At 39.5% G+C, this 60,948-nt stretch overlaps 2 protein-coding genes across 4 annotated transcripts; one reads left to right on the top strand and one right to left on the bottom strand.

Annotated features, from left to right (window-relative positions):
- The first annotated feature begins 5,591 nt into the window (after positions 1-5,591).
- Positions 5,592-11,120, top strand: anp32a (acidic (leucine-rich) nuclear phosphoprotein 32 family, member A). Of its 2 annotated transcripts, none has more exons than XM_063472273.1 (7): positions 5,592-6,000; positions 7,894-8,043; positions 8,129-8,251; positions 8,356-8,554; positions 8,639-8,754; positions 8,927-8,981; positions 9,819-11,120. In XM_063472273.1, exons 1-7 carry the CDS (start codon positions 5,947-5,949, stop codon positions 9,881-9,883), a joined length of 762 nt encoding a protein of 253 aa, XP_063328343.1. In that variant the 5' UTR covers positions 5,592-5,946; the 3' UTR covers positions 9,884-11,120. The 2 variants fall into 2 exon arrangements, with proteins under 2 accessions (XP_063328343.1, XP_063328333.1); XM_063472263.1 differs by having other exon boundaries at positions 5,600-6,000; positions 9,816-11,120.
- A 721-nt stretch (positions 11,121-11,841) lies between these two features.
- Positions 11,842-54,988, bottom strand: coro2ba (coronin, actin binding protein, 2Ba). Of its 2 annotated transcripts, none has more exons than XM_063472244.1 (12): positions 54,728-54,988; positions 25,011-25,211; positions 19,109-19,225; positions 18,216-18,365; positions 17,928-18,092; positions 17,628-17,744; positions 17,427-17,531; positions 17,050-17,146; positions 16,567-16,679; positions 16,078-16,168; positions 13,807-13,946; positions 11,842-13,181 (listed from the first exon to the last, which is right to left on the bottom strand). In XM_063472244.1, exons 1-12 carry the CDS (start codon positions 54,740-54,742, stop codon positions 13,047-13,049), a joined length of 1,446 nt encoding a protein of 481 aa, XP_063328314.1. In that variant the 5' UTR covers positions 54,743-54,988; the 3' UTR covers positions 11,842-13,046. The 2 variants fall into 2 exon arrangements, with proteins under 2 accessions (XP_063328314.1, XP_063328323.1); XM_063472253.1 differs by lacking the exon at positions 54,728-54,988 and adding an exon at positions 27,880-28,009.
- Between the last annotated feature and the right edge of the window lie 5,960 nt (positions 54,989-60,948).

Raw genomic sequence — 60,948 nt, 5'->3', positions numbered from 1 at the left:
TGCTGCACTAAGGTCTAGTAGAACAAGCACAGAGATGAGTCCACTGTCAGAGGCCATAACAAGATTATTTGTAACCTTCACTAAAGCTGTTTCTGTAATGGTCAGTTAGCTGTTTTGCAACTGTTCTTTCAAGAATTTGTGATATAAAAGGAAGGTTGGAGATTGGCCTACAATTAGCTAAATGCTAGCTAATTATAAGTGTCAAATGATGGCATTTTAAGTAATGGTTTAATTACTGCAACCTTAAAGGCGTGTGGTACGTACCCCATTAATAGATTGATCATATTTAAGGTTGAAACAATAATTGATGGTAGGACTTTATTGAGCATACTTGTATGAATGGGATGTTGGGTTCCTTGAAAGGCGCTATAGAAATCTAATGTATTATGATTATTATTATCTAAAAGATGATGATTTGATGGTTGATGGTTTGGCAGAATTAACTATTGAAGTTAACTGCGAAAAATGAATCAGCAAGAAAGTGTAAATAAATATCAATGTTATTGAAAGTAGCTGTACATGATGTTATGTCTGTGAGGTGGTTATGAGTATTTTTCTCTGTAGAGGTTAAATTTTTATTTGTGAAGAAACTGCTAAAGCCATTACTAGTTAAGGTTAAAGAAATGCTTGGCTCTACAGAACATTGACTCTTTGTCAGCCTAGCTACAGTTTTCTTCAATCAGTGATTAATTATGGAGGGCTTTTTTTTTCTTTTTATAAAGCAACAAATTTTTTTTCCAGGTTAAATGATCATTTTGTAAATCAGTGATATGACATGTTCATCTCCAGCTTACAAATGATCTACTTTAAGGTGCACATTTGAGACTTGAAACTCGCGAGTCAAGTACTTACTGATTTGAGGCTTTCCAGAGGAGCTACAGTATCCAGAGTCGTACGCAGTGAAGATGTAAAACTATTAACAAGATAATCGACCTCTGTGGGAGTAAAGTTCAAGTAGCTGCTCTGCACCGTGTTGGCACATGGCATTGACAATAACAGTGAATGAATTATATCCTAAAAATGAGTTACAGCACTTTCAAAAAGATATTCACTGTAGTGAAATGTGTTCCTCACTAATGTGTAATCCATTATTGTAAATATACATCTTACTAAGAAATGATCAGAGAAAAGATTCGGGGAACACTGTTGAATGTTCACTTTCTATCCCATATGTCAGAACAAGATTCAGAGTGTGATTAAAGAGGTGGCTGGGTTCTTCTACATTTCAAGAGAAGCCAATTGAACCAAATAATAGATTAAATGCTGTGTTGAGGCTGTCATTTTCAGTATCTACATGGATGTTAAAATCTCCCCCTATAATTATTTTATCTGAACTGAGCACTAAATCAGATAAAAAGCCTGATAAACCAAATAGAAACTTTTAGTAAGAGCCGGGTGGACAATAGATATCAACAAATTAAACAGGTTTTTGAGTTTTCCAATTAGGGTGGACAAGGCTAAGACTCAGGCCTTCAAATTAGTTAAACCTCTGTCTGGATCTATGGTAATTGATAAGGTGGAGTAGAAGATTGCTGCTTCTCCTCCTCCTTGACCTGTGCTTCAAGGATTCTGACGCCTAGTACAACTCGAGGGTGTTGATTCGTTTAAATTAATATAATTATCCCACTGTAACCATTTTTCTGTAAGGCAGAGTAAATTAATTTGTTGAATTAAATTGTTTACTAACAGAGAGCTAAAAGAGAGAGACCTAATGTTTAATAATCCACATGTTACTGTTTTACTCTTTAGTGCAGTTGAGGCTGTTAGATTGTTCAAGCATTAAAATTTGATTATAGACAGAAAATTATAGATTTAATTTGGTATTACTTGGTCTTGGATGAGCCATACATTTTTATTAACAAACTAAAAAGAACTGAAAAAGCCTCAGCCTTAGAAAAAACATTTTAGAAATGACTTCACAAATGCAATTTCTGAAACACCACTGACGCTGGTGAGCAAGCTGATATTACAAATAAACCAATATCAGATACTCAGGAGTAATAAAGTGAAAGCAAAGAGTATTTCTAATGTTTCTGCAATTATTACAGCATTTAGTTGAAGCCAGGGTACTTTAATATGTGTCCTTATAATCTCCTATGCTTGATAACTTGATGATGAGAGCTGTCATTGATATCATGTTGTGATTTTTCTGGTAAGTTGACCAAGATGTAAAACATCTTGTGTCCATCAGCCAGAGGAATGGAGAAACTCCAGCAGGATATCTCTGCTGGAACAAGCATACAGAGATAAACAGTATTAGGTTCTACTCTGCTTAAATTCACCCATTATCCTGATGTCCACGTGCTTTATACTTATGTGTGTGTCTTTTTCCTCCTTGCAGAAAACCTGTTGATGTGCCTGCCTGAGCCAGTCTTGTTCTGTCTCTTTCAGAGATTTACCACTCTTGGAAAAACTAGATGCATTAACCCTGTGTTGGATAAATGGAAATACTCACCTGAATGCTGACCTGATCTCTGGAAAACTGGCCTTGAACATTGTCTGTTGTTGTACATTCTGGAAACCACCATTAAAAACTCTTAAACCATTTTTATTTTGGGTAAAACAGCACTAAAATGCTCCTTCCACATCATCATGAATAATCAGTCATTTAAAATATATCAAGATTTTTAGTCACAACTATTTTCAGCACAAGATACCATTACTTTTGCTTGTTTGTTTACCAGCTGCGTTGTTCCACACTACTGCAGCACCATATGACCATTGGTGAATTTTGACCAGATTTTGAAAATGTCATTCATAGGGAATACTTAGCATTTAATGTTCATTAGGTGTAAGTGTTATTCAAGATAATTTTTGAGAATTATTTCTGCCTTTGTGTCTTAATTTAGTTGATTTCACTATGTATTAATAACACACACTCACCAGACACTTCATTGGGAACACCTTGCTAGCTGTGCATTCATGATGTGAATCTCCCGTTCCCCTACATGCTCTATTAGATTGAGATCTGATTACTGTGATGGCCACAACTCACTGTCATGCTCAAGAAACCAGTTTGGGAATATTTGACATTTGTGATGTGGTGCATTTTCCTCTGAAAGTAGCCATCAGTGAGATTGACATGCTCAGAAACAATATTCAAATAGGCTGTGTGGTTTAAATGTTGCTCAATTGAGACTAAAGGGGCCAAAAGTGTGCCAAGATTCTCCACACCGTTTCATCACTATCACTATCCTGAAACATTGATACAAGGAAGGACAGACCCATACTGACCCTACCATCCAGGGTTGGCAGTAAACCATTGAGCTGGATAGGCAAACAACTATGAAAGGTGGACATTCAACTTTGCTTTTTCTCTTTTTTGTAAACCCTACAGAGAGTTGTGTGAAAATCGCAGCAGTTTTTGAAAAACTTGTCTGGCATGAAAAACCAGGCCAAATGCAAAAAACTAGTTGAACAGATTTGCCTAATAAATTCATTTGAATATTCTGCAGTATGTGACAGGATCTGTTGTTGTTAAGCTCTTATATACTTTTGTAAATACATCCTTTTTATGGTTTTTGTTTCATTTATAAACCATTTTCACCTATTTGACTTCAATGTGACACCTAAAGGTGGTAAACAGATTGTTTATATGATGTGCACAGAGTTTAAAGTGCCAGGAGAAAAAGCACAGAGTCGCCCTGTAGTAGCAGAGTTCTTACATTCATCTCCTCAATCCTTTCCCAGCTAATTGGATTCGCCAGTACATACTGTGTTTACACTGGATGAACTCTTAGACCTGGGCTCACTGTCACACAGAACCATTATAAACCTTTGTAAAGGTTCCAACTTTTCCAAAGAGGCTAATCAAAAACATTTTGATGAGGGAATAATGAATTATATTTCATCTGGAAAAACACTGATGCACAATTCAAAACACCTACCCAGAGTACAGCCAACACACAAAAAAATGCAGCTCTGTTTGTGACAGTTTCAGTTGTTGCAGCATTTTAATCTCTTTTGTGTTTACTTGCATCACAAAACTTGTGTTTTCCTGTCTCTTTGGGTTAATGCTGCATAATAGTTTGTTATTTTGTGCCTCTTTGTGGTTGTATGCTAACCCCCCCCCCCCCCCCCCCCAACACTGAGCAAATATAAGAAGGTAGCTGTACTATATGATTTCACTTGGTAATGGCTTTAATTGACTACCTCATCCTGTATCTAGTTATTAAACTGTAGGGTACATGTGAGTCACAAAATTTCACAACTTTATAATAGAAAGCGGGCTGGTGTCCGCTGTAGTTAAGGTTAGCTCCGTTAACCAGGATGTATGAGCATTCCTGTTAGACAGCAACTTGTTCACCATTAATGGAGCGAAACAGAGAAGAGAAAGACGATGGTTTTAGGGGCTGCTGAGAGTGCCGTGGGCAATGAAAAGGCAGCAGTTCCGTTATTGGCGGTTACTCTCATTTGCCCTTATCATGAGCATGCAGGTTATTTATCACAGACAAGTTTCATGGATATGGAGTGAGACAGTGGCGCAAAGAGAGACAGACACTCCTCCTTACTGATAACCAGTGACATGTATTTATTTGGCAGAAACAAAGCATTCCTTGTGCTGATATATTTCATCATTTTCTGTTCAAAATAGGGTTAAATTAACTAACAGAAAGTTTGTGGTATATTAATAGCCATTACTTTTCATCACATTGTGCTAGGATCCTTTCCACCCTTTACTTCTGCTAAAAAAAACACAAAGAAAAAATTTGAATTGAGTTTAACTGAAATTTTTTAAACACCCTCCTGGTGGTCACTGGATATACAGTTGAGGCTTTGCTTCCCCCTTGTGGAGAAGGTGTGCAGAGCAACACGCAGAGCACTCATGACCTGCCAGCACTTGAGTGAAACTGTGAAGAAGACCCCTAGTGGATCTCAGACTGCCCAAATAACTCAGCACTGTGCTATTTTATTTGTTTGGAGAAGAATAGTTAAATTAATCTAGCCCTTTATTCCAAAGCATTCATGGCATCAGTCTACGTGCTGGCCAACCTGTTATTAGTGGATGACCCAGTGTACCTCAAAGCCACACAAGGAGCTCTTAGCATTATTAAAAGACATGAGTAATGCCAGTTATCACATGCGACTAAGAAAAATCAGGTCTTTCAACCCAGTTGGTGTTATTTTACTATTAGGTTATCTATTCTTGCTTCTCCACTCGTAAAAGTCTGTAGTGTAAGTGGAGATCCGACTCTGGATCAGTAATATTTGAAAAATGGTAAGTTCTAATATCAAAATGTTATTCTCTATATATTATGGGTCATTAAGGTAGTTTTTGCATAGCATACAATAACAATGTCAACTTTTTTTGGCAAATTTTCTAACATTACATGCAATAACTGTTGCTGTTTTATAGCTGTTAGACGTTTTATAGAGGAAAAAAAATTTTTTTTTTAGTGTGTCATTATTCTATGCTTTTTAAAATAATTTATATTTTTTTGTTTTGGGTAGAGGCAGGATGGTACAGTGTGCATTTTTAAATGATAAAAATTAAAAAGCTGTACAATGAATAGATCAGTTAAATTTAACAATAAATTAAATGTAAAATTAATTAAGTTTCAAAAAACCCCAAAACGTATGAGACTGGGCTTCGATGTAGGTGGAGGTTTAAGGGTGGTGGTTGTGCATCGACTGCCTGTATTCAGTGAAAAACATTACAGTATTACTATTTCCATGTAAACTTAAGTTAACAAACAACCAAACTTAGACAACAAAACCCCACCCAGTTTGATAAGGGCGCCTTCATTGGCCCGCGCGTCTGTAAATCCGTTCCCTCTTTATTTGGCGCGTGCCATTGGTCAGCGGTGACGACAATCCTGAAACGTGCTCCCGCCCACCGAGCGGATCAAGTTTGAATGAACAGCAGCAGCCTGCTCTGGAGGTGGTAGTTGCATTTGCAGTAATTATTAAAAGTGTGTATCGTATCACGGGGTGAGCCTTTCGAGGATGGACATGAAGAAAAGAATTCACCTAGAGTTGCGGAACCGCACTCCGTCAGACGTAAGTTGGCCTCGCGGCTCGCTGTAATAACGCTTCACTCTCGGCTAATGGAGAATATTTCGCGTGATGCCTTGGCGTGGGGATACAAAGTTTCTTCCAAGTTAAAAAGATGATGGGGGACGTCGGGTCACATTGTTGCTTTTGCCGTCGTGTTTACAGCGGGCAGGTGCTCCGCGGGTCCGCTGCTTGAACTTTTTAGTGCGGCTCCAGCTTCACGTTTTAATGTGCAGTTTGAGAATGCACCACAGCTTCTTTTTTAATGCCAGCGGTATAAACAAGGCAAGCAGTGTGAGAAGCCATATTTGTAACTTTTGATCCACGAACCCCGCGTTGTCGGGATTCTTGTTTTTAGTCGTTGTCTGAGGCTCAGTGTGCATGCTTGGACTGGGAAATACGTTCACCTAAAAAACACAGTTTAAGCCGTGCACTTGGCGCGTTGAGGATGCGAGCACTCAAAGTCGTGAACATTATCAGTGATGCATAAAGATCACAGCCTCGAATTATCCCCTTACAACTGCAGACCGCTGCTATAGTTGCACAAACCGTCCGGTTCAAGTCGTTTATGTCTGCAGGGAGCAGCTTTTTACGCTGGGGGAGCCTGCAAACCTCCATCCGGAGTCACTGTGCGCACAGATGGCCGAAATAAAAGCGCCGTTACTGTGGACCGTTAGCGGCCACCAAGCTGCGCGAAAAAACCCCACGCAGAGATCAAAAAACGAGCTACGCCCGACTCATTATCAACTGTCGTGTGGCTATTCACTCGTTTTCATCGGGATTTCTCGAAGCTTAGGCGTCCCAGCTCCCCCGGTGAAAACAGGGGGGGAAATCGTCGAGCCGCGCTGTTGCTCTAGTTTTCCAGAACTAGGACAAGCCGCCATTTTACCGAGAAACAAAGGCTATTCGAAATACACCGAAATCCCGTTCATTCGACACAAACGACGAACCAGTCATCATACCTTCGTGTTAATAGAGGTCTATACACACCATCAGTCCAATCGGCAAGTGTTTAGCGCGAGCAACAATGAAAACGTTTGCCTGGCAGCTATCTAATCGGCTTTAGCGGCCCCTCCTACTCACAAATGACCCTGTGCACGACTCGTAGGTCTGTTTGGCTCCGGCTTGTTTTGACTAATGTGCATCTGCGTCGCTCATAGCTCACGCGCACGTCTCTTATTGCGCTTTAAACACGGCAGCCGTACTTTATCGCTTTCTTACTAATGTGTCAAAAAAAGAGAGATAAATGTCATATTTACGTAATGGAAAGAGAGTCAACGCATCGCGATATTTACAGCGGTACAATGCGCGCTGACCGCTGATGGACAGTGGGGTTTTTTTTTTTTATAGTTCCGGTCCTCACTGCTGATTGGCTGAGTCACGTTCAAGGCCGAGGTGAAATATCCGATAACAGCCCACCTGTGACCGCATATCACACTATTTAAATATCAGTGCGCAGGGCCAAAATTAACGCTGTTGCTGCTGCTACACTGAAGTGTGGCATCCGCCCAGTGCTGAGCTGGTTTATCTGTAGGAGGACGTTTGTTTATTTTCTTCAGATTTATTTATTTATTTTCTTTAAAAAATGGTAAAATGAAATCAATTTAAATGTTTATGTGTGTATATATATTTTTACAATTAAGAGCTGCTTCCAAATATTGTTGATACAATTTAACTAAAGTGTCAAAGACAAATGTAGTAATGAAAGTAAAATGTGTCTTGAATTTACAGAAATGTATGGATTTTTGTTGGTATGTGCTTGCTTTTCGTTAGCATTTTTTCCTGTCATTGCTGACTGCTGTAACAAAGCAACAATGTATTGCGTTGATTGGGATCAATGAATATGATGTTTTCAGTTTGACAAATTCTAACCATTTTAATTTTTTGATTACGCTTCAGGTCAAAGAACTAGTGCTAGACAACTGTCGCTCAAATGAAGGCAAGATCGAGGGTCTAACAGACGAGTTTGAGGAGCTGGAGTTTCTAAGCACAATCAATGTTGGTCTGACGACAGTTGCCCACTTGCCGAAGCTAAATAAACTCAAAAAGGTGGGTGCTTTTCATCACGTGACAAATCTCTGTAGCTTCAGACTGTAAAGTTTTGCAAGGTTTTGATTATTTAATTGACCAACAGCTTGAACTCAGCGATAACAGGATCTCAGGAGGGTTGGAAGTTCTGGCGGAGAAGTGCCCCAATCTCACACATCTAAACCTCAGTGGCAACAAGATTAAAGACCTCAGCACAATAGAACCACTGGTGAGTCCCAGAAATATTTGAGGGGGGAAAAAAGCACAACATGCAAAACAGCTAGTTGTTGTTTATCAAACTGGATTGTTTTTGTTTGTTTTTTGTTCTGATAGAAAGAACTGGGGACCCTGAAAAGCCTAGATCTGTTTAACTGTGAAGTGACAAACCTGAACGAATACAGAGACAACGTGTTCAAGCTATTACCCCAGCTCACGTACCTGGATGGGTACGACAAAGATGACAAAGAAGCACCCGATTCTGATGCTGAGGTCTATGCAGAGGGCTTGGACGATGATGAGGAAGATGAAGATGGTATGTCCAAGACTGCGTCAGGTCTCATGTATCTCTTTGGGCCGCTAATGATGGCGTTTATATTAACTGACCACTTTCACCCAGATGTAGATGATGAGGAGTATGATGAAGATGCAGCACCGGGAGATGAGGAGGAGGAGGAAGGAGAGGATGAAGAAGAGGAGAATGAAGAAGAAGAAGAGGAAGACCTCAGTGGAGAGGTGAGATGAGAATAAATGAGATATGCTTTTTCTAATAGTTATATAGAAATGCTGTTGTTAGTACACCGTAGACTGGTTGCCATGGTGAATCCCGCCTCTCGTCCTCTGGCTTCAACTCCACGAGACCCGGAAGTGAATCATCTCACTAACTTTGCCTTGTCTTTTAACAAAGGAGGAAGAGGAGGATGATTTGAATGACAGAGAGGTTGACGATGAAGATGACGAAGGTGAGCAACTTCTCCAAATACATAATAAGTGCACACGCTTGATGCTATTCTTTATGGTGCACTGCTTTTGTTTTTCTTAACCTTTATGAATTAGCAAATTTAAATATGCCCTTTGGATATTTTACACATGGCGTTAACATGGAGAGATGCTACAGTTTCTGTGTCCACTATATATACACCATGTATAAACCAGAGACGGTATATAAAGGATGGGAGTAGACACAGTGACAGCACCTTGTAGGTCGTAAACTCATGTTTTGAAGCCTTGATCTTCAGTATTATGGTTTTGCAAGCTTGTCTTTTGGAGAGCCAGAAATGTCTGTAGAATGCTAAGTTAATGCTAAAAATGCTTAAACTTAGCCACTATGGCTAGCACGCTTTGTTAGCAAGGTGCATTTCAGAGTGTATTGGTATCTGTGCACAAACAGAGGTATTTTATAGTTAATGGAAAGTAATGTACAAATAAATATGGAGCTGTCCCCCCCAAAGCTATTATATTATTACTTTCTTTAATTGTAATTTCATTATACTGTCGGAAACGGGTCTCTCTTGTAAATGTAGAAATAAAGGTTAAATAAAATAAATATAGGGACTGAATCCTTTGGGAGTTAGCCTCTAGTGGCCATTCAAATGATTTGCAGTTTTCACCCCTGTGTGCTGGCTTCATATTGAACCTCAGAGGGATCTTATGTGTGCGTGATACAAACAAAACAGGGAGACAAGTGTGAAATGAGGACAAGGATAATATGTTTTGGTCATGTGGAGCTTTCTTCATCTGTAATGCTGTATTTGTCTTATAAATGTGACTTTTATTTCTTATTTATTTTTTCTCAGAAGAAGAGCGAGGTCAGAAGAGAAAAAGGGACCTGGATGAAGAAGGGGAGGAAGATGATGACGATTGAGAGTCTTCTTTAAGCTAAGTTGTGAACTGTTTTTAACTTGTATCTCCCAGTCACTTCCCAACAGCCCCCATGTATTTTTTTCCCCTCAGTTTCATATTGCAGTAGGAGTGGGTTTTTTTTGTTATTGGCCAGTTAGGTAGACGGGTTTTCCTGAAGGGAAAGAAAAGGTTACATTTGTGTACCTTTGACGCCCCCGTGTTCCAGTCTTTACTGTCCACTTTTAACTGCTTTGTGGACACCAGTTTTGTAATATCAAATAATAGCAAATATAAACCTTTTTGAGAGATGTTTTTGTTTCCTCACTGTTTGTGTAAGACCAATTTCTGATGTATTTTAAGACTGCCCCAAAAAGAGGAAAAAAAAGATAAAATCAAAAAAAAAAAAAAAAAAAGAGTGCATGTCTAATACATTTTAAAGTCAACTACTGGATTCATGTATGGCTGTCCTCTCCTCGTCTTAAACTTTTTGTTATTATTTTTTAATTGTATTTCTTTTCTTCTTCTTTTTTCTTTTTAATGTAAGTTATGTGTTTGTAGTGTCACCAGTATGCCAATACTCTCTGCTGTCCTGGTGTGAAACTTCTGTCTGAACATGCACAGTGTGACCCTCACGGGACATATTTTTAAATCCTAGCAAAAAAATGTCTGCCCTTGTCAAAGCTGCTCCTCCTCCTCTTAAACCCTCAGCTTTGATAGTTCGGAAATTACGTGTTCTTGTAAATAATGACCAAATCTATTTTTTTGTATTCTCTTTGATGACGGCAGACATTGAACAGACAACTGAGGTGAAACTATGAATTGTAATAAGATATTAAATATGTATGCTGCTTTATCTAAGAATACGCAGTGTGAAATTTCTTGAATTTGAACATAACTTTGTATGCATCATCTTTCCATAAGGACAAAACATCAGAGCTCATTGTTGCTTTCTTTGCCCCCCCCCCATGTTCTTTTCTGTGACACACACAGATGGCAATGTTTGAATTTTGTGCTGGTGGTGTAGAGAAGTGCTTGATTTAAATGGAGGTTACAGCCACAACGTATGTGCATCGAAAATTTATTGTTGCAAAATGTAAACTCTGGAAAACGGTCAGCTGTTTGGACCTTGTTTTCCTCCAGTATACGCAATGGTCAAATTGGCCTACCTCAGTGATTTTTCACTACATGTTAAATCCACTGTCATCAGCTGATTTCTTTCTTTTCCCCTTCCATTCACTTCAATAAATCCCTTTTATATATGTGTTTGAAGTTTGTGGTCCTTGTACAACACAGTTTAAAAAAAAAAAAGTGTATACAGAATTCCAGGGAGTGATGACAGTTGTTGATCGTCTACATGGAAAATCAAGAAAAAAAATTTACAGAATGCCTTTTTTTTTTTTTTTTTCACAATACTGAACTCGTAGTATGTATACGCCTACAGTACATTGCTACCATACTAAGCAAATCTAAGTTGGGGTTTACTTTGAGTCTGCAGCAGTAACTGTTTGGTCAAAAATGTCATGACCAAACAATTACTTGACCCGTCTCCTGTCTGTCACTGCAGCTCATCGATCTGTCTACTTTCACTGTAGCCTTTTATTTAACACAGATATTTACCACTGTTCAAGTCTTCATTGTAAGGGCTCATCTTTTCTTTTCTCTAGCTAAAGCTATGAAGCTTTGGCCCTTTATGTGCCTGCGATGATGTTATGAGGAAAGACTTGTGACCTTCAGTCCGTAACTCGCTGTTAACTTACTATTTCCGTCCTTGTCATGCATGCAGTGGAATTTCTCGAGCTCGGCTCTTAAAATAGTGCCAATTAAATTTGAATACTCTCAAATGTAAAGCTGAACGAAAACAAGGTCTGAGGGTAAAACCGAGGCAGCGCAAATTTCTCCTGTATGTGTTGTCGGTATGGGTGGAGGAGAGGCACGTCACCTGAAGTCTTGAAAGCAAAATTACACGGCTACAGACAAACATTTCTCAGTAATAGTAATATACTTGGTTTAAATGTCAAATGGTTGGTTATTATTACAGTTTGCACTTTTAAAAGTAGGAAATTATATAGCTTCATAACTTATCTGAAGTTACGTTGTTGGAGACAAAGAGCTAAGAAGAAATGATACCTTTTTAAGGTGCCGTTTCACACAAGTCTTGCACCATTTCCACCGGAAACATTCAGCAAAATCTATCAAGCATCACAATCATTACTTGCGCAGTGTGTCATACAAAAACAAAGGGATTAAGAAATATACATGTTATTAGCTAAAAAGGTAAGATGTGACAAATAATAAATAAAAGCAAATATACATTACCCCCATCATCAAAATTAGCCCTAAAAACCAGTAACAGCCAGCAAAGCTTCCCTCGGATCCATGTCTCCTCCGCTGCGTCCCCATTGTTTAAATAAAGAGATACCTGAACAAAGTGAACTATGTGCTGTCCTTGGGAAAAGACTGTCTGGAGTAGCTAAGTGTCAGTGTGACAGAGTAAATCTCTAGCCACTGTTTGTAGGTAGGTAATGGGATAAGCAGCCCGGTGGGAAAAACATGGTCCATGTCTGCAAAGCTCTCCTCGTCCGCCATTTTGAGATAATGTTGCAGCTCGCTGCAAACTGGGTCCGCAGCAGGGTCTAAGGCCTTGGGGAAAAAAAAATAGGAGCAGTAATAGTCTTCTCCAGTTTTAACCTCAACATAAAAATTACAATTCGGAGGTGGTTTGGTCAGTACAGGACTTTTTTTTTTTTTTTTTTTTTTTTTTTTTGTGCATGGTGATCAAGGCATTGCCACATGGACAAGAGGGTAGGCAAAGTGAGACGAATACCTAGGCGGCGTGAAATAACACTTAACAGTTTGCTATATCAATCATTTACATTTATAAAAACAGAAAATACCAAAATTCTCTGCATTCTATATCAGCGATTTAATGCTTAAGTGGCAATCCCTGATCTGTCATGCCTCATTACTTGTATTTGTCACTACTACAATATTCCAGTATTTGGATCAGTTAACATTATCCAATGGTTACCATGTTATTGTGTGCACTACGTGGAACAGCAGGAAGAATGAAGTTATGATATAATGAAATATATCAAAAAAGCAGGGCGAAGGGCTCAGAAGGGTGTTGGAGGTCAGAAGTGGGGGGCAAAGGAAGCGAGGCTTTGCCAGTCCAGGAGTCTAAGAGGTCAGGCGTTGTTGGGGCTAACGTTCTTCAGGTTGTTGAGCTCGAGTTCCAGCTGGCGTATTCGGACGTCCTTGGTGGTCAGTTCCTCCTTCAGCCGCCGCAGCTCATCCTGCTGCCAGAAGAACATCCGCAGGAGCTGTGTGGAAAAGGTGGGAAACACGTGGAAGAACATGAGCACAACGGCAGCTCTCAAAACAAGGAAAGAGGACACTGGCAGGATGAAGGACGAAACATTTGGTTTTAATGGCAAGTTGTGTAAGGCTGGGTTCATTCTCAGCTTTTTCTGAAATCAATTTTACCAGTACATTATGCTCTTATGATCGAAAGCTGTGGAACAGCTACTACATGGACCCCATGAGCCAAAAGGTCAGACTGCTCTAAAAGCTTAGTTTCTGATTTTTTCTTTTAAGTATTTTTTTTACTATTCAAACTGTATGACAGTGGATATCCAAAAAATGGTCACCAAAGGCTTTTCAGTCTTACAAAGGGCAGCCAATCAGAAGAAAGCTGACTCAAAGGGCGAGCGCTAAAATGGCATGTTTCACATGTTTCGGTTAATGCATGCATAATGTAATAAAGATGACTTTGAACTTAGTATTATACAGAAGAAAAGGAAAGAAATGCATAGAGATCCACTTTAAGTGAATCAGTTGTACAACAAAAACAAGTTGCGGTTCAGTTACAGCGTTATTAGACTCCATTAAAGGCTGCAATTATTTTTTACACTGGTTTATATTAGATACTTGTCATCCTTCACACACCTCGTTCTCTGTCCTGGGTGGTACGTTCTCCAGCAGGTCGATCCCATTCACTACCACACTCTTCTTTTCCTTCACCGGGACCTTGAACACCACCTGGTTTGGCCGGTGGTAACCATCCTTCAGGGACATCAAAACTGGGTCTGTTTGAAAGCAGGGAGAAAATGAACTTTTCCCTGAGCATGTGAAAACCAACACAAAGCAGTAAGAGGCTTAGGCCGTCCACAGATCAACACCAGGGAATCTACCGTTTATCCATGCACGTCTTCAGCTCTTCAGGACATCCACATATTCAAGTCTTTAGTTGTTCTAAAACATGATTAGGATATGGATTCAGTGCCTAAAGCAATTTCTTAAGTTACTAAGCTTTTGTTATCCAGACTTCATCAGTATTTCAGTATCAGTATTGGGTTAATTTGTTCTCCAAAAAAAAAAAAAAAAAATAGTACCTCAGCCCATGTCTACACACAAATAATGAAGACACAACTTTCTTCAAATACAATTTAAATATTTTAATATTTAGTTTATTATTAATTTAGTTTATAAATATAAACTAAACAATATTAGTTATAATAAAACCTCCTGTAGGTCATTATTTAATCTTCCAAAAAGCACATTAACCAAAAAATCTTCACAAATCTAAATAATTAAATGTAAATAATTCAAAATACTGACTGGAAAGCATCTCTTATTTTAAAAATTTCCTTTACAAAATAGTGACCATACTATAGTTTTAATTGCCGAGCATATTAAAATCACACTCATGAAAAAAACCCATGTCGATTTAGATTGATTCTGATTCAGTGAAATACGCGTGGTGGTAAGAACAAAATTGGCAGGTGTATGGGTTTTGTGAATTGGATGGTAATGCACATATTTTTTGTGCAGGGTAAGAATATTTCTGCACAGTGAACAAGGCCCACTGAGAGCAAACACAATGTGAGAAGGAAAGAACGATACTTTCAAAACATACTTTTAACATCCTGAATTTCATTTCTCTTCGCTTGAATAATCAGACCGCATCTTATCTTTAATACCTCTCAGTAGCATACCACCCCAATAGTGCACTTTACCTCCAGACTGCCGGCTTACTTGTGCTTCCAAGGATATTTAAAAGTAAAATGAGAAGCAGAGCCTTCACTTTTGTCTTTTGTCCTGTATTCCTCCTCTCACCCCTAACTGGTTGCGGCAGATGGCCCCGCCCCTCCCTGAGCCTGGTTCTGCAGAGGCTTCTTCCTGTTAAAAGGGAGTTTTTCCTTCCCACTGTCGCCAAGTACTTGCTCATGCTTGATTGGGGTTTCCTCTGTGTTATTGCTGCCTTACAGTATAAAGCACCTTGAGGTGATTTGGCAGTATATGAAAAAAACTTAAATTGAACTGAATTGCATTAATGTTCACTTGGTTTGAGTTCTTATTTTAAAGCTCCATGAAACATGAATATGAAGAGCTTAGATGTTGTATATCACTGTCTTACAGCTGGTGTCTACAGTTAAAATGGAGGGTAGCACCTTCATCTATCTGACAACTCTCCTGTCGAGGCAGCTTGGGTTCAGGGCAGACACTCTCTTTACTGGTATCAGATCAGATGACCCAGTCCATTAGCCATGCTGCTATAGGCCCGGGTTCTTTGGGGACTGCCCATGAAGCACTGATCACTTCTCCATCACTCCCTTCTCTCTTACTCCCCATGCATTTTTATGCCACTATTAAGCACAACATTTACTTTGTCATCTCTGTCCTGTAGTTTGTGCTTTATCTTGTTTTTGTTTACCATCTTTCCACATTTCTCTCTGCTCATTTCCCCCACCCCAGCTGATAGCTGAGACCAGCTAAAGTTTCTTCCTGCTAAAATGGAGTTCTACCTCCCTGCTGTTGTCAGTTAGAGGATTATTGAGGATTTTCTCTCTAATACGCTTACCGTAGAAGCTTGAGATGACTATTGCTGTTAACTAGTGCTGACAATATAGTAAAGTTTAATGTTAATCAACTGGACTGGATTGCATCAATTAAAATAAATCAACTGTGGGGATTTTTTTTTACCATGCTGGTGATAAGACAAGCTACATGTTGTCAGTGCATGATTCAGCAAAACAAAAACACTCAGTGACTGAAGTTTGCTGTAAATTAATCTACATTAGCCTTGTTTACTTGTTAGAGGCAACCTTGCATGCAAGTCATCATGGAAATCAGTTGCAGCAAATGAATAAGATGCCGCTCCCCTATTAAAATGCTGCTTAACAAGCCAGACAAGTGCGTCTCTGACGGGTTGCTTACCTCTATCAATTCCGCTCAGCCACTCGCTGGCCGACAGGGCTGGTTCTGTTCCTGCCGTCATGGGGTAGATGTCCTCCTGGTACGTGTCTGACTGTAAACAAACATTTTCAGATGTCTCAGCATTTGCTCAGCACTGCTGATTATCTCAACGTTTGGATGTCTTTGGTAAAGAGTTTTTATCTCAAAAAATTACATAAGGTTTTCGATAATTTTCCAGCTTTTGACTTTGAGATGCTCATTCACCAGTCTGCTTTTAAACACACGTCTTAAGTCAGATAAATGGTATTAGATTAATTATTCCTGTTCTTGTTTCTTCTTGCTCTGATTTTGTATTTGTATTCATCACACACCAATGTATTATAAGTCCAGTGTTCCCAAGAGGTGTTGGCTAAAATCTAACAGCCTTTTTTACTTGTTAAATGCTGGTTAACATCTGCTGAAGATGTGACTGATAATAACAGAATGGAGTCTAATTTCATTCCCACTCACCCTTCTTGGCACAATCATGGAAATGGGCTCAATCAAACCCTTGAGGGTGACCAGTTTGTAGAAGCGGTACACCTCGCAAGCTGCCACATCCATCCCGTGCTTTGGCATCACACCTGCAGACAGGAAAGAGGCATGTGGTGACGGTTGTTTTGCCAACATCGCTTTCCTAGAATTCATGGTTTGTCTCATCAACAAGATACAAAAACAACCTGCTGCAGCGTGACATTGATGGACAAGTTAGTGAAGCTCTTTAAGCTTTATTGAGCGAATTTCCAATTCGGACACCTCATTTTTATTTTCTTCAGTAAATACGATCCTTTCAGCTACGCAACACCGTTTTTAGAGCAGTGTTGAGGGCTGAGCTCATTTTCGCAGTGATTCATTCCACCTCTCCGTTTCTAAAGACAGTTAATGACTGGGTTAGCATTTCTCTTTCTCCTCTGGCAGGACAGATCCGATACTGCTGTTCAGCAACTGGCTTACCTAGTCCTTTCTGTGGGGCAGGGGATCGGAACTCCATTAGGTACTGGATGTACGGCTTCTCTGTGGTGATTTCAAAGTAACGGATGTTGCCGTCCCCCTGCCAGAGCAACAGAACATGGTCATTACCTCTGAGCAATTGAAGCTACATCTTTTTTGCTGCTGTGCTCTGATTCCCAGAGCAAGCAATGCTTCTCTGACTTTTACTTCCCATTATTACTCAAGTTTAATTGAATATTTATATATATACACATATACCCTTAAAAATAAATCATCAATTCCAATCACAGTCATCCAAAATGTATTAGATATGCAATAAATGAATAGTAAACACAGTTTTTAGACTACTTTTGTACAACTGTAGGGACAGCGGGGCTGACCTTGCCTGCCAGATACAACATGTGTGTGTCAGCATCATAGAAGGGAAACAACAGTCCTGAGAGCCCGTCTATGTCCTCCTCCACTATTGGCATGGACAAATCCTCCTAAGAGTAACAACATATACAAACATTGTTTTTAACACGCACACTTGATGTACCTGCTGTGGCGCTGTATGCATGTATGGAGAAGTGTTGTCTGACCTGATCCCAGAGAGCGATCTGCCGAGTGTTCCAGCGAGAAACCCCTGTGGTGAGCAGCCGCTTCATGTTGCCCAAGAACACAACTCGGTTTACGCGGTGGTTCTTGCAGCTGGCTTGCTGATGGAGCAGCACAAATAGAGAGAGTGAGGCAACATACACTTGCAAGGAAGTTAACACTCTAATATGTTAACAGAATATTCTCGTGACAGTAGAAAGCCGAGCGTTTTTGAGAAACCACTAAAACATGTCAGTTTATCGATAAACACATAAGCATAAAAACATCAGCCAGGTCCGCCTCACCTGAAGGACTCTCCCGGAGCGCGGCTCAATGACACGCAGCTTCTTGTCTTTGCAGCTGGTGGCCAGCAGACTGCCGTCTGTATTGAAAGACATGCTGAGGATGACGTCAGTGTGGCAGTCGATCATTTTCACCGGCTCGCCTATCTCCAGGTTCCAGATGAGGATCTAACTCAGTCGGGAAAATTTGTTTTGGTGGAGCTGTTAGAGGGCTGCTGTACTTCAATTAAAGTGATCATAAATAGAGATATAACTGTGTTTGTTGGGGGCGTTGCTGTGTTGTTTTTGTACCTTGTAGTCGTAGCCTGCACTGAAGAGGATGCCGCTGCTGGTGGGGTGCCACTCGATCAGACCCACCCGTCTGCTGTGACCGTACAACTCCAGCACTGCTTCCATCATGTTGCGCCTCAGGCCGCCCTCTGGGATCTCCCATACTCGCACCTGCAACATTTACCAACGCACACCGAGGTTGTTACTGGATACACAAATATACCTACAGGTTTAGTCATTCTTAAAAAACATGATAACAAGGGACATTTTTATTATTCTGTTTTTGTTAGAAATTTATCAGGACTACTGCGTGCTTTCACAACACATTAGTATGAACTCTAAACCACAATCAGGAGGACACAGATAGAAATCGTCTGATTAGAAATAGCACAAGCTATCAATGTAGCCCATTGCATTAGGATTAGACAGGATTACTGCTATGGATAGAGGCTCTGTGTCAGACCAGATCAGATTATCTTTGAACATGTGAAAGTACTACACAGAGCACAGTGCTACCAATGCTGTGCAGTATTCACTAGAGTAATGTAACAGGTACATGTATCACAAAAAAATAGCCTGTAGGGTAACAGTGATTGCTATTTGATATTGTGCCTAATGTCATTAATATAGCAAGCTACTGGAAAGCTAACTGATGTTTGCCTATTTATTTGTCGTTTTCGAACCTCACAGCAGCAACAACAGCACACACCATAGGATCAGATCAGAAGCTCGTGTCCAGTACAAACCGTATGAATCAGTAACCTCTGACCATATTAAACTGATGACCCATTCACCTTCTGGACTAGTGGCTGTCAACCTCAGCATTTAAGCACATACAAGACAATTTTTTTAGAATCTTAAAAGTCATCAACTCATAAAAATGGGAGTTAAAAAGAATAAAGTGGATCACTTACTGAAGTATCCTCGGAGCAGGACGCTATGATGTTTTCACAGAAAGGGTTCCACTTGATATCCAGCACGTTGCCATTGTGGCCGCACACTTTCGGGTGATGAGAGTCCAGGCGGCCAGACTGAAAGCACGTACAACATGCAGATGAAATCCATACAGTATGTCACTGCATAAATGAAGAGGTATTGTTTGCAATCACATCACTATAAAGTAATATTACTGGAAAGAATCAGAATCAAAATCATCACAAATTGCACAAAACTTTAGTCGAAACAAAAGACATTTTAAAGACAATATTAAAGAATAGCATTCATTTTTAGAGAACGTTACTGAGCAGAACTCATCTTTGCTCCTTTTGATGTGAACATGAAAGACTCACATCAGTGAGATGTCTCTATCACTTCTGAACAAAGCAAAGCAAACCCGGTTATTGTACAGGGACAACCGAGGCACATTATTATTATTACTGCAATAACCTACAGAGTCCACAGAGGGGCACTGGCTCATAACAGCAGATGACAGGAAGCTCTTCATATCGGTCATGATGTCATGAATGTTTGATGTCCATTCAATCCACTGACCTCTTTTTTGATTTCCTTAGAGATTTGCTTAAGAGCACTGGGTCATGCACCTGTGAAGTCCCATGTGCGTCTGCATGCACGGTCCTTACTGAACCCTTAAGACTTATTTTGGAGGCATTGCCAAGCTTTAGCAAAATTTTCATAATAAATATCTTTGAGAATGCATTAAATGGAAATTTCAAGCTATTTCCTTGCAAACCTTTCCCACCAAAATGAAAACAATAAATGTAATTTTGTTACAACAGGAGATAAAATATTGACAAAAATTTAAGATTCACGGTGAAGCTTAGATTTAAAGAATTCTTTGTCTGTGTGAATGCCAAATTTGGTTAGCTGTAGTCAACCAGCTCAAAAAGAGCAAAGCAGGAAGTCAACTCGGGAAATAAAGGTAAGTTTCAAGGTAACACACTGCCAATACAGTGAGGGTTTTGCAAACAAATCAAAGAACAAGAGCCAAAACGAATAGAAATCAGTCTCCGGCAGAACACAGCCACCGTGAAGCTGAACATCCAATCAGTCAGCATGAGAGAAGAAATGACTAAGCAAGGCAACTCGATTTAATAAACACAGCTAACTCAGGCACATCAGGAGTTTATAATTAATGTAGAGCACTGGGGTAATAAAATCTCCCCTTGAAAAAACCCCCAAAGAACAATGACAAGCTGCGCCAATATAAGTTCTGATGACACATTATTATTAGGGAACTTTCATCATTAATGAAACAGGATCTGAGGGACTCCTTATTTGGGTGGAACTAATTACCTGCACAGAACATAATGTCCGTTGGGAATGAGAGGGTTCAGAGGCTCTAAGGGGTATTATAAGGAATTACATTTATAATGGGACATAAAATGAATAAAACACACTTTTCACAGCTTGGATTTCACCCTCAGTTTTTATCTTTCTACCACGCATGAAATTTAATATAACAATATAAAATAGCCCTCGTTAGCTGCAAACCACCCGCTAGACTTTATCGGACAGGAAAGCGGCTCGGCCTGCGTTAGGCCTGATGGTCTTTAGTCATTTCCCGAGGCTGTGGCACATATGAGCACTTTCTGAGAAGAGCAGATGTGCTGGCCAGGTACCAGCATCTCCAATACGCCAGCGGCACCACGCTGCGATTGCTGCAGACATTTATCGAACTGTTATTCCCAATAAATCTTTACTAATGCGACTTACCACTGCTGCTCTGTCACTGCAGCAATACTAACAGCTGACATCGAACAGAGTCATGTTTCCAAATTGTAATATGGTTCCCCCGATGAGAACGAGGAATTATGTTTCAGTTACAGAACAGGACGAACTCAGCCATGGTGACACTGTTCTATAAACCTGATAATTTTTTTGTCAGCCGAGTTATATATACTCTGTGGCGCATCTCCCATGTGCCTTACGACACCTCAGCCAGCTGAAGTGAACCCGCTGAGTCACGCTTAACTTAGGTGTGGTTTAGCTCAGGTTAATGGTTTAATACAAGCTCTTTCATATGTGTCTGCAGTGTTTGGCCAGTCATGCGATTTAGTCACTGTCCCACATGTTTTACTGTACAGTAGGACCTTGTTTATAGAGACCTCAGGGTTCAGCTAAATGGCCACATGACAAAATAGCACCGTAGTTCACGAAGTTCACGAATTCATGCTGGGAATGTCTATTTTGTAGTGCTGGTTTAAATGAGATTACTTTAGAATATGAGGAGACATCTATCTATCTATCTATCTATCTATCTATCTATCTATCTATCTATCTATCTATCTATCTATAAATGCATCACTATAAAGCATATATCTGCTGGTAAAATATTAGCTCAATGACTTTATCAGAGAAATGAATTCTAACCAATTAAAATCCTCCACACGTTGCATCATACACAGTAAAGCAGTAGTAATAGGAATAATAGTGTGGTGATTCACAGCGCACCACACCCACTGCAATTTCCTCTTTGTCTGAGGTGATGAAGAGGTGTTTGTGACCTTGTGTGTCATTTTCAGAGCCAGGCTGTGTGCCAGGTGGTGCCAGCAGTAGTCCGTCCACTTTCTAGCGACTCTGTCTGAGGGGCAAACATATGGCTGTCTCGCCAGCTGTCATCGTAATATGTCAGCCATGCTCATACCTCACCATTAGCCAAACCCCTACAGATTGGTCTGTTTATCTAACAGAGGAGCCAGAGCTTCATTTTGAAATAGCGTGGGTGCCTTTTGTAAAGAAGTAAAAAAGAAATAAATAAAAAATGCAAGAACATATCAGAATTACTTTATTTTCAAAGTCTGAAAAGAGGTTAGTGTGTTTGTATTTTATCTGATTTGAGTGATTTCACCTTCATGGCACAATTATGGATAGCCTGGGATAATAATGACATCTACTCAGCAGAGAAAAAGACAAGCGTGGTGACATCATACCTCTGCATACCACACCTCCTGATTTTAACTCAGCAGTTTAGTTTTCCTGTGGTAACCATGTAATGGCCCCTTTCATACAAACAACAGCACGTGCCATCTTATATATGATGCCTCATTTTAGGTGAAGCCTATAAAATAAGATTGAAAACACAAAATAAACTTCATGTCTGTCTTCCTGTCTTATGCAAGCGTTCACACAGTTTGCCGACTTGCTGTATTAACTGGAAGATACAGCATTAAACAGCAGCCTCCATCACACAGAAGCTGTGCTGTTGCTGAATATGATAAATGCCACTTGTGAATTTATCCAGTCAGCGGAAACCTGAGCAAACGCTCAAGTCCAGTACTTTCATTGTAGGAAGAAATCTATTAAGTTCTAGCCGTTGGCTGGGTTTTTACACACAGCAGCAAATGTACAGTGGGGAAATACAAGTTTTGGGTTGTTTGATTTTATTCGTTACAGTAGATTCAGATTCAAAAGATTTAGATTATTGTAATTTCCCCCCAGGTTCATAATTAAAAACATTTCTTCCCTGTCACAAAATACAGTTTACATAAAACTGCTGCCATAATCATCTCATTTTGATGTTCACTGTGTGTGAATTTTCTGACTCACGAGACTTCCTCTTGGACTGACTGGACTGGACTGAAAAACATTCAGCTCTTTCTTTTAGTCACTGAAATCTGTCAGACTTTCTCTTTCCATGTGTGGAAGCCTCCTTTTTTTTTTTTTTCTTTTTTTTTTTTTAAAGCATTTTATTTTTGTGTTATTGTTTCACTGAATCACTTTCCTTCCTTGAAAAGCCTAAGTAAACAGTGCTGCTTAAAGACTCTAATGAATCTACCTAAAGCAGCATGGATACACAGAATGATAACATCTTGTCCTAATTAAATTTATTGGAAATAAAATACTTCTATTAACAGACAAAGCCAATCACTTAAAAAATGATTCTGTGCACTCATAAAGATGAAGCAATTATTTGGAGTAAAAAGTCAAAAGTTTGTTCTAATAATTAAATATTATGGAAAATGTGCTTGGTGTAAACTGATTACCAAAGATTCCATTATATGAAACATTTCACAGTGTACCTATGTAACAAAAAGTGTATATAAACATATTATGTATATATATGGTGTATATAACCCATATTTTTGAGTTTAGCTATTTATATAACAGCAGATCTGCAGAACTTTACTGGACAAAAGTCATGAAATGCCTTGTTAAGTTTATGTGCACATTATGTACTCGATACATCTTTATATAAAGTTATGCATCCTGGCAACAGTGGATTGCTTCAGTTTTCTGTGATAACACCATCATCAGCTTTGGACTTTCCAAACCTGACGATCAATGGACTTGATTTATTTAGAAATACCACTCTGTGGCTCTGTCTACCAGTTCAGCTGCACTTTACATTCACACATATCCAGGCTCATATAATAGACCTACTTAAATACATTTAATGACAGGTGTTACGTGCATTTATGCTTTATTTATGACCACAAGAGAAGATTCTAATAGGAAACAAAGTTGGAGCCTTGACAGTCATGGAAACAATGTTTCAAATAAATAAACTACACCACTGACTTCTTTAATTTTCAAGGTGGACACCCAAGATTTGTGCGAAACTTGATCACAATCTCCCCTTCTCTTCCTGTTTTAAGGCACTGAATAATCACCAGAAAAGTCAACCTTTGACCTATTTTGTATAAAACATTATCAGTGCATTATTAAACCGAGTTGCCCCTGAGATGTGACCTTCGCAAAACCTCAGAAAGCATAATTACCTCTGGCCAGTGCTGTGACGGGTGAGTATGCATAAAAAGCATGACATCATCTGAGAGATTCACACCAAGTATCTAATAAGCTAAACAGAAAACGCCCACATGCACACACAGACAGTCTTTTTCCATGACTGAACACCTTAGCTCATGATTATGTGACGTAAAATCTAGCTGAAGTCTCTCTGCTTCGGACAGCAAAACTGTTCAGCTTACTGAATGCTTCTACTGCCTGATAACAACCAGACTTGACCCTGCTTGGCAGCCAAGAGCTTTGCAAGCACCTTGGCATGGTCTCTCTTAAAGAGGTAAAGCACTCTGTAAGGCCCACAAAGCCATCTAAAAATGTGAATGACATTCAAACTAAAACATCTCCTTATTGAAAAGTTACACTGAACTCCCACAAACACACAAATACACTATCAATTGATATAAAGCTGGAAACAATTGGGATGCGACTGAAGACCCCAAAATGATCATCAGAAACTTTTTATCAAACCCAAAATAACCAAAACACCTAATATGTGGGAACAACTTTCAGTCAAATTTACATGAAAACATGTTCTTAACTAACTTTTTCACTTCCTTACTGCTGCTATTTACCGTTGCTACTCAAATCAGGACTAGTTTTGTATCCTGTATATCCTACAAAAAGCAGTGATGCACGGTCTGTTTGCTAAGTGTGAAATGAAATATCATTGAGAACAGGCACAATCCCCTTTCCCATAATAAGAAAAGGAATTTTGAACTTTCCAGCACAACAGAAACCTTTTGTAGTGTTTATAGGCAATATCACTATGCCTTTATATTGTGCTACTGGCAGCACAACCCAGTAACAATGCTGGCCTTAGATTCTGGCTTGAATATTTAAGGCCGGCGTGTTTGCAGTGGCAGTTAAACTCTGTGCTTCATTTGTGTGGAAAGATCTCTGAAACTTGCCGATTTCACTGTGCAGTCAAAGCAGATTAAAGTAACAGAAATTTTATAGAGCAACAGAAAAAATGCATATGAATGCAGCTTTATCCTACAAGAATTTTTCTTTAATTTTGAGTTACTCACGCTATTATTTGTGTTTTATTTTGTAAACTTTACTCCTTTTTCTTATTCTGAAGGATGTAGGAGCAAAGAGCTAATTCAGTGTTACCTGGGATACAGGTATAACAATGAAAGAGCCTCCGCCGGCACTCTCTGTGACGACTGCCAGGAACTTGGAGTTGACGGCACAGAAGTGGTTGTCATGGACATTCTTGGTGATGGGGATACCGTCGAAGCAGTGCTCCCGGTTGGCTACTTTTCCATAGACATTTCGAAACTTGGAGCTTCGGTACGTCGGACGCCATGACATCTGAAAAAGAGAGATGTGTCACAGATAAACAATCTGAAAAATCAAAGATGTTATAAAACGCAATGATATAAAACAGGAAAAAAAAAAGCCTCACATTTCAGGAAACTAGTTCCAGTGAAGGCAGTAATCTGATAAATAACATGATCTGTTTTGCGACTAATTATACTAAACGATTGTCTGATGTCTACACTGGAGTTTTGTTGCGTGAAATACTAGTACTGGTTTGTAAATTAATAATTGGGACACATCTGTGTTTGTTTATGGATGCAGTTCTCTGACGAAGCTGGCTAGCATTAGCTGAAAACCTAGCATTTACCCTTGTTGTAGAATATGATCACTTCTAGCTAAAAAAAAAAAAAAGATGGTATTGACCATAATGATAGATGGAGAGGCTTCAAAAAGGACTGCTTAAAAGCTAGTTAATCAGGATGATGACATTGTTTATATACAGTCTGTATAAAAAGAGAAGAAGACAAATGTAAATAGAAAATGGAAAAAATGTCTTATTTTGGTGATTAGAAGCTAGAAAACATGCACGCATAATTATGATTGTGATTGTGTCAAATTTCCCATCTTCCAAGCACAGTTGCAGGGTGGGCTGTCCCATCTGTGCACACATGATAAGAGTCACACATACAGTTGTGGGAAATCATCCAAACTGGTCATGGGTGTGAGACTTTTGAAGGGTGAAAACTGGGTGAAAATGTTTTCATGCTATTCCACGCTGCCACAGAGTCAGTGATTAACGCGTGCAACAAAACAAAACCAAACTGAATCTCAATCAAGAACAAAAATCATTCATTTCTGACAAACACACTATATTCTATTGTTTGTCACTCTATTTTTGGTTCAGATGGATCTTGTACAACAGAATAGCAACCATTGTTTGCAGCTGCTGCTCACAACAAAAGAGAAGTGGTTGGTCTTGACTCAAGATGCTTCTTTTGTTTGCTACTTCACCACAAGAATGCACTGGTGGAGTGCTTGATTTTTGGTATGGTCTGGCTCTGCATAGGGATTTAACAGTTGACTCAGCCACAGGACAAGGATGTTAAATGACCTTTGACCCAACGGGACAGAAGTTGCGGGGAATGAATGTGGCTATAGAATTTCTTTTAAAAAATTCTCTGAAGGGAGATCTGTTCAAAGACATATTTTTAGCGACACTTAATTGAGACTATATCAGTTTGTGACGGGGACTGGAGAAAGAGAATTTATGACCGCTGTCAGATCAGTGGCTGCAATTCTGGATGACATCAGGCAATCCTCTATTCAGCATTGTTCTGCGGATAAGGAGGGGAACTGGTGGGAGGGGTGTATGCATGCAAATAGAAACATGCCCTGACCATGCTGCTACCGTTGTCTTTTCCTGTTTCTCACTGGACAGCAGAAGTAGCATCCAGGAGGCTACCGTGTGGCTGACCTCCATCTCCTCACTTCAACACTCAAGATAGTGCATGAATTATACCCCGTATAAATCAAACGTATGCAGGAAAAAGACGTTTATTTTATACGTTTATTTTATATTACTAGTTTTTCTGTGGGTTACTGTGGTTTAGCTGTCCAAGGCAAGCAAATATAAGACAAAGAAAAAATGCTTAATCTTCTCTAAAACCATAAACCGTCCAAGGTGTTTATTGGTGCTAGATTAGCTATGTGAATCTGTAGCAGCAATACAAATAGACCTAAAAACCCAAATGGTAATGGTAAATGTAAAGCAGGTGAAATGTTTCTCACTCTTCATTCTCACACTCACACACCAGTGGAGGCTGTGCTGCCATGCAAAGTGCTGGCTTGTCATTGGCAGCCACTGCAGGTAGGGCGTCTTGTGCCAGGACTGTAGCTGTCGTGGGGAACGAGCCACAGTACAAACACAGTACAAGTTTTTTTCAGGTTTAAAACAACACCTTTATCACAGAGCAAGCTGAACAAACTGCTCTACCACTTGAACCACATGTACTATCTAAAGAAACAGAATATAAAGAAAACTCTAAAGTGCAGGCATGAATTTTGCTCCTATCGTATTCAGGAGTACGAAAAGTAAAACATTTATTCTTTATTTAACATTTTGAAGACTTGTATGTTGCACAAAAACATTCAAATCCCTTTAATTCCAGCTCAAAAAAGCAGTTGTCTCCAAGAACTTTACATTGTTAAGTAAAGATCCGACAATATTAGGTCTGTGTAAGCTCAATAGTAGCTGCTTGTTAAAGAATTAATGTGGAACAGAAGAGCAGCAGAAACTGGCCTAAGGGACAGTTAGAGGAGAGTCGTCTGCTTTGAGCTCTCTTTACAAGGATGCTCATTCATCGGTCCCTGGCGTATGGCACAGAGAGGATGTCTGTCTGAGCGTGTTTGTGTCTTTCTTATCTCACGAGGGTTTGTGGCACACCAACTCACACGCAGATCATGAGCAGAGCATGCACATACACAGAAAGACAGCAAGTCAAGAAATGATTTAGTATCCATCATATCACAAGACTTGTGGGTTGTGAGCATGAGTTCTCGCGGTACGCACTGTGAATCCTTCAGGACTTTGCAGACTTGCAGATTTTCACAATATGAAGGTTTTTGTGCCAAGTTTGAATCATATAAACTTCACTTTCGCCACTTTCATATTTCATGAACATCACATATTTTAATTCCACACCTGAAAATGTCACCTTACCTTACAAGTGTCCTTCTAATGACACTCCAGTCACAGTGTTCCTGCTGCTTTCTGAGATTGCAAACATCCACCCTCCTATCCACACAAGCCGCAGGACCTTCTCTCTTCCTTCCTTCCCTTTCGAATGTAAGCTGGCGGCCTGTGTCTACTCTACCTCTTTCTCTCATGTTTTTCTCAGCCCTCCCCTTTAAAATTCACTCTTCCCACCCTCTTCTCCTCCTACTAGCACTGATAGCTGCAGGGCCAGCACCCCCCTCTTCCTCTTACCCTTCTCTTCCATCCTGCCACTCAGTCAGCCCTCTGCATCTCTTTCTGTGTCCACTACAGTTGAAACTCCAGCTCAGGCAGGCTAGCAGAGAAGTACCCATTCATCCTCTTTCCTTTCCCACCCACTGCTTGTTTGGAATCACAAGGCCTTTCTGGCTGATTCCCAGCAGCGCTTACAGTTTTTCAGCCCTTATATCTTTTTCCTTTTAATCTCGTTTCTCCCAACTGTGGACTTTGTAGCTAACAGAAACAGTAAAATTCAATCAGGAATTTTGCGTAAAACTTGAAATATTCACAGACAAGAAACGTAGAAGACACCACAATTAAACAAGTCTTCAATTAAACAGTTACATCCAGCTTATCTAGATATTTAAGCTCTAGCTCTCTTCCACAGCATGCCTTTTTTCTGTCACAGCAGATCGCCGCCCCTCCCTGAGCCTGTTTGTGCAGGAGGTTCGTTCCTGTTAAAAGGGAGTTTTTCCTTCCCACTGTCACCAAGTGCTTGCTCATCAGCTTCTGGCAGCCAATCAACATCCAGTCAGGGAATACTTATTTTTCCCAAATCCAATATCTTGGCCTGTGTGACTGCTGCCTTATTTCCTTGAACCTACCGTGTCACATGTCCAAAATGGCCAACACAATAATGTCACATGGTTAGTGGACATCTGACTACAAAAACCTGATTGTGAATGAATTTAATATTGTTTGGTTTGGTTTTTGGCTGCAACAAACCAGTTTTACTTTCTAAATATGCCATGTCAGCATATAACTGGTAACTTTGCAGAAAAACAAGCAGTATTTTCCCACCTTACATCACGAGCAGCTGTACTTTTTGGGGTGAATTAATCTTAATTCTTTTTTACATACTTTGTTTTTCTGCTAGGTTACTGTTAAATTACACTGTACTTAATGTACTTATATTATAATTATTTTTTATATTTCCTGTAACCAACTTAAAAAAACATGTTATAAAGTGCCATGAATGGATTACTGGGTGGTAGAATTAGATAAAGTATGGATAAAATGAAATTGTTGGACAAAGATCATGGATAAGCTTTAAAAGAAGAAGAAGAAGAAGAAGAAGAAGAAGAAGAAGAAGAAGAAGAAGAAGAAAAGCAGTTGATATACAAAATGAAAACCTGTTAAATTAATTAGTAACTGAAAGTAGAAAGATTATGGCCCATTTAAGTTGACTCTAGCAGGAGAGATGATTACATTTAAAAAGTCTTTTCTTCCAGGATTTGTGTGGGGTTTTTGTTTTAACAACACTGGTAAACTCAAAAGAATGTTTGCAACCTACAGAATATTTAAGGATTTAATGGAAATAGAGATAACTGTGCAAGCTTCCACTCTTTCACTACATACACCCTCTAAAAGGTCAGTTCGACACTGAAGCAGGTGTTGTAGTGAAAATTGCCTCCCTCGATGATTGTCTGTGTATTTGAAATGTGGACGGGCCCCTTCGGGCTCAGTGTGAAAGAGACATCCAGAGGCTTCTTAGTTTGATGTGTGCTTGTGTGAGCATGTTGTGCTGGTTTCTGCACCTGCATCCATGCCTGACCATTTGTTGTCTATTTGTACCAGTATACATTCAGTATAGTGTTCATAGCTGCAAGGCAGAGCACTCCAGAGAGAAGAGTGTGTTTATTGAGCTTTTTGCATGTTGCCTCAAGACAATGCAAGACCCCTCTTGTCTTTCTGAGGGTTTTTTTTTTCTAATATGCAGTAGCAGATTTTTGTTTCTCAGTTAAATAGCTGCCAAAATCTGAAACTACTTGTCTAACTGCTACATAAAAACTCTTTTGAATATTCATTTTGGCCGTACTCAGCAGTAGTGAAACGAGCAGCTCTTTGACTCCTAATAAACCCTAAAAAGGAATTCATACAACACTAAATCAAATGACAGGGTTCAAATATTCCAATCAGGATTTTATCAGCGTTGGTGCCAAATAAGGAAGTAGAACCATCTGCGTTCCCATTCAGGAGACACAAAAGGGAAATCCACGGGGAGATTGCATGTCCTGTCACTCAGACGCACTGAAGCCCTGTCAAGCCAACGTGTCATGTTTGGTCTTTTCTTCCTTTCCCTTGGCACTGACACTGTACAGTCATTTATGATGATTTCCCATCTCTGCAAGGAGCAAACTCCACAAAAAGAGAGCTTTACTATTGGTTATTTCAGCCAAAATGTGTCTCAGCGTGAAGTGGGCTCTCTATTTCTGAGTCACACAGGAAGTATCACAGCTTGGCTGAAAGTGATAAAATATTTTCTACAGTGCTATGGCGATGCCTGATGGGACAGTTGAGGTTATAAAAAGGCCTTTGTGTGCTGTGAAGCTGCAGATTATTGAAGCAAAGTATTTCCATTTTACACGCTATCAGCTGAAAGTCCGCATCATTGGTTGATGTTAATCTTCTTTACAGCAGCAGTGCTGATCCTAACATTGCCTCATGCAGATTTTCTTACATGTTTACGACTGAAGCTAAGCTAGTTGTGTAAGTAAAATAATACGTTTGAGTACAAACGTACATCCTCTCCCACAGTCTGATCTAACAGAGATACTTTGGGATCAGTAAACAGTTTTTATGAATACTTCTTCCAGCATAGAGTTAATTCTGATTATTTTACTGGACTTGCATTGCATTGAGTTAAAGGAGCTAGAGGAAGTGGGATTAGCCTGGTTGCAGAGGCTCTATATAAGGAAGGGCATCAAGTAAATCAAGCCGAAAACAATGACTACATTTACATAAAGCTTAGCATTGCAATAATAATACTAATTATCGCTGTTTTAAAAGCCAAAACTGGATAAAAATCCTCCATATAAACACATGAATCACAATAAACTGTCCCAAATTTATTTAGTCCAGTTCAGATGGGTGGACTACATCTTTTTATAAACTGAAGAATAAAGAATAAATATACTACCATGTAAATCTAATGACCTAAATTCAAAAGGACATAATTTTTTCCCTTTTCCCACAAACAGCAGCTTAGAACAGCAGCTAGTGCCAAAAAGCCATCTTCAGAGATGTGATCAAACACAATGCAGCGAGAATTCTGGTGTCTGTTGGAGGCCTATGCAAAACTTCACAAGCACCCCTCTAACCAGCTTTCATCACATATATTTGATGAATAATCTGACAGCAACAAGGTCAAACACAGTCCTATAAAATGACAGGTAAAACTAGAAATTGCAGAGATGACAGGCATTTTAGTAACAATGCCCCAGGGTGAGCTGAGTGGTTATGAAGCGTTAATATTGTAACTACTAGATTTACGGATCTGTCACATCAGCCAGCAGAGCTCAGACACACTAGACTGCTCTGCTAAGTTAACTAATGTTAAACATCAAAGTAAATAAATGAAATAATGTGATGCTAGTGTATTGTTATGTTATTCAAGTGTCTCTCCCCCACATTTAAGGCTAGACTAGCAGCAATTAGTTAGCATCATATTTAACCCTTATTATCTGCTCTACTTGCCACTGTCTTGCTTTTTTTCCTTTTCATGTTTTTTCTTTCTTTTTTCCCTCCCATAAGGATAACGCCTCTTCATTTTGTTTGGATGGCTTTCATTGTTGTTATTAGGTTTGTTTAAATAAAATCATGCGTGCCACTTACAATGAATAGTGGGTCCCCCTTAGGGAAGTCAGCTCTTGCCTAACGTCACTTCAAATTTTGCACATTTCCAGTCCTGTACTTTAAAGTTTGACAGCCCTCGGGGCCCCACACAAGCAGTTGCCTGTCTTGCCTGGTAGCAAGCATTGCTGTTGAGCAGATGGCAACATAAGCTACGATAAGATTCATCACTTCATCACTATTTACATGCATGTAAATACCTAACTTTATTATATATACAGATCCAAAGTAAGCAGTTGAATCAAAATCCCAAATGAAAATATGTGCTGTCAAGAAATGAGACGTTAGCCCCTCATTCCTTCGTGGACTTGCAAGATACTATAAGCACACTGACGCGCCAAATGACCTCAAAACTGAATTATAATATATGATGCAGCCAGAAAAAGCACTGCAAGCACTCTGATTGTTTTCACAGAAGTCGTGAATGCAAAGTTAATTTGAAGCATAACACCTACAGAAGTAAAGGAAGGGCAGAGGCAGCACAGGACAGCAGCTGTGAGCGAGTGGCAAATAAAACAGAACAGAATAGGTTTAACACACCTGCTCCAGCAGCCTAAAGTGAATCGGCCCATCTGGAGTTTTTGTCAGATTTTCCAGATGGCCTGTTCAGGAATGTTGGAAAGCTAATCTTTTATTTGAGCCTGCATTAATTTCAATCAGTTAAAAAGAAGGGTCACAGGAGCTGTTGGAACTCACTGGGTCCCATTTATCTTGCTCATTAATTTCTATTATATCATTTCTGGAGTTTCACAGAAAGTGAAGAATACAGATTAAAGTATCAGCAAGACTCGAGGTTTGGGTGAAGGGGCAAAATATTCCCATTTTTCATGTCAGCATTTCAGCCAATAGTAGCTGGTGTATCCATGAGGTGGGGTGTTGTTACATAAACTCCACATGTGTACTATATAAAGCTACAGTAGACCCCAGCTTTCAAAAGCCTTTAAAGTGGACATACAGCATCTTAAAAAGCCACAGTGGAGGAGAGATAAACATATCTGTGGAAATATTTGTTGTAACTAATCAGACAGGACCGAATAAATCAGGCACATTTGTTTAAAGGTTCAGCCAATACTCGGGGATGAACACCTCGCAGTTTCTTTAGTCTTGGCATATAGTAACCAGATCATGAAACTCACTGAATCCATCTCTGTCAATGCCTCAGTAACAACAAGTGCTGCGTGACTTCTGGAGTGTGCTTTCTTGATGATAGGGGATCACTCAGAATAATGACAGGAGATGCAGAAGCTCAGATAATGGTTGCTCTTGGGCTGGAAGCCAGGCCCATTAAGCAGCTGTAATGCAAAGAGCACGCTGCCCATGGACAGGAAACACTGAAACACAGCTCAAGGGCACTTATCAGAGCACAAGTACACGAAGAAGTGGGTGTCCCGGAATCCATCTATCCCTCCGGAGGGTAAAAGGAGGTTGTTATCAGCAGCAGTACTATCGTCCAGGTAATGTAATTACTATGGATACACTCTATATTATTTCCTAGATATTCTGATATAGTTTCAGATACAAGTTCTGAGCCTTTTTGCTTATCCTTCTTACTAACGCATGCCATATTTTCCATACAAACACAAACCAGAGACACATTTTTCCCTGCACCACTTATAAGGTCAGTCATCCAAAACCAAGAAGAAAGGTCTAAATTAATAATCTCCCTCTGTGCTCGCCTTTCTTTTTTCCCCCAGGAGTTTCTGCCACATGCTTTTTGGAGCATAATGATGCGATCTGGGCCTCACACCCTGAATAGCAGAAGGAGGCTGCAGATTTAAGGTGAAGGAAAAGTCTAGAGAGAGAACCAGAAGATGACACTGGAGGTCCAGAGGGAAAAGGCAAATAGAGATAAAAGCTAACTAAAAGAGAGAGAATAAGGTATTTGAGGTGAAAGGGAAGACCAGAAAAGGAGAGAATAAAGAGAAAGAAAAGGGCAGGCTGGGCGACAGAGACTGATGAAATATTTAAAGAAACAAAGAAAAAGCAGACAGAGAGGAGGAGCAGAGGAGGCTCTTACCAGACAGAGATTAACTCCCCTCTGTCAGACCACCTGCCTGCTCTGCAGCACACGCGTATTCAGCAAGCATGATTTTTCTGTATTCAAAACCTCTCTATTGTACCATCAAATGATTAAAATATTATCACCCAAAAAGCACTTAAGCTTCATTATTTAATTAACAAAATCCTGACAGCAATCCCACAAAAGGACAATTCTCTTGTAATCCTAACCTTATAAATCCATAAAACATTTTAGGCCAGTGCAAAAGTGCTTTAATCCTGTATTCTTTCTAATGGCCAGCAGGGGGCGACTCCTTTGGTTTTTTTAAAAGAAAACGTATATAAAGTAAATTGATGGATGGATGGAAAAAGTCTCAGGTCAGTGCTTCATAATAGGACTTAACAAACCAATGGCTGACATTACAGCGACTACTCCCAGCCTATATACAGTCTGTTTGAATACGTACACAGTTTCCATCCTTTATCATTAATATGGCCCAAAAAATCATTGGACATCCTCTTCTCTCCCTGAAGGACCTGTACAGCACGCGCTGCCTCAAGAGGGCATGCAACATCCTACGGGACTGTACACACCCAGGACACCGGGTGTTTAAGCTGCTGCCGTCTGGCAGGAGGTTCAGGCTGGTGAGGTCCCGGACAAATAGACTCAAGGACGGCTTTTACAACAGGGCAATAGCCCTAATCAATGCAAACAGCTGACCTGATTGGCTACCTCCCTGGACTGTTTTTGGGGGGGGGTAACAACAATAACAATAATAATATTTATATTTATACGAAGGCGCAATAATAATGAATGTGCAATAATAACAGTGTGCAATACACGTACACTTATTCTTCATTTTATTACTAAGTTAAGTTACTGTGTTGTGTTGTGATGTGCCGTGTCGTGTCGTGTTGTTGTACGTAGTGCCGACGTGGGACAGTTTTCCAATTTCATTGTACTATTGTACTATGTATGACTCTGCAATGACAATAAAGAGTTATCTCATCTTACATGGTGAACATCTGTTTGTGTAAAGCTAACAGATAAAGCTAATTCATCCTGTGTGTTTAAAGAACTTTCACAGAAGCAGTATGGGCAAAAGTTATTTTATGTCACGCTGCACGAATCTCATCAGTTCTGAAATGAAAGCCGTCTGGCAGTGATACAAAACGGGGGGGGGGGGGAATAAAGATGGCACAGAGTCTGAGACAGAAGATGAAGGAGCACTTTCATCAGATTATTGAAATCCATCTCTGAAGTAAGAGCACAGGAACAGCTCTGTGGATTGATTAATCAGCGAGTGAGTTATGATTTCAGATCTGTTAAGGTATTGCTTTTGGTGAATGCTGATGGGGAATATTGACTTGCAGAAGGTTTGGATCACCACGCATTTATGCCAGCGCTTGGAGAGTGCCAAGAACCTGCCACCACAATCAAAGGAAGATGAAAGTTGTTATTCATGCCTAGATTTGCTACAGTGAAATGTTTTTCTCTGCATTAAATCCATCATATTCACTAGGAGCAGTGGGCAGCCACTGTGCAGGCAGCCACCTAGGTCTTTTGGAGATGTAACCTAGGTTTTTTGGGGTGGTGGGAGAAGCTGGAGCTCCTGTATAAAAATTGTGTTTAGTGGAGAGCATTTAAATTCCACAGTGAACCCCTCGCTGTGAGGCAGCGGTGCTAATCACGGAGCCGCCCTCTTCTGAGTCAGATACAAACAGCAGTTCTGTCTGATGCTAAAGAGTTAAGAAACTGTAGGTGGGTGAGCTGTTTTGTTGGTGCTTTGTTTCTTTGCTAGTTGTGGAGTGCAAAACAAAGCATTTTTACACTGGGGGATTGAAGAAAATTAGTTGCACACCACCCATACACATTCCTGGATTACCCACTGAAGAAACACAAAGAAGAGCTTGTCTGGTTTCCTATCAGTTTAAATAAGTCATAGTCAAAACTTGGCAGAAAACAAATCTATAACCAGGATTTGGCACAGGAGACATTTCGACATGCTGGCATGACAAACCAGCGTTAATGATCTGAATTAATAGTAGCTGCTTCAGTTTCAGAATTACAAATTACTGATACAAAAAAAGGGCGTGAATATTATGAGTAAAACATGTGCTTTATTAGAATGTGAAGCCAAAAAGTCTCCTGTGAAGAAAGGACTAACCTGGCCTATTATTGTGCATTGCAACATTTCTTAAGCAAATATAAAAAATAGAAGGCAAAAATAACCAGATGCTACAACATGGGCAGACTGAAACAGATGGCCAGCCACCAGTTTCCATAAAAACATCAATCCATCAACTGCTTCATCTGATTTTTCTTTCTCACACAAGGCCTACAGTGTATTTATTATTTTTTTCACATGTCTGAGAAAAGCTACTCACTCCAAATTGGATGAAGCGCAGCTTTGAGGCTCAGAAGTGCATAGCTTTAGTATGCTCGGCACTCCTGACCGACTGTGTCAGCACCAGACGGACTCAACACCCTTTTGGTATTACTGCCTCCTCAATCTTTCCCTGTCTGTCTCGCTCTCTCTTTTCTCTCCTATGTCCTTTCACTAGCTCGTTCTCTCACTCCGTCTCTCTTCACAGGATTGGAGAGATGGACAGCGTGAAAAAGCAAACCTAGACAGAGAAGTGCCAGACCATCTGCCGAGCCAAGGACTTCTCCATTGCAGACAGTGACTGTCTGAACCTTGGCGAGACTAGTTCACGCTGTAGGAATACTGAAGATAATGCTAAAGATAATGAATGCAAGAAGGGAGAGAGTGAGAAAGCTCTAATATCCATCAGACCCAAAGAACAAATAAGTTATCTTAATGTTTGAATGTCAGTCAGTACTTTGTCCATTAACAGATAAGCCAATCACACTGCAAATTGAAAGGTCATATTTAGGTTATTAAATAAAGGAGCACCCACAAAGCTGCAATGTATATTTAACACTTAGACAATCACATGTTAATTACATGGTCGGCCTTTAGGCAACAAAAATTTGTTTATCTCCCTGTGCTGACATGTGCGGTTATGTCCTGCATTGAATTATAATTAATAAAAAATGATAATTGCTTTTGATTTGTTTATCTTCTGTAAAAGTGAATATTCCCATCTAATGATGGCTACACAAGAAGACAGGTAATTGCTAAATATCTGAGGAATCATCATGAGGTCACCTTGAATTGCCTCAACATTTCCTTTCCACTCTGTATGGTAGTTGTTGAGATATCTTGCTTTAGATCAGAGTGATGGCGAGACTAACTCTGTATTAGTGACAGTACAGATACCAGAAGCTAATGCTGCTATTTGTGTGATATAGTTATCCAGAGCAATGAGATAACCAATGTCTTTGTACAGGAGCCTCTCGCATAGTAGTTCATCATGTTGATTCTCCTTAATCAGTTTATGGCTACTTCCAGGGTTTAATTTGTTCTGCATCCTGTCTCAACAGGATGCAGACCCTCCCAGAGTGCACCACGTACCTCTGTCATCACTATCAATAACGTTTGTAATATTTAATGTTATCCATCCATGCTTTTGTCTGTGAAGGTTCTCAGTCATCCAGGTCATCGTAGTCTAAGGAGCTCGGAAAGAAAAGCGTCTGGACTTCTTTAAGTTGCTTGAAACTTTTGGCCCCTTCAAGCAACTTAAAGAAGTCCAGACACTTTTCTTTCCAAGACCCTTAGACATCCATGCTTTTGTTTGAAATTGAAGTTAACTGTAAATCGCTTGTTTCCCTATTCTGGATATATTAGAAGCCTGATGTTGACAAAGACAGACGTCAGTTATTCAGATCACACAGTGCTGGTTCAAATGTGTGATGTTCTGCTAAGGGCAAAGTTCTGCTAGGAAACCTTGGGTCCTGCCTGTTGTTACTTTGACACATACCACCTACCTAAGCATTGCTGTAGACTGTGTACAACCTTTCATAGAAATGGTATTCCCTAGGAAAAGACTGTGCCTTTTTCAGCCAGACAATGCTACCTGCCACAAAGCAAAAAGAGTTCAGGATGGTCTGAGGAGGACAGCAATGAGTTAGAGGTGTTAACCTGTCCTCCCCAGATCTCAATCCAATCAAGCATCTGTGGGATGTGCTAAAAAAAAACTCCAGTCCATGGGTGCCATGCAGTTTATAGGAATTAAAGGATCAGTTGATAATATCTTGGGACTAGATACCATAGCACACCTTCAGGGGTCTAGTGCAGTCCATACCTCAGTAGGTCAGGGCTGTTTTTGCAGGAAAGGGGGACCAGCAGGTCTACAGTTAAGGCAGGTGGTCTTCATGTCTGATTGGTGTAGTTTGGTTTCTTTTCCTATATGAATGCAAAGTCAACTTTGGCCCCAATTCCATTTACCTCTAATGAAGCAGTTCATGCAAGACATTGTTTTTTTTCTCCACCTGGTGATCTTAAGTTCATATCAGAATTCAGTGATCATTAAATTTGAATAACTGTTTGCTTTGTTTTTGTTTAAAGGGATGCTGTGTAATGTGTTTTAGTCACTTTTTGATGTGTTTCATGACTTCCTCTGTTTCCGGCTGTGCTTGAACAGCACCTTCAGTGGATGGCCTAATCTGCATATTAAGCACTGGTCACTTCAAATTGAATAAAATAGTTAATATAAAGGGAGGGCAGATCCAAAAATTAATGACGACTACTAGGAAACTAGGAAAGGATATAAATATAAAAAGAAATTTAGTTTAGGACCAAAAGAAATTACTGTCTTTGCACTTTCCTTTTAAACTATCGCCAGGAAAAGGTGAGCTGTGGTTTGCCAGTGCTGGAGAAATTGAACCGAGTCACTTCAGAAGAGAACAGTAATAAACGAGAGCATATCAATATAGAGGATTTTCTTTTATGGGACTTTAAAATAAATTCAAATTAGGCATTCAACAGTCTGTTAAGCAGCATACAAAGAAGTTCCAAGCTGCAAAGAGACAGACAGATTTCAGCAATTCTGGCACCAATGTGGGGGAAGGGAAGTTCCAGATGTTACGACTTATCCAGGGCAGCAGTCATGAGGAAGGACGTCTAATGAGTTTTTCTACTAAAGTGAGCATGTTGAAATATAGCAGACTCAAAGTCATATCCCCAGTCCAAATAGACAAGGATACAAATTAAGCCAATGTAGATTATGAGTAGAAATGGTAATTGCGTGCTGCTCCATCTCCTCAGTTTTCTGACTCTCACATACAGAATCTCAACCTGTATGTACTTCTGCATATCCGGGATCATTTCTCCATTGCCTCCAAAATAATGTCTTCTTCAGTTTTGGGTTTTAACAAAAGGAGAAAAAGAAGAAAGAAAGACAGAAATAAAGAAAAATGAGCCAAGTGACCGTTTCTTACAAAAAAAAAGGGAGCACGCTCATGCAGAAACAGCCATCAGCAATCGCCTTTGCATCTATGTGTGAGCTTGATAAGCTACATTGAAATGACAGTATCCCCATATGAGGGTGAAGGTTAATGTGTTGTGAATTTGACCTAATTCTGAGCCTCCACTGTGCTGAAGAGATCACCAACAGAAAACCAACCACAGGGTTATAGCACTCATGCTGCTGTCATTCTGCATCAGCATACCTCCATATGTTCAATACATGTTTTCCCGTGCTGACGAATTTTATTATGAGGTTTATGTAAGACCACGGACTGTGTTAGCTATCCATTATAAGCTCAGTCACTCATGCACATATTTCCAGTCTGTTTCATTGATCCTTCTATTGCCAGTCTGTTAATTGCGTTTCTACGCTACAGTATGTGTCCCAGTTTAAAGGCCATATGTAAAGCACAGACCTAATTTCACCATGCTCTATGGAGAATAATACTTAATTTAGGATGTTATTCCATAAGGAAGTCTCTATTAGCAACATGCTAAATTTGGTTGCTTCCCAAGTCATACTTTAGCCAAGTTTATCCCCCTTGAATTTCCACATATCTTAATCTATTTACACAACTCATTCAAGAACTTACCATGAATTAGAAAGTGAGTCCATCTTCCACGGAAGTTCAAAATAATAAACTTCAGTGTTCTTGCATACAAATGCACATTAGTTTATGTTTGTAATACTAAAATTAGACTAAATAAATGTGCATGAAAAACTTCTGCAGTAGATAGAAAGTACATTTAGGTCAAAAATCATTGCCAGGCATTGCCTGTAGTAGTTAGGCCTGAGTTATTTTTCTTTGTCATTTTGTGCACCTGTTTTGCACCAAAATAACCAAAGCCAAAATACTGCACCTAATGTGTCAGCACAAGAGCAAGGCAGCTGACATCAGCAGCAGTCCTGGTAAGCTCTCTGTCTCTCCAAGTTGGGTCATTTAAATGTTGATGTTATCTGCTATGGTTTCAATTGTGTAAAGGCACAGTAGCTTCTATTGCCAAACCATTAAGAGTTTTGCAGTGGTGTGATTTTATTGATTGATAGATGGGAACTTCAACCAGCAAATACCTTACTTTTTCCTGAGGTAGCAGAGAAATAAGGCTGTAGGGATGAGGGTTAATTGAGCTATATGTGATATCCTAAATTAAGATAAACTTCAAGGCTTAAATTATAATTCTATTATGTTCTGTTTCCTATATGCTGTGAAGGCTGTGGAATCATTGCTTCATTGCTATTTATTAATCTCACTTTTCATTGTCAGGGGCATTGGAAAGGTTGTTATATTGTAAAATATTAATTTTTACAGCCAGAAACATAGGTGTGATGGTGCTCTTAATGGCTTAATAGAATCACAATTGCAGGTTTAATTCAAATGTAACGAGACAGTATGTTAACCATGCGTCATTCTTTTAACTTGGGGATTATCTATGTTAACCATAGCTATCAGTGGGGATTTTTGGTGTCCCAAAAGAGGTTTAATCCTGAGTTAAAGGGAAATGATCAATAATAAACCTAAAACAATAAAACTGGTTGTTTTATTATTTTAGGTTTAATTCACTAAAGAATAATTTATGTTTATTTTTCAAAAAATGCAAAATAACCAAAAAAATCCACAGATTTCTGTTTAATAGGTTCCCAGACTCAAAGGTAATGACGCATCAATGTATGAACCATGTATCAAAATGAAGAAACTACAAACATAATTGGAGATAAAGTATCTGAATTTCAGGAGCGGGACCACACCTCCAAACACGCTCCTTCCGGTTCTCATCTATATATGTTCCCCCAGTTCTACAAGCTGTTCATTCTCGTTTTCGTGCCCCACCGTGCTCCCTCCTCTTTTTAATTCTTTAACTTCTTCACTTCTATTTAGTACATGGGGATCTGCCAGGCCCGGGCGGCCCGGCCTTCCCCAAACCGCAGCTCAATTCATGTCCAACCATTCAACTTTATCTACTAAAATGCTGTCAAGCCTCAAATGAGGACGTGGGCCCAGCAAGTGAAACTTTAAGTAGCCATTTTTTTTCAGGTTTTCTTTTTCTTTTGTTTCTCTCCTACGCTCTACTTCATCTCTCTCCACGAACCAACTACATAAATAAATGGCATCAGCATAGACCCAGCAAACTCTCCCAGCTGCAGTCACCACCCACGGAGAAAAAACTAGCAGCTGGAATGCAGACACAGCTGGCTCTCAGCTGGCGAGTCCATCTGATAAACAGTAAGAGACAAGGAAAATTCATACAGTAAGTCAACATATGGTGCCCATAGGAATTCCGTTAGCTACACTCTATGTGTCGTCTAGTGCAAAGTATATAGATCTTATTATTAAAAAGTGAGCACAACATTATAAATGTGTCTAGCAAAAAAGATTTTTTTGTTCCTTAAAACTTTAAATTAAGATCAATGTTGGGCTTTCTGTAGAAACTGCATAAAGATAATAACTTCTTAAAAATATGTTGATTGCCAGAAAAATGTGTCTAACGTGTTACAGTAATCTTAAATGATAATGATTCCAGAGCTATCAACGATTACAGCAGTTCATATTTGACGTAACTATGAATTCTAAAGCCCAATCATTTCCAAAAGCTCTTTGTTTCCCGCCTCAATTGTTGTACTGTTCCTTTTTAGACTGGCATGCCCACTGAGTTGCTATAGTGACAGCAAGTGAAACCCAGACACTTGGAGTTAATAACCATTTTTCCAAACATAAGAGCCAATTGACATTAATACCAACGTTTCTCAGCTGTGACCAAAAATATCTGGCAAAAAAAAAAAAAAAAATCTAGGATGAGAGATCTTCTGTGAAACAAATCCCAGTAGGCTATAAATCAAACCAGTGATACAGTGTCACGTTGCGGACCACAAATATATTACTCAGAAGAAAAAAAAAACAAAAAAAACTTAACCTAGTGCACCAACTAGTGGTTTTTTGAGAGCATTAAAACATAAAATTAATGATTTTTTATAAATGTATTTCCTTGATTTTTATACGGAGGAGCTACTAACTTCTCTGGTCGCCTGTTGCAGGGTGTAATCATCCACATGATTCTTATTATTTTAATATTTTAATACCTGCCAACATTTCAGAAGATAATACTCTGTTTAAACCACCTGTCTGTAATCCTAAAACACCAATTCCAAAAAGGGACACCAAATTTAAGTACAAACACAGCTGATTTTCAAATCTCATAAACAGAAAACGTGGAACTGTGGAACAACTTCATAACAATGTTCTTCAAAGTAAATCCATGAAGACTTCATCTCATTATGTCATCATCTGCAGTACACAAATTCATGCAAGAGTCCAGGAATCTCAAGAAATCTCTATGTGAACAGGACAAGGTAGACTGGATTCTGGTGATCTTCAGGCCCTCAGGTGGTACTGCATTAAACAGATGTACAATTCTGTCATGGAAATCACTGCACGTGTGCAATCACTGTCTGTGAACACAGTTTGCCATCCACAAATGCAGGTTAAAGTTCTGTCACCGAAAGAAGCTGTATGTGAACATGACATAAAAATGGCACGTTCTTCTCTGGCCCAAAGCTAATTTAAAATGAATGAACTTTGCCTATGAAATGGGCAGTTTGAACATCTGGAAAGGGACCATCTATGCTGAACGATATATAGAAGTCTTAGATTAATACACCCTCCAATTCCAGGCAACAACTTTTTTAGGGGACGGTCTTTCGTATTTCAGCAAGACACTGTTAAACTGCATACTGCATCTATTACAATAGCATGGCTTTGTAGGAGAAGAATCTAGGTACTGAGTTTACCTGCCTCGTTGTAGATTTTTACTTGGAACGGGGGTTGTATTTGTCTAAATACAACACCAACCACAAAAAGTCACTTGTATAGCATATAAAACCCAACAACTTTTACCTCATGTTTCAAATGTGGCCAAAAAAGCAGCACTACCACTCCATAGTCAGAGAGACTGCTAAAATTGAACTCAGGTTTCTGCTACGCTGTTTTCTTTCTCCTCCACCTCCTGATTCCTGATCTTTCCAAATTACAACTGAACTCTAACAAGCCCTACTATTAAAATGTGTTGCTTTGGCTAAACTCATGTAACAAACTGCTGACACACAAGGCTTTACGTGTGCCTTAAAGTTGATGCTTTCATCATAAATTGCAGCCTTTATAAGGAGCTTATGAGAAGCTGCAACTATTCTCATCCCTCATCCCTCTCATCCCATTTTCATGAGAGCAGGCTGTACCACATTCTTAACCCAGGGGGTGAACGACTGCCATTCAATAATAGTTCCTTTTGGCACCGGTTGGCTGAGGCTCTAGCAATATTGGATTTTGTGTCTTAATGGTTTTCATTCAAGGATCAAAAAGTCAGCAGTAGGATATTTTGGGCTTTGATTTGTTACGTTTTGAGTCACTCTTCAGGGTTGAGCGGTAAAAACTACCATGTTACTTTTAGAAGAAGGTAGTAGTTTGGGTCAAAATATGCTGGATACTAAAAGAGTCCATGTGAGATGAGCTGGAAGGCACAGATCTATCTCAGTATTCTCTAAAGCCAGCACATCAGGCAGGGACGCAAGTATGTGACAGCAATATTTGACACCCTGAGATCGATGCGCTCGCTCATCAGTTTGTACAGACCTAACTAAAATCCTTTAGAATACTTTTGATGTGTCTTATTTGTAACAGCACTGAGCAGACTGTGACACAGATTGTTATGAGAGGAAAACGAGTGGGAATAGTAGAAACATGTGGTAAGAAACTGGCACAAGGAAAGGAGATGAAAAAAAAAAGAACTAACGTTTTCTTTGTTTCAGAAACTAATCTCTATATTTACACTGTGATTAGTGCCCATGGGCAAAATACAGAGCTGAATTTGACCCCGATGAACTCTAATGCGGAACGTCTGAGTGTTTGTGTGTGAGTGAGCGCGAGTGTGGGTGGAAGTATCATCCTCCATGGATGTGCTCTCCCTAGCTGCCCTACTCCTCACTCACTGCTCTCTTATGTTCACTCAGCTTTTTAGTGCCGCCATATTCAGCGTAGAATACCTGAAGTATGAAGCATGTTTGGAGGAATTCATAATGTGTATGTTTAAATGTGGTATACACAAGATAGTCCCAGTGCATCATACCTGAATCACAAAACATTATGCATCTGCACTCTGTGTTGTCCCTGCACAAGCATGCTAGAAAGAATAACACAGCACAGCTATTGTCAGCCTCACACCTGAGAATGTGATAGCATTGTGCAAAATGTTTCCATGATACTTCCATGACAGCCTGGTCTCACAGGCAGCTGCTGTTTCAGCAAGAAAACGGACCACCCTGATTCTGCAGTACCACTGCAAAGGCCTGCATGGGTGTGCGTGGACTGCTGCAGCTTCACAGGTGCAATCACAATGATGCATCAGAGAAACGTGAGTTATTTTTCAAAGCACAAAGACACCAGTGGTCAAAATGCCAAAGTCAAGCCTTCAAACATTAGTCCACAAACCAGTTATTTTATAAACAGTGCAAGAGTGGCACACTTTGGGCCCCTTAAAGCCAAAATCTATCTTCATATAAATGCCTGAGAGCATCTCCTAAGTCATCAAGTCAGAATCTAGTATTGCAGGGTGCCAAGGTCCTGCGGCTGAAAAACAAGCCCAAATCATGTGTAAACCCTAGAAATGGCTGTATGGGAAAATTCCAGTAGATCAGCAGTTTCTGAAATAATCAGACGAGCCAATCTGAGACCAGGAACCATGCCACCTTCAGTCACTTAAATCCCCTTTCTGCTCAGAACCTTAACATGACCATACTGACACGCCTAAATGCAGTGGGTTGCAGGTATGTAATTGGATGATTGTATATACGCGTTCATGAGCAGTTGGCCCAATAAAGCGGCCCATAAAGTGGCCATGTTTATACTTGGCTCAAAACACTTACTATCAGTTTCTTCATGCATGCAAAAAATAAATAAATACATACACCATAAATGCAAAACATTTTACTTTGAAATTGAAATATTTCATCTTACATCTGACAAAAAGGCTGCACACACTGGACACTGTTCAGAATAGTTTTTGCTACCAATCTCCCACTTACACTCGACAATACACACTTGCACTTACAAAGTAAAGCCCCCTTCTCTCTGGAGTTACTTATTTCTTTGTCCGCAGGCCTACAAACAGGAAGCACATCCTATGTGTTGATTCTACAGACTACACAAACACACACCTACACACACACACACGGGATGTACATTCAATCTCAGCTGCTGTGGAATAGGAATGCTCATAATGGTCAACCTCTACTCTGTTTTTATCTCCCTCCGGAGGATGTTCACAAATAATTTCACATGATTTCGTCTTTTTTCATTTCAGCAGCTTCCCAAAGGGGAATCTAAAAATGAACACTCGTATCCAACTTAGCCACACCAAAGCTTTCTCCTGCACACTTTGCCCAATGTATTCAAGTCATATTTTAAGAAGAAGGTCATCTGCTATAAAGGAGCCTGCGCTGTGTGAAAGAGTTTGCAGTTGAGGAATGATTTATGCAGTGACACAAGGAAAGAAGAGTTTCCCAACTTTTGGAAGTCTACTTCAGGTTTTTCACACAGAATTGAAAAGCACAGATTTCACAGACACTTGCACGTACCGACACGTACACACAGAGCAGCGTAAGGAAGCTTTCTGACAGGCAATGAGCTCATGAGATCTGAATGTCTTCCTGTGGTGAATGCTTTTCTGTGGCTTTCTCACAACTATTCCCCTATTTTCCTCTATTTTCTCACACTTTTTTTGTCAGCTCCTGCTCCTCATGCAACTTGCTCCCCTATGTTAATTCTTTTATCTGCTCCATTTAGAGTGAATATTTAAAAAAAGCCTAATTCTGGATTTAGCATTCTTAATCCACTAAGCTGTTGTGTATTTTTCCTGCTTCAGGAAAAGCAGGTTTTGGTGTTGCTAGGCTAGCGATTTAGCATTTAGTTTAATGATCCAGTCTGTGTGTCAATGTGTGTGTGTTAGTTAGTGAGCGTGCAGGGTAAACATTACCCCTGACAAATGGCCAGTGGTCTAAATCAGACTCAATTAAGATTTATGGTGGGCGAGGTGCCGCAAAGTAAGAATTTAGGCAGTTTGAGTGTGGATTTCTGTGTGTGCGTGTGTCAGCCTTCTCTGCAGCAAGTGTTTATTTTCTGTTTCACTTGGACATGTTAAGTCCCTATTATCAGCATGTCTACTGAGGAAAAAAATATCTAGCTTCCATACCTTGAAATAGATCTGGAATTGCTTTCTGCTATAAGAGACTTAACTGCCATACAGTTAACAGCAGAAGCTGTACCATAAACACTCTGAAAATGGCTTTCAGACGTCTTTCCCACCACATGTGTGCTTGACATTAGAGCAGCGTGGGCCTCCTTCATAATTGGGGTGTTTGCAGATATGTAATTGCAAACACACTCAACACAGCTGGAATGCTGCTTTGAATTATATTCGATTCGTGTCAGGAAGTTAGATGTAAAGCCCTCACTTGAGAATAACGCGCATTTATATGCGTGCGCTCTCGTACTTTATAAGGACTGAGATTTAGATGTAAGCGTATTTGTGTGCCCTGTTGGGCCAGACATCATTTATCACCACATGGTGTTAGCTGAGGATCATTTTTACTGGTCTGTAAAGGAACGAAAAAACAAAACAAAACAGGGGGTACACCAGGGGCCGCTCTTGCCCCTCCCTATCTTGGTCACTCATCTCTTCCCTCAGCGTCCCTCTGTCCTTCTTCCCGCCCCACTCACCAGTCCTGGCACACTGCCCTTTCTGTGGTAACTTACCAAAAACAAGTGGACCATTTAAGGGATTGCAGCTTTCTAATCAAGCGGGTATTCAAGAGAACAGTCCTAATGGTCTGTGCAACAATTTCTAAACTGGCAACTTTCTTTAATGCGCTGTGGCACATTTGGATAGTCTGATAAATGCTCAGAAATTGCTTAAAATTTGAAACTGAATTCTTTCCATCTGTGCTTTTACTGCCCAACGTCTCTGGCTGGAGGTCATTTGGCAGATAAAGGGCTGGGTGACCTCAGTCTTCTGGAGAGGTTAGTTTCTTTCACAGAGAATTCCCGTTGTGGCCAATATGACTCTCCCATGTGTCCTATGGACAGAGAGTAAAACTAAAACTGACAGGAAGGTAACTCTGGGCAACAATCAATGTTGAAGCGAGCGTCTGTTGCCCCCTGCATTGCTGGAGGACTCTGAAGAGGTCTTTTATGAAGCAAACCAAAGGCCGAGTGGTTTCACTGTCTGAGCACAGAGTAGCTGTGAGCCACAGGGTGTTTTTTGGCTAAAGCCTTAATTTTAAGGTAAAAACACAGCAGGTAAACTGTTTTGTTTTGTTTTTTTTATTTGCTGGTATTACCAGATCTCTAATATTCTATGCTCATCTGATAGTAATTTGTGTTTCCCACCAGCCTACGCATAACACGTCTGCCAATTCACATTTGTGCCATCCCATCTATGTCCACGGGCTCATCGCACACACAGACGGACACGTAATCACACAGCAAATGAGAACAGAGTGTCCAGATATAGTAATGATAATTTCATGCTGTTCCCTGATGTGGTAGCAAGCGCAAGTATGCTTTCTGCTGTGCCTGCTGAGAGCAGCATGCTGTGTGCAGAACGAAGCAGCTCGCTCAAGAAAAGCATTGTTTTAATTTTTTACGTCTTTTCTAATCTGTGGATAAACTGTGAAATAACTCATCACAGCATTTATGATTTGGTATGCTCACCTCTAATGGATTACCCACAAAATATATGTAAGGTGATTTCTGGTGGAAGATAAAATATACAACTCCTAAACTGAATAAACTTCTATAATTGAATGCTGTATAATTGTAAGCCTATTAATTACTGCGTGAGAAGCACGTGTTTTGCTTTACTTTTAGTCTTTCTTTTTCTCTTGTTTTGGGTAAAACACACTAAAACACTAGTTTCCTGTTAGGGATCCATCAGAAAGTGTTTGATAACAATGAGGCTTTTCTGTGTTGATTTTGCAATATTTCCCTGTACTTGTTTGTGTTTTCTCTCAGTCCTTCATTTTACTCCAAAAGCCCATAGATGCAAACGTGATAGATTAATCTGTGATTCTAAATTAGCCAGGTCAATAGTGAATGGTCAGTCTCTGTGTGCTTGACCTGCAACAGAGTGGTCACATGTCCACAGTGTGCACTGCAACACACGCAATGTGGTCTGAATACGACCAAAGTTGCAAGGATGGCTAAAACTGCATTCACACTGGAAGCAATTTGCTTGTTGTATTGCTTTGAAGATGACAGCTGGTCACATGTGGGTATTTTTCATATGTCAGTCAACAGTACTCTTTACTCTCATTGGTAGTCACTTCAGTCACTAACCTGAAAGTTGGGAAAAGTCTGGCTCTCTTTTGTATTTCTGTTCTGTCCCCCTCCCCTAACCCCCAACTGCACTCGACAAAGTCAAAGAAAATTCAGATCATCTACATGTAGATCTGTATGTGTTCACCCAATGAGAAGTAAGTACCTCAACAGTGACTCTTTCATTGCAAACTATTGTGCATGCTCATCTCAGAAAAAGTTCAAATCATAGCAAGCGGGAACAAACGTTGGAGGGTTGTGGCGCTAACACATCTTCAGAGCTACAGGTTGCAGAACTACTTTTTTGCATCCTTAATATCAACGAGTAAGTAATGTGTGTGTATAAATATAGACCTGACTGTATTTATTTCTGTAGGAGTGATGAGTAAATCTAGTTATTAAGTTTTTAAAATTTTATACCGTATTTTCCGCACTATAAGGCTATGTGGGAATTCTGTTTGTGCTTACTGACCTCGAACCGATTTTATGTGGTACACGGCGCTCAAAAATCTGTCAAAGAATGTTTTAGTACGACTTTGGTAAGCTACAAAGTCGCACCGCTTGATGGACTGTCAAAGCATTACGGCTACCGTAGTCAGGAGCCTCGCCGAGTAACCCAGGTCCAAACTCCGCTTCAGGTCCCAAAGTCAAACGAACACTGCGGCATCACTGAGAGTTAAAAACTGTCTGAATTATTTCATCCTTAATAAAATGGTCAGTGTTGCTGCTTTACCAGGTGTAACAATTAAGTTTAACGTTCAGGCATCCATGAAAACAGAATTTATTAAATTCAACGGAGTTAGAAGTTAGCAGGACGTTAGCTCGCTAGTTTCCACCTAAACATGAAATACATGTTCCGACTGAGAGATTTCTGAAAAAATTAAAATGTACAGCTCTGCTGTCACTTCCAACATAAATGATGACAGAAAACTAGCAGTGACCTTTGTAGGGTTACTGAAGTTGGACTAGCTGTTATATAATGATGTGCTACGTGATCATTAGCGACATCGCTATGTTAGCATAACATAAACACAGTGTGATATTGGAAAAAAAAAAACACATGCACTTCTAATTAAGTTGATATCTGCAATAGTTTGAATAGTAGTAGTTTTTTGTTTGTTTGTTTGTTTTTAAACTTGAGTTAGCATATTAGACTTGCTTTAGATATTTTACCAATAATTTAATGGTAATTAATAAATATTAATGTCGAAATGTTATCCATTCATAATATTATACCAGTTTTTCCTCCTCTGACTGATTGATATCACTAAAAAACTGATGCACCAATGTAGAAATTAGAGTTCTTTTTGTTTGTTTTACAGCTGAAATGTAAGTAGAATTTGTTGTAATATTCTGCTCGTTATTAGAAATACATCACAAAATAAAGGAGTCCTCATCATCTGCTTGTTGACACCTCCTCTTTAATCCATAGCAAGCCTTTTCACATTTCTAAGCCAATGCATATTGCGTACTTAGGGTTAGAGTAAGCTTCATATTATTCTTGGACTAGAGGATATTGTATGTAATGCATGGTGATGTGTGTGTTCATAAGGGAATGGTCTTGTTGCAATGCGATTTTTGAATTAATTATATTGCTTAAGATATTAAAACTGTATTCTGGATTACATGACAAATCAGGATCACACATTTGTGGGATCCTTGAGGATTCATATTTAGGTAAACCTTGTCTTGCCTTCAAATGTTTTTGACATGTCTCTTAGAATGTATTTCTTCTTTAAATAGTAGATTTAAGTCTTTCTTACATTGAATACAGACATGAAGGCTAAAGGCATGATGAAGAAAGCAGTGATGGGGTTTTATGTGAGAGAGAAGATGCAGCCAGAAGATGCCCAGTTGGATACAAGTGTCTCCATTCAAGCTGTGGTGGTCTTCACTGGTTCGGCTGGCACTGCATAGGTGTGTGGTCTGCTGTTTGGACTTACAGTAAGCTATCCACCAAAGCTCAAATACATGTAGATACATGAAGATATTTTGGAATCTCAGTGGACACAAATTGTTATCAAGGCAACTCTCAAAAACTAGTTGAACAAGAGTAATTAGTATTAGGTTAGAGATAGTTATATTAAAAAACTCCAAGCAAGTTTCCAAAAGCCTGGAAAACTATTGCTGAGTTCAAGATTAAAAAAAATCAGAACAATTCTTGGATGAAAAACATAAAGAAATGAAGTTTGGCTCAAGATTTTTGCACAGTACTGTACATACTTACTTGTTGTATGTGTTTATTTTCACAGCACTGATTTTTAGACTCAGCTTCTGAGTTTTCTGACTCACTTACATGTGGTTGCAAAAGTACTTCCGGTCCTATAAAAGTCTATTGGACCTCTGTAAACACTATTATTGACGGCATGGCCTCTGTCACTTATTTTAGGTTATATTGAATAAAAATTTGAGTCCATTTTGCAAATGTTGTACATATGTTTCTGAAAGGAGGATTATCTGGGATATTATTAGCTAATGACTGATGATTAACAAGTTGAGCATACAGTTTTGCAGCCAGAACAACAAAATTGCAACGCCTATGAAAATCGAGTTTTCAAAATGGGACTTCACAAACCTAATGTTTGCCTTTTACTGTTTAATTCATTTTAAATATGTTAAAAATATCTGTTATTTTTAAATGGTATGTTTTAATATTGACTGTCAAAAAATGAATAAAATTAATTTTGCAGTGCTGCATGGTATGTCTGTATAAAAGCTGCTACACTTAGGATTTTTATAACATTCATAAAAGTAAAGCATTGAGGCAGGAAAAATAAATTTTGTGTCTGTTACAATAGAGTACAGGTTGAGATTTATTTAATGGGACACTGAGTCAAAGATCAATTTTAACTGGTTGTTTCAACAGAGCTTTCCAAATGGAGTGAGTGAAACCTACATGTGGCGATTCTGACAAACTCAACATTTCTCTACACATTTTGTGTGCTCGCAAACTGAAATGTTCTTATTTAATTCTGATTCACCCCTTTAGCAATTAAATTCACTCCTCCACAGAAAAAACACGTTAAGCAGACTTAACAGATGGTTTCCTCTCCCTGAGCCTGGACCTGCTGGAGAGTTCTTCCTATTAAAGGAGTTTTTCCTTCCTACTGTCTCCAAGTGCTTGCTCATAGAAGATCATCTGAGTGCTTTCTCTGTATTACTGTAGGAGCTTTACCTCAAAATATAAAGCACCTTTAGTGACAGTCGTTGTGATTTAGAGCTAAATGAATAAAATTGAATTGAATTGATTAGAAAAGTTTATGTTGGGTCCCACCCACTTCATGTCACCAGCGTTGTGTCGCCTTTATTTGCTTGAAGTTTCTGAATATAGGGTTACTCTACTAAGTTGTAGATCACTTGCTCCTTAGCAACTCTTAGCAATAGTTGCACACAGGCCATTTATTCTGCTAATAAACCAACAGCATAATAAAGTCATACAGTTTAGGGATGCCCTCGGGTATTTACAAATCATATCAACCTGAGGTATTATGTTATTTGGTAGCATAATAGTTGGTAGCATTTGGCCCAAAGAAATTATTCTAGTGTCAGTCTTTGAAAGCTAAAGAGCTTATGGCTCTTTCTCACAGAGAACTCAGTCCAATAAGGCCATGTTTGAAAGCAAAGGCTGTGGATTTAAACGTGCAATGACCTATTTTCTCTGTCAGCATTTTAAAAGACTGAACGGTAGCTTCTCACTCTGTCAGCTTATGTGTCTATCTCAATGTGAAAGCAACGCACTTCTTTGACCTTTACAATGATCATTTTCTGGTTGGTGGACCTTCTTCATAGCAACCGCTGTTTCTCAATTACATCCAGGAGTTCCTGTAGTTTCTTAGAAAAATAGTCCCGGCAATTTTCATTACCCTCAAGTCAAATACATACTTTTTATGGAATGAACAATAACAAGTATAGCTGTTTTTGGTTTGATGATTGTAGAAAAATCTAAAGTCATATATAACCATTTTATCTTTTCTTTTGTCCTACTTAATAGGATAAGGATTGAAAAGGTTTATAATGTACTAAAAAAGAGAAAATACATTTTAACAGCCCTTGCGGTGTTGGTTAATATTTTTAATAATCAAATATGCAAATGTGCTCTTTGATGTTTAGAAATGATCCACATTCTGTTGTGTTTTTGACATGCTGGTGCTCAGGAGGCAACATAAGTGAGCTGTGCTTCACTGCTGTTTAAAGAGAGAGCATTACTGTATTACACTCTTATTTCACCTCTACACTTTTTAAATAAACAGTGAGACAAGGCAATGCAGATCTTGGTCTAATACTAAAGAGGAATCTCAAGGCTTTCCTCTCCACAATATTGTCAGTCTGCATCTATGCGCTGAGGGGAAGAAGGGTGTTTAGCCCCGTCAGCATAGAGGCCCTTGTCCTGTATCCTTCCCAAGGTGACTTCTCTGCTGTTGGCAGGCAGAGCCATGAACACAGCTCCCAAGACTCTCCCTCTCTCTTCTCTTTCTCTCCCTTCTTCTCCCACACACCCATCAGCTTTTAGATACCACCGGGTAAAATGCTTTCATACCTTTTTTTTTTTTAACAAAGATGTCAAAGCATTTTTTTTTTCAATTTCTTTTCCCTCACTTCCTCCTCCTCACATCATTTCCATAATTACAGGTAGGAAAAAAAGCGTCATATTCATTAAATTTCTTTTCAGTGCTTTGGGTCTTGTCTACAGTCAGATTTTGGTTATGGCTAAGTGCCAACACATGAGCACCTGACCTTTTCCTCTTTCAGTTCTCATAGTGGAGAACGTCCACCTACGCAGCAGCACACACACACACACACACCTCCCACACAAACTCTCTCTCTCACACAAACACTCACACACACACTGGCAGCAAAATTGTGCTTTGAGAGCAACTGTCTGTGAATCTGTGCAGTTTTGTGTTGGAGATTGCATCCTGGAAATGCAGACCTCTTCATTTTCTATTACCAACACTTTTTGGTGGAACATGGAGGTGTGTGACCACGAGTGTGTGTAAATAGGCCATTATCCCATGTCTACAGTAGGTCATCTATTTCAGTCCAGGTTAATTCTCTACATGGGAGAAGGTGTACTCATTTCCTCTCTCTGTCTGTCTGTCTCTCTCTCTCTGCATGTGTGTGTGTGCTAAATTGATTAAGAGGATTCAAGTCGCAGATGAACGTCAACACAAACTACGACCACCAGCACACACTTAGTTGCACATGAACTCTTACCCTACTTTAAGATTAGCTTTAGGCTGCTAATACACACAAACACATTTGTTGTCAGTTGAGAGAACAGCATAATGCCCCAGAGTATATCCCCAGAGGATACACCATTATTCCCACCATATTGCTGTTTGCCTAACCCCACCCCTTCACCTAACTTTAACCAAAAACCATAAGTCTTTATTTTCAGATTTGTCTAATCCTTAATAAGGCTAGAGTTCCCCTGATGTCTGAACAATATTTTTTGCATTTTACTTTTACACTTGTTCATTAGGCAGATTATTTCACTCCAATCACTGCACAAACATAAATATAATCCAAGGCACATCAGATCAGGGTGAAGTCACACTGACGCCACTAACAGTTGAGATGTGTTTACATGTGAAGGACTTGGACTAAGCATCCATGTAAGGTATAATTTGCTAAAAGTAATCTCTCTGCATATTAGCGTTACATGTGATTATTCGTGAAAGCAACCACAGAGCTTTCAGACATGCTTTATTCCCACAGCTGCTAGCAAACAACACAAATTGCTTTCGACATCATGATGCGATTCTCATGTTTTATAATGAAAGAAACGTGCCAAACATGTTAACAGCCCATTATTAGTACCACACCAGTCCAACATGCATGATAACAGCTTGCAAAGCATCCGCTTTGTTACTAGACGCCAGGCCTCCTACTGGATTGCATCTTGGACTTTTTGAATGAACTTTAAATAGTTTCTATGCGGATAAAAAGAATGACTTCTCATCCCAGAATGAACTGTTGCTGACCCGTAATGTAATGCAGTTAGAGTAAGAGAATGTCAATTATTAAAACCATACATGACACACATCCTCAGGCAGCAACATCCTGACAACCAGCTTCTATACAGGAACTCCAACACTACTCAAAAACGCACATGCATGAGAAAAAATAATGCTTTCGGTCTCCTTAGCGCATCCCTGAGCCAAACCGTTGTGTGGAGATCCTAAAAGTTGTTCCAGATCGAAGCGGTCTTACCTTTGTGACAGTCATGCAGAATCAGTGGGTGAGGAGCAGGCCGGTGTCCCCTTCAAGCAAAGAGCAATGCCGCAGGAGTGGCAAAGTGATGATGAGGAGAGGAGGGCAGCTCTGCTGAATATGCACACAAGGAAAGGGAGGGAGAGAGACAGAGAGAGAGAGGAAAGAGGAGGGGACAGACAGGTTAGTGTGTCTGGCTCACTAAGTACGGAAGGGCTGATTGCTGCTGCAGTGAAGTAATGGCTGGCAGTCGACGTGTGGTTGGTTACTACAACAGGGAAAAGCTCCCTGCTAGGATACACCCCTCCCTCCTCCCTCCCCAGCTGCCCGCACGCACACACAAACACACACACATGCGGATGATGTGCTCAAAGCCTGACTGCACTACTCTCTTTCACTGTCTATCACAATATGATTAGTGATGGGCTAATACAGATTATTGATTATTAGCAGTGAGGCAGGGCTGCGGGAGGAGGCGGAAGCAGAGAGCCTGGGACAGGAGAGGACTGCAGAAATAGAGACGGAGGGAGGGAGGGGAGTCAGATGCTGTGTCGCAGTCTGCTACTCAGGCATGGAGCCGGCTGCACGTCATCTGCCGTGTGCATGTGTGTGCCTAAGTGTGTGAACGACACAGGAAATAATGAGGATAGACAAGAGTCTGTTAGATATTTGCACCAAGTTCAGACTACACTGAAGGGGTGTTAATTCTACATATAAAACCAGAACAGAGTCCTTGGCAGATACAAATGGACACACAGGTAAAAGTTGTAGAAGCTGTACCTTGGAGGACACCAACTAATCTAATATCCATGCATGCTATAACCTAATGGTGAACCGTGGCAGAACAACTTAGCTTTCAGTGGATATCGTCATCTGATTTTGCCAAATTATGTTGTTTTAAATGAAAGCGTTACAAACCAAGAAAAACATTTGATGAGGAACATAAGTGATCATCAGTCAGATTTGGCCCTAATGCTAACAACATCTCACTGCCTTATTACTCCAATTACTTTAACTTTGATTGATTTTCTCAAAGAAATCTCCTGACTCTATGACGTCTTCACTTTGGAGTAAGTTTCTTAGCATTTCTCACCCTGAGTATCTGAGTGTAGTAGCACAAAGGCATCCACCCACACTCACAGAATAACAGATCTTTGTCATACTAACTGGCTGAATAGAGGGATGCTAGAGACAGGCCAAGATTCCAGCTCAGTTACCATGGCTTAAATTCCCAAATAGCTGAGTGAGACTCTTCTCTAGTGGCTGTGAGCCACAACACAGTCTTTGTTTTGCCCATTTATGTGTAACTACTTGCGTTCATGTGCGTGCGTGTGTGTACTGTAAGTGTCTGTACATGCTGGAGTTAAGGTTACTGAGACAAAGAGAGTCCCGAGTGAATGCAGTTTTCTTTCTCAGTCTGTTTTTTATGTCACTCATATAATCATTCCCCATCACTTTGCTCCTAATTCTCAGAGTTTTAGGAGTGTCATCTATAGCCCCACTCTCAGCATTTCCTGTCTGGAACAATAGCATTTCCTGTGTCTGTTTGCATACTGTGGGTGGAGGAGAGGGTCTTTCAAATACAGAAGAAAATATCTGGGGGATGGGAGCTGAAATCAGCATGATTTTAAACATGATGATTGTATTTATATCAGGATTTACTCAGTTTATGATCACACATCATAACTAATTAGCATTTCTGAGATAAATGATGAAGTTTGATAAAATTTGGGATTTTAGCCCATGGTCATTTCTGTAACATAGTGTGAAACTTGCATCTCTTGCCACTTGTTAATTCAGGCTTTTGGAGGTAAGTAAATTTTCCACTTTACACCATATAAAATGTGTGGGAGGAAAAGACATCATCCACAGGGTGGAGGTGGCAAATCCTGTGACCATTAAACCTGAAGGTGCCACCGTGGCTCATATGTTCCACCATATGTCTACATGCTTCTACTCAAAGAAACAGAAGTGGAAAGAACTTGTCTTCATTAACGGTGACAGCTAACATGCACGGATGTGAACAACATTAGGTTTGAAAAATGCAATAATAAACAACAGCAGTCAGTTGATCTGGCCTAGCTATGCTCTCCAAAGAGGAAGAGGATGTATTTTACCAGGTCTGTTATGCATTAGGAGCTTCATTTCCTTATTGTTTAGCAGTCTGACCCTTTGAAGGCTTTTCGAGGAATCCCATATTTGACGTTTTGCTTCCACCTTGTGGTGAAACAATATCATTACCTCCAGGTAATAGTCGTGGTCCTACTAAACATGGCATTTGTTTTAAGTTTTCATTTTCAAAACTTTACACCGAGGCTTTAAGGATCTTTATCAGTGGATGATTTACAAATAATTTTCTCGCTTTATAAGCAGTGGAAGTGTACTGGATATAAGCATTGCTATGTTATCATTCCTTCTGTTTTTAATAGGAAACTGGGAAAGCCTTGCTTACATATGCAGTATCTTCTCCAGCAAAAATACCTTTTACTTGTGCCATGGAAACTATTTACATTTAATCATATTAACAGAAGTGGTGCATTTAGGCCTACAAGTTTAACACCACGTTTCTAAGCTAACAGTTAATGTTAGCTTAGCTTAAACCTTGAAACTTCATAGCTCATGTGATATACTGGTGGTGAGGACAAAAAGTGTAGAAGTGTAAGTACTTATGGAGGTTATACGGTGATGTTTTTGGTTGGGATGTTTAAGGAAGTGATAACTGGTCAACTGAGTTAAATATGTATGTGGCTTTCTGTCTTTAGCTGAGCATCATCTAGTTTCAAACCTCAAAAAGGATAATAAATAATGTGTCAAAAAATAAATAAATAAAAAAGAAGAAGCACAAGCTAATGTTGAGTAATGTTTTCTTTTATCAGTAGTAGGCCTTTTACATATAACGTGCAGAAGCTACTACTTACTTTAATGTTAGCTAAAACATTACCCATAGGTTTGCCTCAAATTGCATCTATTAGCAGGAAGGATCAAAAACCAAAGCATTAAGATACTGAAATATAATAAAACAGGATTTTGCTAATAGGGTTATTTCTCTTTTTTAATTGATTAAATAACCTGGTTTCCTAATAAATTATTTTTGCACATTTTTAAGTTAAATGTCCAAGAATTATAGTATTGGAAATTGCGTATCAAATCATTGTGGACTTGAAAAAAGCATTTTTAAAGACTTTTTAAACTATCTATCTATTTTCTATCATTCTGCTTTTGAGTTGGTAAAAGCTTTTGAGCTTTCCAAGGAGGATGAACCTCACAAATTCTGCATTTTTGACAGTATTTGGCAGCAATTAGCTCTCTTGTTAGATTAATTGAAGCCTAAACCTCTGTGTGCAGACCTCAGACTGTGTTGGTACGTGATCATCATTTGCTGTTGACGCACATCTGGGCTCAGAGTCCTACATGATTGACCTTCACTGTAATCAAAGCGTATAGCAGGATTATTTGGTAGCCATTATTTAATCAATCTACTCAGCAGATTATTGTTACAAAACACAATAATATGATGTAACCAACTTCTGTGCCGCTGGTTCAAGCTAATAATAGACTATTCCATCACAGAAAATATTAAGGCGTGTGTAAACCACAAGAAAGGACCACTGTTCTTAAGGTCTCAGCTGACTCACTGTTCAGAAACCACGCTGTATTAATAGTTAATGAGACGACTAATCTTGCCAATGCAAGCAGACTAAAATTGCAGTGAAAAACTATTTCATGCTTGATGTGCAGCTGATACAGTTTCTCCCATCTCAGAAACTAACTTGTGCCATTAGCAGCCAATAGTTTCTCTTGTTCTGGTATATTTCTCAAAGTATTTGAGAAGCACTGAAAAAGCATTTCCCAGAACAGTTCAAATGAGCATCCACACACTGCAGGTTAACAGGTAAACTGTGCCTCCGACATCATGTAAAATCAAGATAAAATCAAGCGTTTTATTAATATATCATCAGAATGACAGTGCATGTGAGAAGTGTTCTCTTCAAATGTTTCTCGTTGACGAATAAATACGTGTGATGACAGGGTCACAAAACACAAAATTTACACAAAACTGCACAAAACAAACATGTAGCCTGTAAAAACCAGAAACATTGTCCTACTGTGTGCAATAGCCCGCTTTAGTAACAAAAGAAAGGCTTGAAATCTGCAGTCTTTTTCTGTTCCCCTCTGCTGTCATGCCATTACATTTATTGCAGCAAACAGAGATATCATATTTTGTAACTGACAATCATATGCTTTCTAGCTCCATTCAGAAAATAACTCCTGAACAGGATTCAATAATAGAGAGTTATAGTGTTATGGAGTTATAGAATTATGATGGAAGAAACTCAGATGAACCCCAGACCGTTCACTGATAACATTGCTATTATGGGAGCTGACATTATATGTATTATATTCACACCATGCTGGTTTGGAACATCTTCATTGGCTTGTGGTATGAATTTTCAGCTCTCTCCTACCATGGCCAGACACTAGCCTCAACCATCACAAAAATGAAACAAATACACTCCACATTCGCACAATTACAGCAAAGTTTCCTCATCCCTATGGTAACGCAGGTCACACTGAAAGGGAGATATATCATAATTACTATAATGTGTGTAAAGAACAGCAACGTTTTACCTGCACCTACTAAATCACCTTCACTGTCACAGTTTATCTGAGATGGAACGTAATTAATTTACTGTCACCTGATTTCTCTTGCACTTTATCTTTCGTAGATGCTTTGCTGGCCAGCTGACAGCAGAGGGTGAGAGAGAGATAAGAATGAAGCAGAGAAAGAGAGTGATATACAAAACAGGTAAGTGGCTAGGTTTTTACCCAAACGTAGATAATATGGCTAGCACTGAAAATGAATGAACTGCCAATGTGGCCAACTTTTAATTTAAAATTGTGAGAAATTCCCTTCATTGCCCCAACTTTTTCTGTCTCCATTTGTACCATGAGTGAGCCCCCTCTTCGGTTCCTAGCCCGCTCCATGATTCCCCCCTCACAGAAATTGTTGCTCTAGTGGAACATTTAATCCACAGAAGCTCAGATTTCGGCTTCCCCAGTGCACAGCACAGTGTTCCAGTCAGCCACAGTCTGCTCACAAACCACTTCCTCCATCTGAGGAAAGTGCAGAAGAAGAAGAAGGGAGAAGGCGAGTAGGATTGTGAGGATCTGGAAAAGAAGTGTTTCCCTGTTTCTGCTGCTTGCATCTTTCCTTTGCTTCCTTGAGATGCTAGAAAGACAGAAAGGGAGAAAGAAAGAGAGAGAGAGCTGATGCTGCAAGATGAGAAATCCTTGTTTCCATAATTTCGGTTGTAAGCAACATCAGCTAGTGTATGATAGATGCACAGCTGTTTCAACTCTCAGACTGTTGCGTGTTGGTAACTAATTTCATCAGAAGTTTTGTATATTGCACCATTCTGCTGTCTTAAAGACTCTTATAGAGAAGTAATACTTAAAATCATCTCTTTATATTACTTTAAAAACGTCTAATTCATGTATAGATTAGTACGTTTGTTATGGCTTTTGTTACTTACATTAAACTAACAACAAGACTTTACACAGCTGTCAAAGAATATGTGCATGCCAATTGTAAAATAAAAAAACAAAACAAAAAAAAATGGCACAATATGATCAAATGTGTTTGAACTATTCCTCTTATTTTTCTCTAATCCACACAGGGTCAAAATACATATGCTTAATAGACTTTGGCCTATTAACTTCTTGTCAGTGAAAATGGTTTATTACATCTATTTGTCTTTACAAACATACAAAGGATTTCTTTGACATTGGACTGACCGATAATCAGAAGTCCAAGGAACTCAAGAAGATCTAAGAAGGAGAATTGTAGATTTACACAAACTGTGAAAGTCTTTGGAGCCATTTCTAAACAACTCAAGATTCCAACATCATCAGTTCAAAAAACTGTATGTAAGTACAAGTTATTCAAATGTGCCACCACTTCACCAAGATCTAGAAGAAGTAAGTAAGTAAGTAAAATTTTATTTGTATAGCACCTTTCAAGATAAAAATCACAAAGTGCTTCACAGAAAAGCTGAAACATAAAAACAAAAATCAACCAAAAGCAAGTGTAAAGAGATGAGTTTTTAGCTGTTTTTTAAATGAAACTACAGAGTCCACAGATCTCCGGCTCAAAGGGAGGGATTTCCAGAGTCTGGGGGCCACAGTTAAAAACGCTCTATCGCCTTTTGTTTTCAGCCTCG

Source organism: Pelmatolapia mariae, linkage group LG1, assembly GCF_036321145.2.
Source record: "Pelmatolapia mariae isolate MD_Pm_ZW linkage group LG1, Pm_UMD_F_2, whole genome shotgun sequence".
Classification (NCBI taxonomy): Eukaryota; Metazoa; Chordata; class Actinopteri; order Cichliformes; family Cichlidae; genus Pelmatolapia; species Pelmatolapia mariae.
This window is presented reverse-complemented; position numbering and strand designations above follow the sequence as displayed.

Coding starts and splice junctions, on each gene's coding strand:
- anp32a (XM_063472263.1), top strand. CDS start 5,947: ATGGACATGAAGAAAAGAATTCACCTAGAGTTGCGGAACCGCACTCCG. Junction 6,001..7,893: donor GGAACCGCACTCCGTCAGAC/GTAAGTTGGCCT, acceptor ATTACGCTTCAG/GTCAAAGAACTAGTGCTAGA. Junction 8,555..8,638: donor TGATGAGGAAGATGAAGATG/GTATGTCCAAGA, acceptor ACTTTCACCCAG/ATGTAGATGATGAGGAGTAT.
- coro2ba (XM_063472244.1), bottom strand. Junction 17,147..17,426: donor TGTTGTATCTGGCAGGCAAG/GTCAGCCCCGCT, acceptor TTGCTCTGGCAG/GGGGACGGCAACATCCGTTA. Junction 13,947..16,077: donor GCTGAGCGGAATTGATAGAG/GTAAGCAACCCG, acceptor GCTTTCAAACAG/ACCCAGTTTTGATGTCCCTG.